This window comes from Chiloscyllium punctatum, chromosome 15 (genome assembly GCF_047496795.1).
Source record: "Chiloscyllium punctatum isolate Juve2018m chromosome 15, sChiPun1.3, whole genome shotgun sequence".
In the NCBI taxonomy this organism is placed as follows: domain Eukaryota; kingdom Metazoa; phylum Chordata; class Chondrichthyes; order Orectolobiformes; family Hemiscylliidae; genus Chiloscyllium; species Chiloscyllium punctatum.
In genome coordinates this window covers 50,960,550-51,021,497 of record NC_092753.1, presented here as the reverse complement: position 1 = coordinate 51,021,497, position 60,948 = coordinate 50,960,550, and the positions used below count along the sequence as shown (strand labels likewise).

The window sequence follows — 60,948 nt, the reverse complement described above, 5'->3', positions numbered from 1 at the left end:
AGTTTTTATGTTTGATGGATCATGTGACACTAAGGCTCAGTGATTTGTGGTTCGAGTTCCTCCTCTCTGGAATTTAAATGTTACTGCAGAAGGTAATGGTGCACTTGGAATATCAAGGGGAGTCACTCACCATTTGAGAGGAAGAGGTACTTTTGAGTCTTAGAAAGGAGGTGGATATTGCTTTATTACGGGATACACACTTGGATGATAGGGAGCATTTGAAACGACAGCAGAATGGCTTTGACCGGGTTTACTTTTCACCTTTTAATACCAGAAGCAGGGGTGTAGCTATATTGGTTAGGAGGAATCTCCCATTTAGGTTACTAGAGTGTGTTGAAGACATACACGGGAGGTTTGTAAGACTGTATTACCTTCTATTGTTATAGAGGACCAGACAGGCTTCATAAAGGGCCGCAGATTCTCCAATAATGTTAGGAGGCTGCTTCATGTAATTTAAGCATGTCAACAACAGTCAATATAGGGATTGGTGATTTTTCTAGATACAGAGAAGGCATTTGACCGAACTGAGTGTCTGTACCTTTTTTATACTCTGCAGCGGTTTGGCTTGGGTGAAGTCTTTATAAGATGGGTAAAGGTTCTCTACAGTGACCCTCTCACTGTGGTCATCCCCAATGGGGTAAGATAAAGCAATTTTAACATTTTAGGGGCAGTAGGCAGGGCTGTCCCCTTTCACCACTGCTTTTTACGTTGGTGATTGAACCATTGGTGGAGGCCATTCGTAGGGATCCCAATATATCAGCTCCAGGAGTGGAGTCAAAATTACATCAGATTTTGTTGTATGCGGACAACGTCCTAATTTGTTTGTCAAATCCAGCAGTTTTAGTGCCTTACCTGATACAATGAATCTGCGCATTTGGCGCGTTTTCGGCGTACAAGATTAATCTTGCAAAGTCAGAGGCTGTGCCTATGGGTGGTCTTATGAAGATGCTAGGTCTGGATCGGCTATTCAAAGTCAATTTAGTTCAATTATTTGACAAAATCAATCAAGACCTTCAAAGATAGGAGGCGCTTCTGGTCTCCTGTTTAGGTTGGATAGTGCTTATTAAGATGAATATTCTCCCCTGTTTGTTTACCCTATACAGATGGTCCCCCTGATTTTCAATAAGCAAACATTCAGGAGAGTGAACGGCTGGTTCAACTCCTTTATTTGGTATAATAAGCGCACCCTCATTGAATTAGCTAAACTGCAATTGCCTCACAGACTTGGGGGGGGGGGGGGGGGGGTGCGGGGGAGTGGGTGGTGGAGTGGACCTCCCAGACATTAAAAATTATTAATTCAGCTCACTTTTATCCTACGTGAGTGATGGACCTCTGGGGACCTACATTCAGGATGGTTAGATGTTGAAACCTCCCAGGCAAGGTGCCCCCTTACGAGCTTGCTGTTTCTGGACAAAATGAGGACAGTTAGGGAATATTACCATAACAATAGTTATCAATATTGTTAAAGCATGGAGGACAACTCGGCACAGGGAAGGCAATATTGGCAAAACATCTTCTCTTACACCTATAGAGGGTAGGCCAGGTTTTCAACCGGTGATGATAGATTCAGGATTCAAGTGTTGGGCAGCTAGGGGTGTGTCTTGCATGAGTGATTTATTTGAGGGAGACACAATGATGTCCTTTGATCAGCTAGCACAGAAATACGAGCTATCTAAAAGGGACCACTTTCGTTTTTCTCAAGTTATCGATTTTATTCAAAAGAAGATTGTACTTTTGATTGATCCTACAAATCCAACACAGAGAGGAGGGTGCTCAGTGCTAAGAGTACACTTTCTTGTCAGCACTTTAGATCATCAATTGGGGGATGCTGCCTCAGATGAGTTCGATCGACTCTGCAGGGTGTGGGAGAGAGAGCTAGGTGTTAATATCTCCTCAGAGGCATGGGAAGATATTTTGAGAAAATGCAGAAAGATATTCGTTTTAAAATAGTGATGGAAAAGGATAGACCAGATCTAAAAGTTGAAGTTCTAAATTGGAGAAAGGCCAATTTTGACGGTATTAGGCAAGAACTTTTGAAAGCTGATTGGAGGCAGATGTTTGCAGGTAAAGTGCGGTTGGAAAATGGGAAGCCTTCAGAACTGAGATAACAAGAATCCAGAGAAAGTATATTCCTGTCAGGGTGAAAGGGAAGGCTGGTAACTATAGGGAATGCTGGATGACTAAAGAAATTGAGGGTTTGGTTAAGAAAAAGAAGGAAGCATATGTCAGGTACAGACAGGATAGAACGAGTGAATCCTTAGAAGAGTATAAAGAAAGTAGGAGTATACTTAAGAGGGAAATCAGGAGGGAAAAACTGGGACATGAGATAGCTTTGGCAAATAGAATTAAGGAGAATCCAAAGGGGTTTTACAAATGTATTAAGGACAAAAGGGTAACTAGGGAGAGAATAGAGCCCCTCAAGATCAGCAAGGCGGCCTTTGTGTGGAGCCACAGAAAATGGGGGAGATACTAAATGAATATTTTGCATCAGTATTTACTGTGGAAAAGGATATGGAAGATATAGACTGTAGGGAAATAGATGGTGACATCTTGCAAAATGTCCGGATTACAGAGGAGGAAGTGCTGAATGTCTTGAAACAGTTAAAGGCGGATAAATCCCCAGGACCTGATCAGGTGTACCCGAGAACTCTGTGGGAAGCTAGAGAAGTGATTGCTGGGCCTCTTGCTGAGATATTTGTATCATCGATAGTCACAGGTGAGGTGCCAGAAGACTGGAGGTTGGCAAATGTGGTGCCACTGTTTAAGAAGGGTGGTAAGGACAAGCCAGGGAACTATAGACCAGTGAGCCTGACCTCAGTGGTGGGCAAGTTGTTGGAGGGAATCCTGAGGGACAGGATGTACATGTATTTAGAAAGGCAAGGACTGATTTGGGATAGTCAGCATGGCTTTGTGCATGGGAAATCATGTCTCACAAACTTGATTGAGTTTTTTGATGAAGTAACAAAGAAGATTGATGAGGGCAGAGTAGTAGATGTGATCTATATGGACTTCAGTAAGGCGTTGGACAAGGTTCCCCATGGGAGACTGATTAGCAAGGTTAGATCTCATGGAATACAGGGAGAACTAGCCATTTGGATACAGAACTGGCTCAAAGTTAGAAGACAGAGGGTGGTGGTGGAGGGTTGTTTTTCAGATTGGAGGCCTGTGACCAGTGGAGTGCCACAAGGATCGGTGCTGGGTCCTCTACTTTTTGTCAATTACATAAATGATTTGGATGCGAGCATAAGAGGTACAGTTAGTAAGTTTGCAGATGATACCAAAATTGGATGTGTATTGGACAGCGAAGAGGGTTACTTCAGATTACAACAGGATCTTGACCAGATGGGCCAATGGGCTGAGAAGTGGCAGATGGAGTTTAATTCAGATAAATGTGAGGTGCTGCATTTTGGGAAAGTAAATCTTAGCAAGACTTAATGGTAAGGTCCTAGGGAGTGTTGCTGAACAAAGAGACCTTGGAGTGCAGGTTCATAGCTCTTTGAAAGTGGAGTCGCAGGTAGATAGGATAGTGAAGAAGGCATTTGGTATGCTTTCCTTTATTGGTCAGAGTATTGAGTACAGAAGTTGGGAGGTCATGTTGCGGCTGTACAGGACATTGGTTAGACCACTGTTGGAATATTGCGTGCAATTCTGGTCTCCTTCCTATCGGAAAGATGTTGTGAAACTTGAAAGAGTTCAGAAAAGATTTACAAGGATGTTGCCAGGGTTGGAGGATCTGAGCTACAGGGAGAGGCTGAACAGGCTGGGTCTGTTTTCCCTGGAGCGTTGGAGGCTGAGGGGTGACCTTATAGAGGTTTACCAAATTATGAGGGGCAGAGATAGGATAAATAGGCAAAGTCTTTTCCCTGGGGTCGGGGAGTCCAGAACTAGAAGGCATAGGTTTAGGGTGAGAGGGGAAAGATATAAAAGAGACCTAAGGGGCACCCTCTTTTTCACACAGAGGGTGGTACGTGTACGGAATGAGCTGCCAGAGGAAGGGGTGGAGGATGGTGCAATTGCAACATTTAAGAGGCATTTCGATGGGTATATGAATAGGAAAGGTCTGGAGGGATATGGGCCGGTGCTGGCAGGTGGGACTAGATTGGATTGGGATATCTGGTCGGCATGGACGGGTTGGACCGAAGGGTCTGTTTCCATGCTGTACATCTCTATGACTCTATCACTCTATATCAATTTGCAATTGAACCCATGCTTTACAGTTGATGATTCTCCACAGGGTCCACTTAGCTCCGGACTGTTTGTCAAAATTTAAACCAGGAGTATCTTCAACATGTCCTAAGTGCAAGGTCTGTACGGGCACTCTTACCCATTGTCACTGGTCTTGTGGTAGGCTTCAAACATACTGGAGCGCTGTGGCGAGTACAATGGAGAGAATTTAGGATGTAAGGGTGGAGAGGGATCCAAACTCTCTTCTTCTTGGCCCGCCCAGTGTGTTCCCTGCAGATGTGCATCGGAAAAAGCTTTTCTAAATTGTCACTTTCTGCGTAAGAAAGAACATCTTGTTAGTTTGGAAAATCCCCCGGGCCTGTCAGGTTGGCAGAAGATTGTTATGGAGCATATTCCCCTTGGATTTTCTCACAAATATGGTACACCACGAAACTGAGAATTTCTAGAAGAGATGGCACCCTTTTTGGAATACCTGGACACAGAGTTATCTGCTACACTAATAAGGGATTTTATATAGCCGTAACGATTCTGTTTTATCAGTCCAATATCCAGGGAAGAGGAACTGTGAACATATGAATGTCTTGTTTGGCTGAGTTGAGTTATTACTATCTATTATTTTGTTGTTGGTTATTATTTATTTAGTTAAATAGTTAGTTGGTTGTTTGTTCATAATATATTTTTCTATATATATTTATACATTTGTACATGAGGGCAGGTTGGGTTTTTAAAACTTTTTTGTGTTCATTCTTTGTATTGTTTTGCATTTATTGTAATAAAAAACTCTACTTTTTCAATAAAAATATATTTTAAAAAAAGATAGAGGGGTGACAATATCGCTAGCTTGGTCAGCATTTATTGCCCAGAGGGCAGTTCAGAGTCAACCACATTGCTGTAGACTCGGTAAGAATGGTAGTTTCCTTCCCTAAAGGACAATGGTGAGCCAGATAGGTTTTCCTGATAATCGACAATGGATTCATGGCCATCATTTGACTGTTAATTGTAGATATTTACTGAATTCAAATGCCACAATCTACCATGGCGGGATTGAAACCCAGGTCCCCTAAATCTCTGGATTAACAGACAAGTGATAAGACCGCTAAGGTTTTACTTCCCAAATATGAAGAGTCTCCTTGATTTGGAAAGCTTACTTGTCTATTGAGTCTGATGATGCCCAAAACAGGGTCAAAATTCAACAAAGAAATGTGTTCAGCTTCATGGAGCCAGGTTATTAAACACAAAAGCTTCAGATTTGAACCTGCAATAGATGATGACTAATGTGGCAAAAAGTGAATGGACCTTCCTGCACCAGCACCATCTTTACCTTACATCCAGGTAAGAAGAGAAACATTTTAATCTTTCTGCAGTTTCCATTACTGTTCTGCCACTGATCTAAATCCCCTTGCTATACCAAGGGGATTGCTGGATGTCAGTTTCAACCACATTGCACTGAAAGTCAGCTTTCCTAGTGCTGCAACAGGCAGTTTTAAGAAGTCTGTATTGGGTCCAATATGTTTAATTTAGCAGGCATCTGCAAGTGATGTACAAGCTACAGGATCACAACGGAAGCAGTGCAGGTCACTTCCTCTAGTCAGTTTCAACCATGTGAATTTCAGCTAGTTGTATGACTCTTAAAAGGAACTTAGGAAAGGCAAGTTATTAATCAGCCCAGAGCAAAGGCAGTATATGGCAGGAGGTGTTGACCTAGTTTCACACTGGTTTCATACTATCCTTACAGGGTTTTCCTTGTGGGCTATTCTTGCCAAATTCTGCATTGATCATTATCCATTCTCCATATTATGCAAGACAACATCACAAATCAATCCTGTCTCACTCATAAAGACCTGGAATGGGGTCCCAGCAATGGTTAGCCCCAGACGGCCAGAGAAGATGTGCTGTGGATCTGCATGAGACACCTCTTATCAGGCAGTGGATAAAGACAGGACAAGGCTCAGGACCTTAGCTCAACTTTCAGGAGAGGAGAAAGCCTGACCTGAGGGACACACCTTATCTTCTGCAGAAGACTGAGCTCTGGCTCTCAGAATTTGAGCAGTGGCTGGAGCCTCTGTTGAGGATCCATGAGGCAAAAGACTACATGGAGAACACATAAAAGGAGGTGGTCACACCAAAAATTAGAAGCTTACAGGGAAAAAGGATGACCACCAAGCAATCTAGGACAACTAGGCAGGTAATGCAGAATCCCTTGAGTTTATCCTATTTGCTAGCTGGTATTCCATTTTGAATATTGGCTCCTCAAGGGATTGTATCCTATCTGAAGCAAGGGTATTATATTTTAATCAGATAATTTATGAAGATATGAGGCACAGGTTAGCTGAAGTAGTTTTGGAAATACATTAAAAGAATTCATACATGGCTTTTTGCAACAATACATTCATTCAAGGGGCAAAAACTCAAAGGGAGCGAGGAATTGTACAAGATTAAAAAGACATATAAATTTGTTGGAAATAATAAATCTGAAGATTGGGAGTTTTCTAGAATACAGCAAAAGAAGACCAAGAAACTGATAAGGAACAGGTTATTAGAATATGAATGGAATCAAGAAAAGATACAATTAAGTGGACTGTAAAAGGTTCTACAGGTGTGTACAAAGGAAAAGCTTGGCTAGGACAAATATGGATTCATTAGAGGCAGAATCATCAGAATATATGATGATAAACAGAGAAATGGCAGAGAAGCTAACTGATTACTTTTGCTTTCACTGAGGAAGATACAAGAAATCTCAGAGAAATAGAGATCCAAATGATTCGGGAGAATGAAAGTTTAAAGGAAATTAGTATTACTCAGAAGGTTGTACTGGAGACAGTAATGAAGGCTGATACTTTATATCCCAGAATGGTGAAGGTGGTGGTTATAGGGATAACTGAGGTATTCGTTGATAGTTGATGCATTTCAAAATTCTACAGATTCTGGAATGATCCCTGCTGATCTGAAGCTTAGTAGATGTTATCTAATTTGATAAGAAGGGGGAAAACAAAACAGGGTACTACAAACTTGTTAGCCTTACATCAGTAGAAGGAAAAATGCTAGAATCAATCCTAAAAATTAAGACAAATGGACACTTGGACAATAATCTAATTGGATATGGTTAGTATGGATTGGCTAATAGGGAATCATGTTTTAAAAACATGTTGGAGTTTATGGAGATGTTATTAACAAAATTGATAAAGGTGGGTTGACGGATGTGATATTCTTGCATTTTCAGAAAGCTTTTGAGAAAATTCCATGCAAGAGATCGGTTAACAAAATTAAAGTAAATGGGATTTTGGAATGAATAACAGGCAGAAAACAGAAATAAACAGGCCATTCTTGCAGTAAAAGGCTATGACAAATGAGGTACCACAACAATCAGTGCTTGTACCCTAACTGTTCATGTGTCAATTCCTTGGAGGTAGGAACCAAATGTAATATTTCCAAATTTTCAGATAATATACATCTCCGCTGGGATGCATGTTGTGAGGAAAATGTAAAACAATTTTAGGATTTGAACAGATTAGTGAATGGTCAAAAATATGGCAAATGGAACATAATGTGGAAAAATGTGATGTTATCCACTTTGGTAGGAGGAACAGATGTCCAGACAATTTCTTAAATAGTAAGATTTTGGAAAGTATAGATATACAAAAGGGACCCAAGTGGCCTTGTCATTAAGTCACTGAAGGCTAACATGCAGATGCAGCAAAACTATGAGGAAAAGTAATGGAATGCTATCCTTTATTGTAAGAGGAAGTGATTACAGAAGTTGTGAAGTTAGCGAGTTTTGAGAAGATTTGAAGCTTAGGTTGAGGTTCTGGATGCAAGTTTGCTTGCTGAGCTGGAAAGTTCGTTTACAGATGTTTTGTCACCATACTAGGTAACATCATCAGTGAGCCGCCGGTGAAGAACTGGTGGTATGTCCTGCTTTCTATTTATGTGTGTTGGTTACTTAGGTTAGGTGATATCATTCGTGGTTCTTCTTCTCTGGTTTATGGGTCCATAAACCAGAGAATGGTAGATAGGGTCCAAATCAATGTGTTTATTGATGGAGTCCAGTTAGAATGCCATGCTTCTGTGAATTCCCGTATGTGACTCTGTTCAGCCTGTCCTAGAATGAATATGTTGTCCCAGTCGAAGTGATGCCCTTCTTCATTCGTATGTAAGGATACTAGTGATAGCAGGCCATGTCTTGTTGTGACTAGTTGATGTTCATGTATCCTGGTGGCTAGTTTTCTGCCTGTTTGTCCAATGTAGTGTTTGTTACAGTCCTTGCATGGCACTTTGTAAATGACATTTGTTTGCTGGTTGTTTGTATAGGGTCTTTCAAATTCATTAGGCGCCGTTTAAATGTGTTGGTAGGTTTGTGGGCTAACATGATGCCAAGAGGTCAGTGTTATCTGGAAGTCATTACCTGACAAAGACATGGCTGAAATGTAGCTAAGGTTTCTGGGTACATTATGTCTGCTTGTTTGGGTTTATTGTTGAGAAAGCAGCGGACTGGTTATTGGGTATCCACTCTTCTGGAATAGGCTGTATAGGTATTTTTCCTCTGCTCTTCATAGTTCCTGGATGCTGCAGTGCATTGTGGTTCATTGAAATAATGTCCTGACGAAACAGGCAGAAAGCTACCCACCAGGATACTTGAACATCAACTAGTCACAAAAAGACATGACCCACTATCACTAGTCTCCTTGCATACAGCTGAAGAAGGACACCACTAGAACTAGGACATTCATTGTAGGTCAGGCTAAACAGCAACATGAACAGGAATTCTAAGAAGCATGTCATTCTAACTGGAATTCCATCAATAAATAAATTGATTTGGACCCCATCTACCAGCCTCTGAAAAAAAGAACTGGAAATGATAATCACCCAGGCTAAGAAACCAACATACATAAATAGAAACGGGACAAAACACCAGGACTTCATCGGCGGCTCACTGATGATGTTACCTAGTATGGTGACGAAATGTCTGAAAGTGAACCTACCAGCTCAGCGAGCAAACTTCCATCCAGGAGTTATGATGCGTTGCTTCAAATTGTATAGATACTTGGTTAGATTGAAGCTGGACTATTGTATGTAGTTTTGGACTCTATGTCTGGAAAAATAATGACACGGCAGGAGTGCTTATTAGACTTTATCTAGAAGAGCAGGACTGCATTCTGCAGAGTTGCAAAGAATAAGAAGCATCACTGCCCCACTGTGACACTGGTGATGAACTGGATTTATCTGCCATTTCAGAACCCATAAACCAGAACAGAAGTCGGTCATCATCAATCTGGAAGGACGGTCTTGGAGTGGACTTGCCTTGGAGATGGTGTTGGTTTTGGGAATTGCTCTACCATTAGGTGAGCAAATTAGGTTTATACACTGGAGTTTAGAAGACTGAGAGGATAATTTTATGGAATCATGAAATTCCATGGTGACCTGACATGGCAGATAGGTTCTCCCCACCAGCTGGAGAATCTGGAATACAAGGACATGAGCTCAGGTTTAAAGTTTTATACTTTACAAGAGGGATGAGGAGAAATTTCTTCAGCGAGCTTTAAGTCTATGGAATTGTCTATCTCAGAAGGTTCATTGTTGACTACATTCAAGTTTGAGAAAGATAGATTTTCAATCTCTCAGAATCAAGGGACATTTGATGTGTGTAGTAAAGTGGTTAGAAATAATCATGAATGATGGAACAAACTTGATATGGTGTACTGCTGCCCTTATTTCTATTTCAGTGGTTTCTTGGTAAGAATTCAGAGGTAAAAATAGAAATGAAGGCTTTCTCACAGTAAAATGATCTCAATTTGTCATCCTTCCAAGTAAGGAAGAAAGGGGTCTATACAGAAGGTGCAAAAACACAATCAAAACAACTATGTATTTGACACAATCAAGTGGGAAACTTTTGATAATAAAGCAGCAAGCTGCTACTAGTTAACCCACAGATGACTTAAATAGATGCATGGCAAAACAAAACCTGCAGACAAAATGGTAATACAATGAGGAAATATGAATAAGAGGAGCCAGGAATCTAAATCATCTTGATTCGGCCAAAAGATTCAAAATGATAAAACTGATAACCACTGATGGTGGACATGCCCCATGGATTTGTTCCCCCCACCTCCAACTTTACCTCAGGAAGGTTTTCCTGAAGGCAGGGCAGTGCAGCCTCTTCAGTGATAAGAAGACATAGCCCCATGTTTCCCACTGTGTCAAGCTGCATTAAGTTTGTAACAGTTACAGTGAGTTAGCAGCTACAGGAAATACATAAGTAAGGCTTCTGAGCATGAAGTGCATGCTGCAGCATTACAAAAAACTGGGTCCATGAAAAGAAAATGAAATGACTTAGTTCGATATTTTCACTTCCTAGCCAAGTACAGCTTAGGATTCAGCAAGCTGATTGTTACATAGGATGTAATCAATATAAAAGGTTCTAGGTACATACTGCACCATTAGAAAAATGTGATAAAGAAACTAAACGCCACTAATTGATTTACTTTACTTTAATTTCCATTCATAAGATAGACTCAAATAATAATAATAGATTTGATTTCATCCTTTTATAACACTTTGCTAAACGGGATCAGTAATAACCCAAGCAAATAGAATGACTCCATCAAAACCTTGTTAATTTTGTAACTTGGGTAAAACGAAAGATGCAAAAAATGCATTTTGTTTGTGTGACAAAATGAAATAAACAAGGAAAAGAAATTACTGCACTGTTTACAAGTTTCTCCCCCATCATCATTTGCGTAATGAACAGCCCGGATTTTGTGATCAGTGATGAAATGGCACTCACAACGGATCTCAAAGAAAGTTGCCCATGAAGATAATATGGTCTCTTTGGAATGGATTTCACATTTCCTGACCTTAATATGTATCTGGTGTCAAGTAAAATGGATTCTGAAGTGGCCAGCAAATGTGATATCATCAGGCAGGGTAAGCAGCCAATCACATTAAGGAGTTCTCACAAACCACAAGATAGATAGCAAAATGCATTACATGACCTTCACATTTCATACATTTTGCAGAAAGCGAAATAAAGACTGGAACTTACATTAGTTGAAATACTAGAATTAAACTGGATTTCATCATGATGGAAACATTTGACACTGCTTAAAAAAAAGACAAGTTATATCTCATTAAAAGGTCGAACTTTTCCAGGATTTTTACATCAATATCACAGTATAAAAAGTCAAGTTTTCATCTGTTCAGTGATTTCTCACAGATTTCCATAAGTGGGGAGTTCTACAGTACATTCCTGTGGACAGCAGAGAAACATACAGCAACCTTTGGATTTCAAAGTTTAACTGCAAATGTGTGACTGGCAAAAGTTGCTGTCAATTTTGGAGAAGTAACAACAGAGAACACTGCAATTTTGTCATCTGTACACAACCACAAAATCCAGGCCATGCAATTGATGACAAAGTGCATGTTTTGAAATTATATATCTTTCTAAACATGTCTGAAAAGGATGTGCCAAGTCTAGGTGGAAAACTTGTATTTCAAGTAGCCTGATTTGGTGTTTCTTTATTAAAAGAGAATGTTACCCATGTAAAGAGCTATAAATTAGTTTTTCTCTCCTGCCAGCTTACTGTAATGAAGCTGTATGCTGCTCTCTGCTAAGCAAAACATCTTCCAAGTTTAGATCAATCAATAGTGGCCTATAGTGAAGCTGTCAAGGACCTAACAAGTGCTGAGTGGCTATGGACCAGGTCTTAATTTATTTTTCACATTATTTAGGAAAATGTTGCTTGGGAATGTGCGATACTGTTCTATCTTATTTATGTGTTTAGAGCAAGCTGGCAGTGAGCCCTCAATTCAAGACTGTTTGTGCAAGTAATACATTTGATGAGTCTTTAAACACCAATTCTCATTGGGTACTTCTTCTAGATCTTTACAACAAATAATTCCTTAATACAATTCAAAGTAAAATTTACTGTATCTTAGCATTACAAAAATACTACATTACTTTGACTATGTACATTATTTTGCTTTCTGAAACATACAATTTAAATGAAGATAAATTAAAAGTTTGGTCCCCAACATGATGAGATATATTTGGTGCAATGTTCATCTCTTGAGTAGTGTCAAATCACCTTCATTTGCCTCTCTTTTCAGTGGCCTTCACACCTTCATTGCTTTGATTTGATCTGGTGAGTCAAAAACACAAAATCAATAATCATGACAGAAGCAGGAGAGTAGATGCTGTTTTCTGAAATAATAAAATTTGCACAGTCCACTATAATCAAGTGTATTGTCCAAAAATTGCAATTGTCCTATCTAAATATAGTCAATAACGTAAAATTATTAGTTGCTGTACAAATAATTGTCAAGGGAAAAAACTCACAAACCAAGTATTAAGCTTGAGACTAGAACAATAATAGAGAAGGGACATTAATGGATCCAAGCAGAAAATAGCCATCTGGGTTATTGCACAATGAGATTTGGAAATAGAGGCTGTGCTCACTCGGTTCCTTAAGCTAAAATATTCTATTATCTGGTTTGGCATCTAGCCAGTATCACAGAGATATAGAGTCATATAGCATGAAAACAGACCCTTTGGTTCAATCCGTCCATGCAGACCATAATCCCACACTAAACTAATCCCACCTACCTGCCCATGGATAATATCTCTCCAAACAATTTTTTCATGTACTTATCCAAATGTCTTTTAAACATTATAACTGTACCTACATCACCACTTCCTCTGCAAGTTCATTCCACACACAAACCACACTGTAAAAAAAAAACAAATTGCCCTCATGTCTTTTTAAAAATCTCTTTCTTCTCACCTTAAAAATATGCCTCCTGGTCTTGAAATCCCCTACCCTAGGGATAAGATACCTACCATTCATCTTATCTATATCCCTCAATTTTATAAATCTTTAAAAGGTGACCACCTAACCAATGCTCCAGTGGAAAAAGGTCCCAGCCTGTCCAGACTAAGCTTATAACTCAAACCCTCCAGTCTATAATAGCAAAATGTCACAACAACCAAACAAAATACCCATCTTACTTTTTATTATTATCCTGTGATATCTGTTCACTCCTATTCACAGTACAATGGCTGAAGGAATAACCAGCAGACTGTAGACTCTGTCATAATTACACACAGTCAGCTTACCTCCCCTGAATAAACAATTTATATCAGAGTCAGACATTTAACTAAAACATTAAGTACCATACCATTTGTCTGAAAAGTATGTTGTAATGAAAAAACTCAAAATCGTACAACAAAAATGCAGTTAAGAAAGTTTGTAACAGTTCCTTGACAAAGTTTTGAGTTGTTTTAACAATTATAGAGGGTGATATAGATAGACAGCATCTTACCAGCATCCCATATCTTATTTTATTCAGTTGAGTTAGGGGGTTGTGGTAGAACGGGAGATTGAGGATCTAACTTCCTAGTCTTGCGATAAAATAGATTAACTAAAAAAAAATTCTATCACAGGCAGGTCAACATTTACTATCCAAATGGCAGTTTCTCTCCCTAAAGGCCATTAGTAAACCAGATGGATTGGTCCAGCAATCGACAACAGATTCAGGGTCATTGTTAGATCCAGGTCCCCAGAAAATTAACAGTCCAGAAAATAACATCACTAACCCATCAACACACCTCATCCCACCCCCTGTCATTAAACATCCCCCTGCTTCTTCATAATGTGTTGATTTCCAGTAAGGAATCAATCTCAGGAATACTTCTGCCCTTTGATTTGAGATTTGAATTATGGTCCATCACAGCTAAACTTGATTCCACCTATATCGGATAAATTTTTGGCATGGATCACTGGAATATAGATCTATTTTACCTTCCAGAATACCAGGGACTGAGGCCAATTGCTGTGTTTCGACTGCCAACCTGATCAAGATTGGTTAACACTGTGGGAAAGGAACCCAAGAAGCCTTCGTTGCATGACCAGGCATATGTTGAACAAATTTGCTGAATATTAGGAAACTCAAATGTAATGATTAGAATTGGCATGCACATACCCGATCTTTGAAATAGCATCTCAGATAGTCCCACTGCTCCTTTTCCCTGCAGCCCTGCAAATTTTCTGTCCTTAGATAATTATCTAAGGATGGCACGGTGGTTCAGTGGTTAGCACTGCTGCCTCACAGCGCCAGGGATGCAGGTTCAATTCCAGTCTTGGGCGATTGTTTGTGTGGAGTTTGCACATTCTCCCTGTGTCTGCGTGGGTTTCCTCCGGGTGCTCCAATTTCCTCCCACAGACCAAAAATGCGCAGGTCAGGTGAATTGGCTGTGCGAAATTGCCCATAGTGTTAGGCGCATTAGACAGAGGGAAATGGGTCGGGGTGGGTTACCCTTCAGAGGGTCAGTGTGGACTTGTTGGGCTGAAGGGCCTGTTTTCACACTGTAGGGAATCTAACCTAATTATCCTCACCACCTGTTGGTTTATTGACAATCATCTTACATTAATGACCATGTCACCAATAGGAACAGTTTCTCTATCTGATCTGTTTATACCCTCATGATTTTGAACATCTTCACTATATCTATTCTTTACTGTATCTTCTCCAAGGAGAACAGTCTGAGCTTTTCCAATCTACATAACTGAAGACGTATTCTAATTTGATCACTTCACCTGCCTGAATTTGTAACTGGCTCTCAGATGCATTGACATTTCTTTTTCTGGAGAGTACAAATTGTTTAGCTTCATAATGAATGACAAGTGCTGCATCTAAAACAAGGTAAAGCAGCAAAAAGGGCAGTTAACAATGAGTATGTTGGAAGCATTTGATCTTATCAATTAAATTCACTTTCTGTACTTCATAGAATCACAGAATGGTACAGATCAGAAGTCATTCAGCCTATTGGCTTGTTTGAATGAGCTATGCAATTACGCCCTCTTCCTTGCCTTTTCCTTATTCCTCAAATCTCCCATCTCCAGATATTCATCCCATGTCATTTTAAAAGTTAGCACCAAATTTGATTCCATCCCCATTAAAGAAGCAGCATTATTTACAGACTTAATAAATTAGCTTGGCATATGCTTTTTTAAAAACTCATATGGAATTAAGACAGAGATCTTTATTTTGAAAATTTCTTATGCATATAAAGGCACTAGTCCGCTTTCAAACTTCTTTAAGAAGAGCTAGACAGACAGTTTCAATGTAATGACTCTACTGTTTTCGTAGAAAGTCAATGGCAAACTGGCTAACTGAATCCATTTGATATAACAACCAGAATTAAATAGAACATAAGCTGTTACTCCAATCGCTACAATTGGAAGAATGAATAAGTTCCAAGTGATGATATTCTGGCAATTGAGTGGGTATAAAATATTGACAACACAATGTTAAGATTTTTTCAGGCAAACATTGTATTAATGCAGTATAATATTGATAAAATGCCCCCTTAGATGAGCGTAGCCTGCAGGTAGTAACAAATGCAATTATTGCACAATGTTGGGTCAGACTAGTGGGTTCATTATACTATGACAGATGTTTTCTGAGCTAATTAGTGTTTGATTATCATTGTAAAAATTCAACTGTGGCCCAATATCATTGAAGAAAACATTTCTACTACAAAATTTCACACCAGCTCACTGTAATCTTTCCAATATGCAAGAGTTAAGGAAACAGATTTGTGCTGTTGACTTATGGCCATTAGGGATTTGATTGAGATTACCCTAATTCATTTTTCTTGGGGATCATACAGTTCACATATATATAAAAAAAGACCGTAGTCTTTTAAACTGGCATTGTATTCAAATTCGCTTTCCTAGAAGACTAAAACTTTTCTTTTCACAACTTTGAAACCCTGATATCTTGCAAACGTGTTTCACTTCTAATCATAAAACACTGGTCCCACCTGAACAATAATTTGGAGTTGTAATTATAACAAATTAATTTCATAGGAGTTAGAAGACGTGGCTTTAATCACCTGTATCCATAAACTCCTCCCAATTATATTCACAATTAAAATATAATGTTTGAATATATCTAATCTAAGAATAAATAGTGAGAAGGTGAAAGAAATGAAACAAAAGAATCTACATGTGCCAGAGCAAAAAGACAGGAAATGTTTGGTTTAACCATATAAAACTATTGTACCTGCAGTCAAAATATGCCTGACACCTAGTGGCTGATATTTTATTTGCTATGGCTTGCTGTAATTATTCATCAGATGACTACAGTGGCATTTCTGTACATAATGAAGATAAAATGAGGTTTAATATCAAATTCTGAAAATAATACAATTAATAGAATCGCTATGCATTTGATCATTCTAATTATATTTTCTAACATTCAACATCCGCTTTATAGATTATTGATCACTGCAGAAAGAATTTTGAGGAAGTGTAAAAGTGTACATGATGTCAGACTTGGATGTTTCTCAACAGACATGCAAAGAATAAACTTTCCACATTGTTGTTTCAAACATATTTATTACATTTAAAAAAAAGACTTTTAGATAATTCCCTCACTGCTTTCCTGCCTTGTCCTTATTTGATTAAGAAGTTGGGTTCAGCTAAGGCACTGTATCTTCCATGGTTGCGTTCAATTCCACTGTAGATTACACAATAGATGCATTTCACTAAAAAAGACAGTTTGTCTCTCTGGGTGCCTGTCTATAATTTGTAGGCTATAAATATATACCAGGAGGTGTTGATAATCTTATCAGCTATATGAACAGTCCATCTCCATTTAGTTATTTAATTGCTCTCAAACTGCTCTCATTGTTTCTCCCTTACAGCAAAAAAAATCCAAATACTGATAATTCTCAAGTGTAATTAATATTTAAACATTAGGATTAATTACAGTATTGCAATCAAATTTTAGAATACATGAATAATTAATTCAGGCTTTGATCTTGTTTTATGACATAATTGTTATTTTGCATGTTTGATTTTAAAATAGTTTTTTTTAAAATAGTGTTAATATCCAACTAAAACTGGCCGAAGTAGTAAACTTTAAAATGCAGACATAATGGAAACAGAAACCGATGTGATAATACAGCACGAATTGTATCATTTTAGAAAGAGCTATTCTAATTATTCACTTTTCTGTACTGCACAAAATGCAAAGTATTTGTAACTTTCATTTCCTAGATTTGAGGAGCAATATAATTAATCAGATTGGGAATACTTTTGTTGCTCAATAAGGCCATACACTGAAATTTAAACCCTGGGGTGCCTCTGAAAATATATTAATATTTATGAATTTATTTTGCATTCCATTGGAATTGCATACAGATAGTGAACATCTGGCTCCAAGACAGAGTAAACTATGGATCTTATAGAGTTTTGTCAGTTTGGTAGCATGCTTATCTCCAAATCAAAGGGTTTGGGATTTCAATCCCACTTTAGGACTTTGGCATATAATCTTAAATTGATAATGTTGAAAGAGTTGCAGTGTGGGGGACGTAATTTTTGGACTGAAATGTAAGATTTAAAACCACAGTTAAACATACCACAACTAACAATTCCAGTGGTTTAGGTGAATGTCTATAACTTTAGGACACAATATGAAGAATAGCATAGTATTCAGAGCTAATTTCTTCCCTAAACTGTATCCATCAAAAACAAATTAATTGATCATTCATCTTGCTTCTGCTTGAGTAATTTTGCTGCATTTGACTACAATAAAGTGGTGGACTTAGATAATAAATTTAATAGTGAATTACCCAAGCAATAGCATGGGACGTTATAAAAGCAAGCATTTTCTTCTCTCCTGCCAAAGTTTATAACTTTATAATTTATTCACTTATGTTCAGAACAAATTTCCTACTTATGATATAAGCCAAGCTTTTTTTTAAAAAAAGTCACTTACATTTTCTATCATGCCTTTCATTTATTTTGTACTATTGTTTTGTCTATGGATATGTATTTATCAGAAGATAGTCCTAAAACTGAAATAATGGCACATGCTATGCAGGATAGTCACACTGCTAACACAATGCTCATTCGTCTGCATACAGAGAACAGGGCAAATCCAAAAAGGTATTGCAGCATAAGGAAGCAACATAAACACAGGCATGATGCTCACGATACAAAGGTGCTTTCTAAGGTACTGAAATGGGGAGTTAATGGAACATTGTTGAGCTACAAAATTATACCTTGAAGCCAGTCAACACCTTCTTGTAGTCCTTCCCCTTTTATTGCATCACTGGCACTAAAGAAAAATCAATAAATTGTCAAACAGTCTACCAAAAATATAATGTAATCACATCACCAACATATGCTTATTCAAAATAGTTTCCAGAAATAAACATTTCAGAACTCATTTAGTTAACCATGGTCCTGGCAAGGGAGTCTTATTTTTGGAAATCATTAAAGTAACACAAGATAAGGGGAAACATCCTGCAATATCCTGATATGTACTTTTCAAGGGTGCCTACTAGAAATATATATCTTATGAACCAGAGGTTGTGAATACCATGCAGCATTAAGTTTTTTTTTTAAATAAGTACAGGATGAAATGACTACAAACAGTTTATATTTTCACATTATATTTCCAATGGTACTTTTGGTTCTTCAATAGTCTGATAGGAAACGTTGTCAAAATAGAAAAACAGGAAAGTCTATTGCCCAATATAGATAAAATTTCCTTCACAAATTTTAAAAGGAGGTCAAAACTGTACCAAAAAATGAAGTCGTTCAGTGGTTAGCACTGCTGCTTCACAGCATCAGGGACCTGGGTCCAATTTCACTCTCAGGCAACTGTTCTCCGTGTCTGCATATGTTTCCTCCGTGTGTCCAGTTTCCTCCCACAATCTAAAGATGGTGGTTTGGCCATGGGGAATGCAGAGTTACAGGGACAGGGTGGGGTGCTCTTTGGATGGTCAGTGTGGACTCATTGGACCAAATGGCCCGCTTCCATACTTTAGGGATTCTATGATATCAATTTATTTGTATTCATAATATCTGAAAGCAAAACCTGTGCTTCTCTTTCACTTAATTAAGGTATAATTTGTTTTTCCCTACTAAATACCAATGAAAAAATGGCCATTACAGATAATCAGCTTCACAAATAGGAGTCTATCCAGGTTACAATCATACACTCAAAGAACATTTCAACAATCAGAGCAGATATTCTGCTGTCAGACATAAAATTGGAGCATATTTTAATCCCCATGTGTAATTTTGAAGAATCAATATGGAATGCAAATATACACAGGTCTGGTCACCCAATTTTTATTGTAATGTTATAATCGTGACAACATGTACTGACATCTTGTGGTGAAACATCAACATTGACAAGTTGGCCTATTTAAAACATATCCGACTCTTAGCCATGGTATTTATTTTATAGAGTCAACTGTTCTTAGAGTATTTGGGTGCATGAATAAATCTACAGATATCTTTTCAATTATTGATAAGGATAAAGTGAAAGATGTCCACTTGAAACGTAATTTCATGAGCATTCACTCTTTTACAATTGTCATGCAGCAATACGTGGTTACAGAGAAATAAACATGCTGACATAAATAGGCTGTAATTCCACTTACCAAATATGCCATGCCTTATCTTTGATATTTTCTAAACACAACATCTGGGAAACCTTAACAGATGACAAAGCATCTCGGAGGTCCATCTTGTTCGCAAAAAATAATATTGGAATTCGTCTGTGTTTAATATCTGAAAGCAAAATCAGCTTTTTTAAAATTAATAAAATATAAGAAATAACTTCACCTCAACTACATACTCCAAAAAAGATGAACAGTGCAGCTGATAATCTTGACAAAAGAAAGGTGAAGGCACTCAAGAGTTCAATTACCAACAAAAGGAGCATTTCTTCCATCAGAATACAGACTGTTTTTTATTCATTCATGCCAGTATTTATTGCCATCCCGAACTGCCTGCAGGGCAGTTCAGACTAAACCACATTGCAGTCTGTCTGGAGTCACACCTAAGCCAGACCAGTTGAAAATGGCAGATTCCTTTCCTAAAGGACATTAACCTAAATGCTACTAAATTTTAAGATTTTGCCTTTTTTTTTCAATAGTTTATATCAAATTTCTTTCAGTGAAAGAATTACCTTAAGGCAGTTGCCTGTGGAACTAATCTTGCTGGCTTAAATAAAAGATGCTGTCAAATCTGGATTTGAGTAATTACTTGGAATCTTCCAACCCCTGAATGATGTGTCCAATAGAGAGGAAGTTGCGAAAATGATGGCGAAATCAGAAAATGAGATTCTTGACATTGAGAAAAAACAAACTCTGATTTTCCATCCAAGATTTTAATGCCAGAATGAGAAACTTGTTAGTGAGTAGCAAGAAGCCTATTTGCATACTGACATCTCATCAGGCTACATACTCTTGCCTCAGTTAGATGCAGTTTGCTATTTTCTCAGGCAATGGAATGGCAATAATTCCTAACAAGAAAGTTAGAACGGGAATCTGGCGGCTCCAGATCTCAAAGCATGCTCCATGGGTCAGCAACCACCAGCATTCTTTATCTAAGGAGGCTGACAATGGACATGCACCAAGCTTACCATGAGTCATGGCCATCTCAAAATCACTTATATAAAACCACTTCAATACTGCAGTCCCACTAAGCTCACTGATACCTTTCATTGTAATGCTGATATGCACCCAATTTGGGTGCATCTCAAAGCTCTCACCCCTCACCAACTTTGGACTTCTTTGGAAACTCAACATTTGTGCCCCGTCACCTCAATCAGAACTTAACAGTCTCAGCACTTCTGTCATGCCTTTTAGTATAGACACAAAGCCAGGCAAGCTTGTCATGGTTGCCAGAAGCGGTCAGTCATGGAGGTGGACATGTTGCAGGATAGCACCGAACTACATTTGTTCTATGTTGCTCCCATTGAATCCAGTTAATTTAAAATGTCCAAAATAGCAGTGGAGTAGTAGCACTGCATCCAAGCTCCTGGTCTAGGACTCATCCACTTCTGTCTGCTTTGTTTCTCTTTTTACTTTTGCTCTTTTATCTTCTCTTTAAAAGCCATCTCGGCGTCTTCGGCAGGTCAAGACCAGGTCCGGCCTCCCAAGCATGTGAGGCAGCAGTGGTAACAAATACTGGATTAGTGGTGCTGGAAGAGCACAGCAGTTCAGGCAGCATCCAACGAGCAGCGAAATCGACGTTTCGGGCAAAAGCCCTTCATCAGGAATCGTTGGATGCTGCCTGAACTGCTGTGCGCTTCCAGCACCACTAATCCAGTATTTGGTTTTCAGCATCTGCAGTCATTGTTACCACTGCGTAAAAACAAAGTCCACTCCTGGCATTGGCGGTGGTGGGACTTGTGGGAGAGGACAGTGAGCCCAGTGTGGAAGTGAACGTGAGCCCAGTCTGGAGGAGAGCGACTGCTGAGGTGATGTCAGCAAAATAGGTCCAGCAGCAAAAGGTGGAACTTGAGCATTAGCAACTTCTTCATTGGCATTGAAGCAATGCCAGGAGGGCACCATGGCAACATAGATAGTCTCTGACATTGGTGTGCCCGGCGCAGACAGTGAGAAAGTTGATTTGGCCCAGTGGTAAAAGATAGCACCTCCTATGTTAATTGGGTCTGGTGACTCTAAGATGGCTAAGAACTCGTACACAGATGGACTTCCCTTTAAACTATACCATTTTATTTTCTCTTATTCTTAAACTATCAAAATGGCACCAGGCATGACAGGCTGAGCTTCTTATATGCAGAATTGAAGGTATTGAGATTGCCTTGCAAGTCTATGCAAAATGGGCAACAATTTTAGAAGCTGTGCATCATTCCTGTCAAGGTGGTCAGTTAAGTTTTGCACAGAAGTAACTGAGTTTAAAGAGCTTGTCATCTTAATTGAGTTTAAAAAGCATCATCTGGTTGGCATTTGATACTAACTCTAAGAGAGCAGTTGATCTTTGATAAAATAATTGACTATTGTTAAGTAGACAGCAAATACTCTGGGAGCTACCACAGACTGCAGTCTAGAAATTAAGGGGTCCACTCAGTCTCCCATTCCCATATAATTACAAAACAATTGTAGGTTTGTGAAGAAAGCACAGTTAATGTTTCAGGAGCAGTTCTGAAGGGCCACTGGACCCAAAATGTTAACTGCTTTCGCTCTAAAGATGCTGCCAGATTTGCTGAGTTTCTCCAGCAATTCCAGTTTTTATATTAAATAATGATTTCACTTAGGTGTTACAAAAGCTCAACATAACATTATCTCTCCTTGGTAAAGAGCACTGATACAAGTGCATTTTAAATTTTAAAAATGACATATAAAGTAAACTAAACAAAATTTAAAAATTGAAAGAATTAAACCTGTGGTCCGGATGAATTGCATCCATATACTTTGAAAGAATCTAGTGCAGCAACAGCAGTGGCATTACAACGTATTTCACAATTTTCTAAGAAACAGTGAAGTGTCAAAAATAAACCGATGAGTAGACAATGTAATTAATATATTTAAGAAATGGGACAGAACATGTCCAGGAAATTAGAGACCAGTCAGTTTAACATCAACAGTAGGAAAAAATAATGGCCTTTTTACTAAAGGAGAGAATAGAAGAAAATCTAGAAAACATAAATATAAAAATGAATGGTCAGCATGGATATCAAAAAGAAATATTTAACTTGACTACGCTAACTGAAATTTTGAAGAAATAACAAAAATGCTCAACGGTGGTAATGCAGACTTGGTTTATCTTAATTTTCAAAAGGACTTCAATAAAGTGCCTCATAATGGACTAATGAATAAAGCCAGAGAATATGGAATGAGGTGATCAGCAGAACAATCGATTGCCAGCTGGCTTCAAGACAGAAAGCAGAGAAAAGGAATAAAAGGCAGTTATTTACTGAATGTGAAGTGATGCTCCACAAAGATCAAAGATCAACACTGACTGAGACCACTACTGTTCACAATTTTTATTAATGATTTGAACTCTGCAGTCAAAAATGCACTTTCTAGATTTGCAGATGGAAACACTACTGAGGACTGCACCAAATTACAGTACAATATTAATAATATGAGTACAGACAAATAATTAGCAAGTTCAAAATACATAAATGCAGTATATTTTGATGGGATGAAAAGGGAGGTCAAATTATTTGGAAAGGACAAGCCTAAATGGGGTAGATGAAGGGATTTTAAGAGTACAAATATAACCAATTACTGAAAATTGCACTGCAGGTTAGTCAGGCCATAAAAACAAACCCAACTACTCTGCTTTATTTCTAGAGACAGAATTGAAAAGTTTGGGAAATACACTAACCTGTATCAAATCTTGGTTTGAAGCACACAAGTACTATGCATCGTTCTGGTTGTCATATTAAAAAAAGAACAGAGGGGCGCTGGAGAGGGTGCAGAGAAGATGACCAAGGATAACATGTATAATGATTCACAGCAGGAAAGGACTGACAGGCTAGATCTGTTTTCACTTCAGAAAAAGCTGAGGTGTGGTCTAATTAAATCCTTAGGATTATGGAAGGTTTTGCTACAGTAGATAGAGACAATGATTTTTCTTCTGAGTGAAAACACCCCTACAGTCCATCAATATAAAATGGTGATCATGAAATCCAACTGGGAATTTAGAAGAAACTTCTCTACCAGAAGAGTGGTAAGAAGCACAACTCACAACCACAGGAAATAAGTGAACCAAATAATGCATATGCATTTATGGGGAAACTAGCCAAGCATTTGAGGGAGAAGGGGCTAGATGATTACAACAGTACATTTAGTTGTGGAAATGTGGTAGGAGGCTGAAGTGGACATTAAATACCACCATGAAGTCAGTCCGTGTATTGTCTGTCCTGTATAGTCCTTATTTCAGAAAAATAGGCACCGAAACACAATTGCAATGAACAACAGACAAAATTGTTTCATGTTGGCTGTACCAATTAAAGCTTTTATATCAATGCTTTCAAACCAAAATTAAACATTTTCAAAACATAACTGCTGCTTTGAAATGTCATCTCTTTAGTAAACATTCCTCAGGTGCTTACATCAAGTGAACAGATTGGAATAATTTCTATACCCGACAGGAACAGGAAGCAGGAGAAATTATCACAATTTTGATCAAAAACATTATTTGTTCTGGAACTTGTATATTTCAAAAAGAATTTATGGAGTTTTAAACCAAGTGAAATTAGCAACAGCCACATTTAAAAGCTGTTTGACCACCTTTACCATTTAGCTTGACAGTGAGAAAAAGCCTTCCAGGTGCCAGCATAATCTTAAGGCTTACCTAAGCAGCTTACTTAGCAGCTTGTGTTACAGCTGGAACTCTCATGCAAGCTTAAGTAATATGTTAACCGCTTTGCTTGAACACGAACAGTTATCTTTTGTATAAAAAGGGAATCATCAGCCTTTACTAGGTAAAGCACACTTTTGTCTATTTTTATAGCTGTCAGAGGAAGATGAATGAATATTTCTTAAAGGTAAAATGAAACAGGAGCAAAGATAAATGATCCTACCTGGATGATTAAGAAGTGTGTCAAGTTCTTCTTTGGCAACCACCATCCTTAATTTGTCACTGCTATCAATAACAAAAATGATGGCCTGGCCTTCCCTGAAGTGACCATGAGGAAATATTATACAGTTAATACTCTCTATCACTTTGGCCAACCCATATGAATATTTTGCATTACAGCCAATACATTGTATATATCATTCTAAAATGGTTGACCAAAATTTTGCTACCTCCCTTTTAACAACTTTATGTGATGATCATGACATCTTAAGAGTCAGAGGTGTACAGCATGACAATAGACCCTTCAGTCCAACCCGTCCATGCTGACCAGATATCCCAACCCAATCTGGTCCCCCCTGTCAAGCTAAATAAATGAAGTGGCAACTGTTTGTTCTACATTATCTGCCAATTGGCACATTTTCACTAATCAGAGTTAGATGCAAATTGCTTACTCAGCTAGTTATTTATCGTCAACCAAAAGCACCAAACGCAGACAAGATTATCATTTTTTTTGTCATTGCTGTTTGTGGGAGCAATGTACATATTTATTTACAATTTGCTTTATGAAACAGCAGCAACTTAAACCCATTAGCTTTAAAGTACTGAGGGTGTAAAATACATTTTACAATTGCAAATTATTCCCTTGTATTTTGTGACCAAGTTAGCTGTGAAAGTTTATGAAATGAAACAGAAAATATTTAAGTTATTTTAAGCAGCTGAGAACATTTCTTTCTGTTGGCAGAAATGGTATGTGGGCAGAATTACATGAAGATATTAATTCTGGGGTTTTGGCAATTATTAATTGACAAGTTAACCAAATTTAACAATGTAGCAATGTAAAGTCAGACACAGGTGAAATACTGTGAACAGTTTGGTCCCTTTATTTAAGGTAAGATATATTGGCCTTGGAGGCAGTCCAGAAAAAAATCATTAGGTCGATCTTGGTTATAGAGGAACTGTCTTAAAGGAGAGGTTGAGCCTGTAGAGGCAACCTTACGGATATTCTTAGAGAACTTGACAGGGTAGATGTGAAAAGGTTAGATAGATTACCTATAGTGTGGAAACAGGCCCTTCGGCCCAACAAGTCCATACCGACCCTCCGAAGAGAAACCCACCCCCCCAATATTTACCCCTGACTAATCCACCTAACACTATGGGCAATTCAGCATGGCCAATTCATCTAACCTGAACATCTTTGGACTATGGGAGGAAACCAGAGCACTTGGAGGAAACCCACGCAGACATGGGGACAATGTACAAACTCCATACAGACAGTTGCCCGATACAGGAATTGAAGCCAGGTCCCTGGCGCTGTGAGGCAGCAGTGCTAACCACTGCACCACCGTGCTGTTGTTTTTCCTTGTGGGAGAGTCTAACACTAGAGGGCATAATCTCACAGTAAAGGGTCTCCCACATAAGACACAGCTGCGGAGAAATATCTTTTCTGAGGGGATAGTGAATTTGTAGAATTCTTTACGTCAGAGGACAGTCAAGCCTGGTCACAAAGGGTATTCAATGCTAAGGCAAATCAGGAAAGAAATCAAGGGTTCTGAGAAAAAGGCAGAAATATGGAATTGAGGATCATCAAAACATCCATGATCTCTAAATGGCAGAGACTTGATGGGCTGAATGACCTACTTCTACACCTACATCTTATGATCTAAAGGAACATTATTTACTTCGTTAAGATGAATTTTAAACTCCCTTTATTCCAGACAAGAAACAGAACATTTGAGCATACTGCACACCATACAACAATCAATCCATTGATTTAAAAGATAATTCACTAATATAATCACACTTCAGTAAACTTATAACTGAAAACTCATAGGAAAACATACTGTGGTTGCACAGATGCCTTTTTAGGCAGAATGTGGTATTATGATAAGGAGAGACGGATTTAGGATTTCAGTAAGGATATCCTTCCTCAGATAGAGACCAAACCTGTACACAATACTCATATGTAATCTCACTAGGGCTTGATACAACTGCAGTAATGCACCTTTACATATGCAATCAACTTGCCTTGAAATGAATGCTAACATAAAATTAGGAAGGCAAATACTTTCTGTTCCTGCATGTTAACTTTTAGTCACTCATGGACAAGGACACCTGATCCCTTTAGAAATATTCTGCCTGTATTTTAAAGTGAATAACTTTGCAGTTATTCATATTATCTTCTATCTGCCACATTCTACCACTTAGCCTGTCCAAATCCCCTTACAGCCTCTTCATAACTTGGATTCCCACCCAGTTTGGTATCAACAGCAATTGAGGAAATATTGTCTTGCAAAAATATTCAAGGTTCCATTTTCAATCCTTGAACAAACTAGCACATTATTAATGGATAGAGAGTAATATCATTTACACTCTTTAATTAATTATTCTGATAATCAATTGAACAGCTCTTGTTAAGTATGAACAATCCCTTCCAAATATGCTACAATATTGAAAACTTTGCTAAGTTGATCTATTTAGCTAGAAGATAAGTGATAATTTCTTGCACATTTTCATATTTAAAATACTGCAAAGATAAAAAAGTTTAGATAAAATTGAAATAAAAAAGCCATCCATTCAGTTTAACATCGGATCAATTGTTTTCTTTTACATGAATGCAGCACCTAGATTGTGGTCTCAGCTTATTCCAACAATTCTGTTAAAAACAACCTTGACTGATATTCCAAAATGTTTTCTCCTAATTTAGTATTTTTGTTTCCCATAAAAGTTAAAAAGCAAAGCTATATGATATTTTGAACAATAGGTTTGACAAGATTTAACTAGCATTGACATTGCTTTTAACCTCCGGTTGGTGGTTATGCAAACTCTGTACATTTTTTTCTATGTACTTTATTGCATTTTGTTCTTTACCCAGCACTTACTTATAATAGTGTTCCCACAGGTTTCGATATCTACCCTGGCCAGACATATCAAACACCGTAAAGGAGAGGCTGGGGAAGAAAAAGGAGCATCATCAACTTGATGTTTGACACACTTGCAAACAAAATAACATGCTTGATTCCCAAATCAAGCTACAGACATCAAACTACAAGGTTGTTTTCCATACTGTCAACAGAACACAGGTTCTGTAAAACTGCACTGATTATCTGCTATTGTGATCTTACATTGCACATGTAAGATCACAATAGCCATCAGAATGCAGGGAGAATGTTACATGGATCTCCATGTATGTATACTCAGTAGAAGATTAGATTAGATTAGATTAGGTTACTTAGATTAGATTAGATTAGATTACTTACAGTGTGGAAACAGGCCCTTCGGCCCAACAAGTCCACACCGCCCCGCCGAAGCGTAACCCACCCATACCCCTACATCTACATCTACCCCTTACCTAACACTACGGCCAATTTAGCATGGCCAATTCACCTGACCTGCACATCTTTGGACTGTGGGAGGAAACCGGAGCACCCGGAGGAAACCCACGCAGACACGGGGAGAACGTGCAAACTCCACACAGTCAGTCGCCTGAGGCGGGAATTGAACCCGGGTCTCTGGCGCTGTGAGGCAGCAGTGCTAACCACTGTGCCACCCACTAAGAACTTCCTTTACATCTCATTATTTCAAATTCTGTTATTACAACATCATGTCAACTATCAAACTCCATTATATCAATGGGAAGAACTTGTTTGTTGAGAAAGTAAAGGTTTTATTTCAGAACAAACGTGTCGATACTCTTTTTTTATGTAGTAGCAAGATTTAAGTTTAAATCTGGCAAGTAAAATGTTTCCAAATATTACAATTAGATATAGTTAATGGTATTGGACCAATTTTGTTCAGGTTGCTGAGGCATCAACATGTTCAAGCTCTTTTCTACTTCCAAAGCATGCTCCATATGTGTCACATACAGAAAAACATGAATGATTCATTAACATGGATAAAATACATTACTAAACTGCAAACCTATTTAATCCTATCAGTCTACAAGCAATTACACAGATAACAAAAAGTGGTAATTTGTAACAGTAATTATTCTAATTTCCCAAAAACGTTCTTGATCAGGAAGGTGTGAACATCCAAAGCAGTGCAAACTTTCTGATGTACAGCTTTGGCATTATTGTGCTAAATATGATTGAATGCTAAGAGTAAGACCCTCCTCTCAAATGGAGTTGACAGCAATGGAACAGAGTTTGGAAGCAGAGAGGTATTTAATTCAGTTGGGGGGGGGGGGCGGTTGGTGGTGGTGCCAGGTAGGGAATGTACACCTTCCCACCTCTGCCCTGATTAAGTCTGGGGCAAAAAGACTCATGGATGGCCTTCTTTTTCTGAAGCCAACTGCAAACCGAAAGTGGGCAAATAATGTCCATTTAAGGACCTTATGTTCTCCCATTCCAAATCAGCCAGAAATAGGTAGGGGACTCACCATATGGTGGGGCCAAAGGATGTTGTTTTTGTGATGGCTGCAGATGTAAAAGGGGAAAAAAGGCTACATCGTAAGAGAGTAAAAATGTTAGTTAACATTAGGACCAGAAGGGGAAGTTGGCTGTTAGCAGTAGAATGGGAACCCAGTTGAGGGAGTTGGGGGTGAGTATTATGGACAAGGTGAACTCAGAGAGGTCTTAAAAGGGAAATAGGAGAGAAAGTAGGAAAAAAGATGGAAGTTCAGGGCTAGGCCAGGGGATGCTTTTGAGAAAATCTAGGCTGGTGGATTATTGGAAGAGGAGAACACAATACAGACAGCTGATCTGATGGCTGCGATTTTGGTAATAAAGAGGTTGAAAAGCTCCTTCAGTTTAATTAGGGAGCTGTGGTTACAGGTATGGGAAGAGGTTTAAGATGACAACTGATGTAGGGAACAGAAGCTAGGGGTTATCTTTGTGTCCAAGAATAACTCTAAAAGAGAGACAGACAGACAGCATGTGAGACTGAGTCATAAAGAGAGTGACAGTGAGAGTCTATGTTTGTTGGGAGAATGGGTAAGAGGAGGCTAGGGCACAAGAGTGGAGATAACTGAACAAATCAATACCTATGAAACATGGCAATCATGGGACAAAGACAATACAATTACCTGAATACCATCAAGATTCTAACATTAAAACGTTTGCTAATTATTTACTTATCAAAGTTAAAAATCTATTTCTTCCTATCTGGCAAGCCAAACCAAAGATAATGAAAAACAACAGTACCCAGAGGTCTTGAAATTCTCGATGCTGAATCCAATGGTTGGAACAATATCCTGTACTTGAGCCTATAAAACAATGACACAGATCAGCACAAATCATTGTTCCAACAGATGTTTTTCTTGTTATAGTATAGGTTAAAACTGCAGTTCATGCTTCATGTTTTATACTTTTTGTGTACTGCCTTCCAAATAATTTAAATTTGTATCCTTGAAAAAATATTACAAACAGAACTATATAACATCTTATGATAGTCTTTCTTGTATTGTACTCTAATCAATTTAAAGCAATATACTTTCAATGTTATTTAATGCCTGCGATGCACCCTAGGGCATTTCATATCGGTGAAGATGTTATAGAAAAAATGTTGCTGCTATTAGAATAGTAGCTGTATTTCAAAACTACTTTGGAATGGCCTGATACTCCATTTTGATGGAGAAAGTGAGGACTGCAGATGCTGGAGATCAGAGCTGAAAATGCATTGCTGGAAAAGCGCAGCAGGTCAGGCAGCATCCAAGGAACAGGAAAATCGACGTTTTGGGCATAAGCCCTTCTTCAGGCTTATGCCCGAAACGTCGATTCTCCTGTTCCTTGGATGCTGCCTGACCTGCTGCGCTTTTCCAGTACTCCATTTTGATACAAGGCCGAATTTCTTTGTACAACAGGAAAGCTACATAATTAGGTATCTACTTCAAAATGTAGCTCCTGTAAATTATTAAGTCACATCAGCATTTAACAAATAGTTGAAATTGAGAAATGTGAACACAATGTTTATGGTATTTTAACTTCAACAAATGAACAATAGAACATTAGGTCAATAATTCTACCAGAGCCCTGAAATTATGTTATGGCACATGCAGAAGCATTAACATGCTTGAAATAAATGATTTAACATGACTTCTAAAATAGCATAGTGGGGAATATTAGGTTACTGAATTTGTTTGTTATCATGTCATGACGCAATTTCAGGGTCCAAGCTTTTTTTAAAAGTTTAACTAACAACCATTTAAAAATAGCAATAGGTTTTTTTTAAAAAAAGCATTGGTATATTTATCAGCGCTCCTGAGCACAGCACCTGTAAACATATATAACTATGTATCTTTCAACAGTGGCAGCATTCTAATCAAAATTTATGAAATATGTTAAAATATAGACTTTTAACCTTTGGAGACAGAAAACAATGATTTAATAAAGTATATGTAGCGTTTGCAATGCTCCACAGGTGGTTTAGTGCTGGCTTTCTCTTGCAAAACTTAATACTCGCCTTAGTGTCCTCCTCAATTGTTTTTACTGATACATTCAACTCCTCAGCATCCTTCCCATGAAACTGTTATGATTAACTAAATGCTTGCCAATTTTCTCATTGAAAAATAGAAGTATGAATGTGAGAAAAAGTACTTTTTAATACAAAGAAAATTGGGTGTTTTCCCCTTATTTACTAATCATTTAGAGGCATGAAATGGTTCCTCATGGCAGTTTCAGAACTGTTTCAAACAGTGCAGCTTAAGTATCCTTCCAAAAGATTTTGCCACTCCCATTTATGGTCCAGTAATTCACCATAATAATTGTGATAGTAGTTTTGTAAATTCATTAAGTAAATGCGGGCTTTGCTGGCTGGACCAGCCTTATGTGTCCATCCCTAAATGCCCTTCAAAACGTGGTGGCGAGCTGTTTTCTTCAATTGCTGCATTTCACTTGTTTGTGGTACAACCACATGGCTGTTTTTCTTGGGAGAGGGAGTGGCGGCGGTGGTGGATCCAGTATTTTGATGCAGTGACAGTAATAGAACATTGACATTTTTCCTAGTCACGGTGCTTAGTGGCTTGGAGAGGGCCTTAGACGTTGATGTTCCAATGTATCTGCTGTGCTTCTAGATAGCATGTTGATGGATTTAGAAGATTTTACCAAAGGAGCTTTGGTGAATTGCTGTAGTGCATCTTGTAAAGGATACATATTGTTGCTATGAAGCATTAGTGCTGGAGGCAGGAAACGCCTGTAGTGCCAATCACCCTGGCTGTATTATTCTGGGTGGCAACAAAGTTTGAGTGCTGTTGAAGCTGTACTTCATCCAGACAAGTGTGGCATATTACATTACATGCCTAACTTGTGCCTTGTAGACTATGGAGAGGCTCTGGGGAGTCAGGAGGAAAGTTAATTGCTGCAGGGTAACTAGCATCTCACCCGCTCTTGATGTCAAAGTATTTATATCTATAATAAAACAAAAAACTGAGGATGCTGAATATCTGAAACAAAACAAATTGCTGGAGAAATTCAGCAGGTCTGGCAGCATCTGTGCAGAGAAAGCAAAGTTAACATTGAGTCCAGTAATCTTAATCTACAGTTCACTATGAATTAAAAAATATTATATTTTAGATCATAAGTCTTAGCAGGTGAAATGCTAAAATCGCCATGACACTCTGGCCTGGGGAAGAAATGCCTAAAGGGATTCATCACTTCATCATACTTGTATCCACTTTGTCACTAAAGTTAAAAAGACACATTTTCACCATGAGGTAATGACAAAATTAGATTGGTCAATAATGCTTCAGATGATGGTACAGTTCACTGAAAATTACTGCTTAAGGCCATGAACACAGATTTCACTTGGGCGAGGCAGCAATGTGATTGTGTTACCCGAGAGCTGTTGGCACTTCAACAACAATCAGCAGTCTCAATAGGAAATGGAGCATTTTCAAGTAAACTATTTGGTATATAGAACAGATATAAGTCTCAAATGCATCAGTCTCTTCCTAGAGAGAGGAAGCTTTGTGAACTGATATCTCATTTTAACAGCAAACAATTTTCACTACAGAAATGTCAAAACTCTGCCAGTTAGGAATGGGCTTGTTGATGAATATAAAAGTAAGGAAACAACTGATATCTCTTGTTCTTCATTTTAAATCTGGGAAGTAATTAATAACTTTAAAAATATAGAATAAGTAGCAGAACCATAGACAATGTAAACAACAATGCTGCAACTTTTAGTAATGCATTATTTTCGTGAAATATAAGAATATATAGTGAACAACGATATAGAAGGCTAGGACGAGGGAAGGGAAAAGAAGATCGGTGATAATAGACAAATGGAAAAGGAAAGAAAGATCTTGTGTTTATTTAGTGTATTTTATTACTTAAGGGCAATCTCCAAATGCTTGAGAATGATTAAATACTTTTGAAGCTCAGTCAATGTAGGAAATGTGCCAGTCAATTTGCATGCAGCTAGGTCCCACAAATAACAATGTCCTAATCACAAATTGATTGGTTTTATTGAAGTTGATTATGGAATAACTATTGGCTAATACAGGGGAGGAATTCCCTGATCATCTTCAACTACCATGGGATCTTTTACATATAATTGTGGGGTAAATCAGGTTTTGGTTTAACGTCTCATCTGAAGGACAACAATGCAGCATTTTCTCAGAAGCATCAGCCAGGAACTCGGCTTGTATCATAACCTTCTGACTCCGAGACAACAGTGCTATGACAAAAGTCAGCTAATGGTGGTCTGAGGTAAAGAAATAAAAAAAAAGTTTAATAAAATAAATTTAAAAAAAAGAAATCACAGAAAAATATGAAAATCAAGAGAGTTGTTAAAGAAAGTTCAAGTCTAAAGAGGCTCAGAGGAATAAAGCACATTTCCTCTAAGAACTGGTTCATAAGATTACTACAATGTGAAAATGAAAGTTGAAGACACGTGCCTATGATTTGCAAGGTGACATTAATTACAGACTGGTGCTGATATGCTTTCATTTAAATGCATATGCCAATCAAAAGATATAAAATAAAACTTACATTTGAAGGTTTTAGGCAATTAATTATAGTTGTTTTCCCACTATTGTCCAGTCCCAAACATAACACGTGAACCTCCTTCTTCTTTAGACCAAGCCAGCCAGCTAATTTGTCAAATAGCCCCATGGTTTCGAGTTCAGTTGATCTAATTACAATTAAATGACAAAGAAGAATGAATTTTATAAGAGCTTGAGAGTAAACAATAACTTTGTTAAGCAGAAACTTTTAAACAAAGTCACTTCATTAAGCACAGTGGCCACTCATAAAAATGAAGTAAGTAGTGTGGTTTAAATGAGGAGGAGTTAATGTATTATTGTAACAATTATGGTTTAATGGATTACTGAGGAATAGCTGACATTGCAGCAGAAGCTGGTTTAATTGGGTAATATCATGAGCAGACTAGGGTCATGGATCACCCTGCAAAAGCTTGACATAATGCTGTCCTTGAAGCACATCTTTTCCTTTAGAATGTGTTTAGATCAAGTTTTTATTTTTATATTTTAATTAAACAAAACTGAATAAGAGGCATGTCATCAAAAATCAGAATGTATTAACTTGCTATATTAATAAAATTGAAAGTTACTATTCCATCTATATGGAAATATGCACCATTTCTATCAAAGAAAACAAACAATAATGCATGATTGTCTCAGCCCTAGGATACTGTAAAGATGTATGTCCGACAAACAATTTAAGGATGCAGTTATACTACAACTTCTCATCTGAAATCTGGAATTTAGAATGTGATTGAATATCAAAGCAACCTTGTCACATTAAGATCACAGAGTTCAGAGTCAAAGGAGTATGCAGGCACAGATCTTTCTCCCTGTGAATATTATGGTTGGGAGAGTGGGCCAGTGGGAAAATTATTTTTCTATACTGTTAAAAGGATCGGGAGAACTAAATGGTGTACTAGTTAGACACAAGGGCACGGCTATTTTACCTTTAGGAATTCAACTCCAAACCCAGATGTATAGCATCCACACTATCAGAAAATGTCCGTTCTATGTTAAATGAGATAATCGCATGAATGAACTGGATTAGACTCAGTTGTTAGCTGGCTGTATTACACAGTAGATCTTCAACTGTTTTGCAAAGCTTTCTTTAAAAAAAATCCATACCAATATAGCAAAATATAATGTCCGATTAGGGTCTTTCTTTCTCAAAAACACAGAATATAAACAATTAGTAGTAATTTCACAGCAGTCTCAGAAAGTGAGACTGGAGGGTGATTGAATTCAACTTCTTTTTAAACATCTGTATTAACTAAGCAACAGAAACTCACAGGAGTGAAACATCTGGATTCTGCTTCCAAGTGCCAATTACTCGATCTGGTAATGGTTGATACAGATGCAGCATATTGGAACTGGAACGTGTTCCATTCCCAAGAACTTTAATCAGGATAATGGCAGCTTGGGCTACAGAGGGTGGAAATGGCTGTCTAGTATCTTTAAAGCTAAAGATCACACAACACCAGTTATAGTCCAGTAGGTTTATTTGGAAGTAATAGCTTTCAGAGCACTGCTCCTGTGTTGCGCGATTTTTAACTTTGTCCACTCTTGTCCAACACCATCACTTCCACATCATCTTTAAAGCTAAGTAATGCACTAAGCTGGAAATACAAAGCACCAGTAGGAACTTAATTTAAAACTCATTGCTTATCTTGCATGTGTCACTTTAGTGCACTTAGGAGCAAATAATCACTGAATTATTGTAGTGCTACTAGTCTTGCTTTTTATAAAGCAGATTATTTATTTTTTAAAAATTCGGTGGTTCCTAACTGTTTGTTAAGCAGTGTAAATACAATTACATTAAAACAAAATTTGGCTTAAGGTCTCAATGACTTCTTGAATCAAGCTCTGCAACCAATTCACAACATAAAACCAAACTTCTTAAACTGTTAATGACTACAGAAAAAGGTCTGGAGAGAGAGGAAGTGGTTTTGTCGAGGTTCGTCCTGAGCAGCTCTGTGACACAGGACTCTGTGTTCTATGGGCTGTTTCCCATGAAGCACACTGAAACAAACAACGACTGTGCCTGGAGGACCATCAAGTCAGTGAAAGACACTCTTTGGTCTGACTGAAACTTGCTCCTCGTATAAAGAATTAACCTCGACCGAGTATTGCAGATTGGCACATTCCAAGATACAGAATGATGTGCTGTGGGGGACACAGTCACACTGAAGGAGTGGGGAATTACTGCCATTCAGGGTTTTGTTGCCAAAGTATAATGAGGAAAGTTCAGTTGTCAGACCCCTTCAATGCCTTAAAATGAACATAAATAGATTTCCGCACAAGAAAATGCCTTTTTTTTTGCAACTGTAGAGAAATTGAGAAATGTCAAACTTACAATGTTTGGCTTGCTTTTCTTCCTCTAAGGACTGTACAGATATGATTTAGAGCCTTTGTATGTACTTATAGATAACTTTAATGTGCATGAACTAAAAGTCTATTTATCTTTTCATTTGACAAATCATTTGCCTTTCATTTCATATGTAACTTGCATTGTGTGCGAATCCAAAACTAAATGCAACGAAAAGTGGAAACTCCTTAGTAATTTCTTCATTTGGAGATTTTGGTTTACAGTTCCCCCTTGGGGATCATAACACAGTTTCTTTACATCAGCCATAATCCTCAGGACAACAGGAGTTAGATTAGCAGGCAAAGCAGATTCAAAACTACAATCTTATACATGACACAAAATCATGAAATCAGTACAGCAATAGATAATCGAAATCAACATTCATCTTTGCACAGAATTCCAACTCACGGGAATCACTTTTACCAGTTGTGAAGATTTGCAAAGGTGCCAAACTATTTTTCTCCCTTTGTTCCTCTCACTCATTTAAAAGCATTGAATGGCAGAATGAGGAGGCTAGCTTCACTCAGATCTCAGTCACTGATGCTTTGAGCTACTCATCAGAAAGTGCTACCCCAGACTTATAAAACTGGTGTTAATGTGTTTAGTTCTGAACTAAAGTTTTTATTTGCCTATATCGGTCTTGATTTGTATAAATACCTTTAGTAGACGGCTGGTTTTGTGCAAAAATCTTTATCGCTGAAAATTTTCATGCGCAAAAACATCAGCTTATAAATGGTTAAAAGAAAATGTTGAAAACATTCAAAAGATATTGCAGCATCTGTGGAGAAAGAAACAAGCATAACATTTCAGGTAATGAACTTTCATTAGAAAACGTTAGAAATGTTTTAAGCGAGAACCAAGGCAGAGCAAGGACAAAAGGGAAGACCTGTGGTAGACAGAAAACTGGAAGAATCAACTGACAAAAAGGATGATGACGCAAAGCAAAAGCAAAGTGGTAATGAGCCAAGAAAGATGAATCGACAGAAGATGTGAACAGAAAGTTACAGTATCATCACCATCACTTGTAATCTGAAAAAAAAAAGGACTGATTAAACTCAATGTTGAGTCTAGAAGTTGTGAAGTGTTCCATCAAAAAATAAAGTGTTATTCCTGAAATTTTAGTTGCACTCTATTGATTCAATGGCGGTGGGTTGTGATAAAGAAATTAGAATGGGACAAGGACAAATACATCTTCCAACTTACACAGTAACTTATATGTACTCCTTTATAATTAATAAACATTTTCAATCTGTATGATGGTCTCAAGTCTACATTATGGGGGTCAAATGCAGCTACGAAGACTACTTTGTGGAAAACCTCCATTTATCCTGCAAGCATGTATCCAAGCTTTAGGCTGTCATTTTCATTCTCCACCGCTCTCTGGCCTCAACCTCCTCGACACTTCCAACGAAGGTCAATATATGCTCAAGGAACTGCCTCTCAATGTTTGATTTCAGCATTGTAAAGCATCTAGGCATGGAGTTCAACAATCCAAATAGAGACCTCTCATTTTACAGGTAAAGATTCTGCCCTTCTTGTTTAAGACTGCTCCTATTGTTCCTTCATTTATTTAACCTCTCCTGTCTTTCATTCTATCAGAGATCTTTCCTTTTCAGTGGTTGCCCTCAACTTTTTTCTCCTTGGTAATTGCTTACGATCTCCTACGTCTTTAACATTTTCCTTGTCTTGTAATAAATGTCATCAAACTGAAATGTTAATTCTATTTCTTTTTCCACAATACTGCTTGATCGAGTAAGCATTTCAAGTGTTTGCAGCTTTTATATCAAATTTTCAACATCAACAGCATTTTGCTTTTGGACTTAAATTCAGTTTTTTTTAAAAATGTAATCTTCCTACCATTTCTTTGGTTTTTGTAATGGAACTTTATTTGACTTTTTTTTAAAATGGAGAACAGGTTTTGTTGCTGAATTGAATGGAACTCTCTCCCGCTTTAAATTTTATGATAAAATCAATAAAATTAGGAACTGGCATTGACAAATCTAAAAACTCAGTCAAACGTTTTAAAAGGAGATATAGAAATGTAGAGTCCATATTTACATTTAATATGTTGGTACTTGTGTCCTAATGGTTTTAAAAGAAATCAACACCTGGTCTAAAGAATTTCTAGTTGTGGGGCATTCCATCAGCAGAAAATGTTTTGAACTTTTGAAGGTTGAATCTAGGGCCAGTTAGGTCTTAAGCCCTGAACTGTACAAGAAGAAAATTTCAGCTCTGTACCAAAGGAAAAACCAATGATCTTTCATGGTTCCCACAAACTCCAACAGGGTGCATGACAGGGATTATTAATGGGAGTAATTGGCAAACACTGGCATATATTCCCATTGACCTACTATTTCTAACAGTTAATTTCATTAAAAAGTGCACTTATTTGTTAGTCTGACTGAATCAACAACTGGCCAAGCTAGGTTAATGCAGACAATGTCAAGGTCTATTGCAACTTGCAACATGAATGCATTACAGGATTTTTAGTTACTTTATAAAATGTTTTGCAGGCGAGAGGAAATGTCATTTTCTGGTTATTGGTTAATTTATTACTGTGTTAAAAGCATAACATGATAATCCATGGAATAAGTTTTCAGCCACAAAACAGGAAACCTGGTCAGACAGAAACAGAAGGTATTATGCACCCTAAACAATATAATAACGTATCTCAGAAAGCAAATCAGACTAGTTAATGCATTCAAGAGTTTCTCATTCACGAGGTGTCAACCTAATACGTGAAAATATTTGTCATACAAATCACTGCCAATGATGTTACATCCTAATCATATAATTCTTGACATTGCTTTCAATATCATTAAAAGAAATTACCAATACCATAGCCAGTATCATTATAGTACTTTATTGGCATGGCCACATAAAAAGTGGAACTTTCAAGAATTAGCATAGCAACATATCTAAGACAATAAAACATATTTCAAGATGCTTGATAAAAACATTATAAATCAAAACCTGACTTTAGCCATACAAAAATATGAGGCTACAAGAAGAAAACGTTTGGAGAAAGGGCCAAACTTTAGGAAGTGTCTTTATGGTGGTGAGAGAGACAGAGAGATGCTGAGAGAATTTCAGTGCATCAAGCCCAAAGCAAAATGTCACTATGGTCACCAAAGGTGGAACAATTAAAAGTTAGGGGTGCTCAATATGCCAGAATTCGAGGAATGCAAATATCACAGCAGCTGGAGGAGATGACTTCTGATGCTGGAGGAGATGTCAGAGATAAAATACTGGCTGTAAACCAAATTAATTTCTAGGGTTATTCTTTTATTAATAAAAGTAGACTTACAATGTGCCACAAATTAGAAAATTTAATCAACGATACGGTCATTCATTACCATCAACCTCAGGTTCACAAACATTGTTATCATAGTCACCAGCTGAAGCAAAAGACATATTATCAATGTCTGTCAAACCCACTGCTATCAAACCAGAGACATTCAAGCATGGTTCACTCTCTATACAAAGGTCCTGGTGGAGACCAATAAGTTAAAGTAACCAAATTACAGAAACAGAAGCCAATTATCAAAATTTCAGGTATAACTTTTACTTGAACAATTAAAGCACGGGCAGCATAGTGATTAGCCCTGCTGCCTCACAGTGCCACGGACCCGGGTCAGATTCTAGCCTCAGGTGACTGTCTGCGTGGTGTTTGCATGTTCTCCCCGTATCTGTGGGGCTTTGCCTGGGTGCGTCGGTTTCCTCCTATAGTCCAGGGATGCATAGACTAGGTGGATTAGCCTTGATAAACAGGGGATAGGACAGGAGTCTGGATGGGATGTTGTTCAGAGGGTTAGAACAGATTTGCTCTGTTTGCTTTTACTTTTTTTCCTCTTCTTTCAGAGTTTTTTTTTTCTTTACTTACCTTCTGTGGAGTCAGTTTGCACAGTGTGGAGTAGAGTGAGCCCAGTGCGTGGGACAGCAAGCCCAACATGGTGTCGAGAGAGGTCGCCTGGCATCTGCTGCAGTGCCAATTGTGGCAGAGAGCGAACTTACCTTCTGGAGAGAGCTCAGTTGTAGAGGCAGCAGTGGTGACAGTATTGCGGCTTCATTGATTTCGGAATGTGGCAGTGGTGTGGGGCCCAGGGTGTAGACTTTGGCGGTCGGTGGCATCACAGCTCATTGTGGTCTGGAGCATGGAAATGGCTGGGGGCCTGGATCGGGACTTTGACGGCCTGAGATTGGGTCCATTGCAGGAGGAGCGAGCCCAACATGGTGATGGGAGAGGTTTCCTGGCATCTGTGGTGGTAGCGAAAGCAGGCAGCCCGAGGTCTCTTGGACAGCAGGTCAAAGCGGAGTAGATCGAACCCTTGTAGAGAATGGATCCCGGCATGGCTAAGCACTTAATACTGAGCTTTATTTCTTTATTTTTCTAATTAATCCTAAAAGGACTATGATGTTTAATGCTTAGCTTTGTTTCTTTATTTTTCTACTTTGTACCTAAGATTTTTTACCTAGGTACCTTCGTATCAACGATGGCATTAGAAAGGTGACCATACACTTTTCACTATTCTCATGTATTTTGGTACTTTTGTACATGTGACAACAAAACAAATTCTAGTTCTGCACTCTATAGAATTCTATGTTTCTATGAAATTGAACGTGAATGAATGGGCACAATGTTTTCAATAGAATCATAAATTACATTTCAAATTGCTGATACAAAGATTTACTAGTATTTCCCCATAACACACGCAGTACTACATTCACCCAAAGGTTCCTTCAAAACTGTGCATTCCTCAAGTAGAGTTCAATTCTTTAAAATGGCTGAAGAAGTGGTGGTAATTTTAAGATCCCTGCTGTTACTTAGTTTTTTTTCTTTTTCTGCTATCTCACAGAGAACTGTCCAGAACCTGTCTATATTGCTCTGCTGCTGAAGAGAGCTGTGTTTTCCTTTTAGATTCGACCAGCCTCCATTTCATTTGGAAACCAAGGACACATGAAATCATATGTCACAAACCAGGGATATCAATTCACAATTGGCTATCCCAGAAACCTTAAGTTTGTCTTGCCTTCTCAAAAATACAGGATTTTAAGCCAAAGTCAATGCAGTCAACAACTCATACATATCCCCTCGGTCTCTTAAACTGAGAATTTATCAGAAAAATCACATATTTCAATGTTGAAACAATCTCACTCCATCTTTTAGACTTTTCACAGCTTGCTGACATTCCTGCCAAGCAACAGCAATATGCCAGCCAGAATTAACGCTTGTGAAACATCACCTTAACACCACAACTCATGTCATTAATATTCACATTACCTTCCTACCAAACTTGCCAAACAAGTTAGATATTGAGAAAATTCAATAAGGAAACTGCTGCCTGTACCTGGTGAAACCAATTTGTCTCTTGTTCTGTATGGTGGCTATTTAGCTGGTATGGCACCTTCAGCAAGTCACTCTACAAACTGAGGCAGAATGTGGATGCACAATGCAGACATGTCCTCCGTTATCCACATCCAGCTATTTATGAAAGTGTGCTTAGCTCATATCTACAGGTTCGTCAATGAGTGCTCAAACATTTAATCAACTCTTTTGCTTCTTCTATGCCCGAGTTAGATCCCTTCCACCAGGAATGATGGGTCTTGCTGTAGGTGACATGATGGTCACTATACCTACCTAAGAAATGGAGGCACAGGACCACATCGAAACAAGCGAGATGTTGGAAGCAACAGCAGGCCCCCACAGAGGTCGAGGAATATCAGCTGAGGGAGAGGTCGCAGCTGCAAGGTCCCTTAGAATAAAGACAACGTGCAAGAGGCCCAGAATTTACAGTCCCAAACTCTATTTCCTGGTGATTAACAATGCATAGCGCTGATGCAAGCTTTGTACGTTGTGGGACACTGTGATGGAATTGTGCTGGATGTTTGAGCAAGACGGGAGGGTTGCAGGTGTGGGAGGTCAACCTCTCTTGGTCACTACGAAGGTCACTGAGGCACTGAACTTATAGGTGACTGGCTTCTTCCAGAGAGTGATGGCGGACCTGCTTGGGATTTCTCAGTCATACACCTACAAATACATTGGTACAGTGACTATTTCCAGCGACACAAGGTCACACTGGATCATCTTGTTCATCTAAGATTAGGTTTGTGCTACAGCACAGGCTGCTGAATTTGGGAATATAGCTGCAGAATGCTATCGACTTTACACCCACGGCACTGAGAGGATTATATCACAATGTTGTTCAATTCATCTACAGGAAGGGGCTCCAGATGATCAACTACTATTTCCTGGAGGTCTGGGTCCAATACCCTGAATGCTGCTTTGATTGATACATTCTGGGAAATTCTCAAGTATCTGGTATTTCAGGACACAGATATGTTGCTGCCCATACCTTAACAAGCGCAGTGGTTGAGAGAGCAGAGGGATGCAGCTCTTGGACTAGCCTTGGGGAGGGGTTGCGGCTTCCCCCTTGTATTTCCTGGAGCGTGTGCGCCAGGGTATGTTATGACCTGGGAGAAAGTGAGGACTGCAGATGCTGGAGAGTCAGAGTCAAAAGGTGTGGCGCTGGAAAAGCACTCGCTGGATCAGGCGAGTTAACGTTTCGAGCATAAGCCCTTCATTAGTAATGTGGACGGGGAAGAGGGCTGAGAGATAAATTGGGGTTGGGGCGTGGTGACAGTGGGGCTGGGGGAAGGAGCAGGGAAGGTATCTGGGAAGACAATAGCTGGATATAGATGGGGGGTAATCGTGATAGGTTGGTGGGGAGGGTGGAGCAGATAGGTGGGAAGGAAATGAACAGGTCAAGAGGGCAGTGCCAAATTGAAGGGTTGGATCTGGGATGAGGTGGGGGGAGGGGCAATTTAGAAACTGGCTGTCGATGTTGATGCCATGTAGTTCAAGGGTCCCAAGGTGGAAGATGAGGTGTTCTTCCTCCAGTTGTCATGTGGTCTGGATTTGGTGGTGGACAAGGCCCAGACCTTCACGTCCTTGGGGGTGTGGGAAGGGGAGTTGAAGTGGTTAGCCACAGCATAGCGGGGTTGTTTGGTGCAGGTGTCCCAGAGATGTTCCCTGAAGCGCTCCGCGAGTTGGCATCCTGGTCCCCAATGTAAAGGAAACCAGATTGAAAGCAATGGACACAGTAGATGAGGTGAGTGCAGGAAAATCTCTGCCGGATGTGTAAAGATCCTTTGGGACCTTGGATGGAGGTGAGCAGGAAGGTATGGGTGCAGGTTTTACACCCCCTGCGGCAGCAAGGGAAGGTGCAAGGTATGGATGGTGCGTTGGTGGTGGGCGTGGATATAAAGAGGGAGTCACAGAGAAAACGGTTTTGGCAGAATGCAGAGGTGGGGATGGAAACATATTTTTGGTGGTGGGATCTGATTGTAGGTGGCGGGAATGGAGGAGGATAATGCACTGTATCTGGAGATTGGTGGGGTGGAGGGTGAGGACTAAGGAAGTTTTAACCTTGTTGAGGTTGGAGGGTGGGATTCAAGGGCGAGGTGCGGAAAGTGGAGATGTGCTACAGGTTGTGGTTGATCATGTGGGAGGGGAAATTGCGGTCCTTTAAATAGGCGGCAATCTGGGATGTGTGGGAGTGGAACTGCCTGTCCTGGAAGCAGATACAGCAGAGGAATGGGAGAAAGGGATCACATTTTATTGTGGGTGGTGGTGGTGGTTGGGGGGGGGGGGGGAGAAGCGGGAGAATTATCCTTTAAACAATTGAAGCAGGCAACAAGTTACAGGAACTGGCAACAGGGCTCCATGGAGGACAAGGATAATGAGGTGGATGAAGCTGACCTTCTCCATGACTGAGTTCAACTGCAACAACAACAACAAGCAGACATTGACAACCGGTTCCAATAGAACAGAGCTGAGTGCTACATACAATTGCTAACTGAGCAATCCTTCAGTCACAATTTCTAAATCTGGTTGTCAACGTGGCACCCTTTCAGCCTCTGAGAGCTTTGTTTTTGTTCACTTTTGCATAAAAGCTCACATTTGCATTTTTTAGTTGTCTGATCATTTGTCTGTATGTGAAGCTCCCCTACTAGATAGTGACACAATGCAGCCCTACAGGGGACAGGGCTAGTGCTGACTTAAAGGGTGTTTAGAAAGAATGTACTTAGGGGAAGGTAAAGTGTGGTATGGTGATTAAACAGTGACCAGCATGACAGAATGGGGATATATATGTGGCAAATGTCAGCTCCACGTGCCATGGACAGTGTGGCTTTCTAACGGATGTGACATGACATTGTCAGTGAGGGGCAATAAAGGATTATCAATGCGTCTCCAGGTATAGACCAGCCTTTCAAAATTGGCACAGGCACAAATGATGCCAGTCTTTGAACTGATATCCAGTGAGTGATGAAATTGCTCGGAGAACAGTGGAAGGCCAAATGAGGCAGAAATCGGACATGATAGAGGTCATGGGGGTGGGGAACACAATTAAGATATGGCAAGAAAATACACTAAACCCCAAGGTGACAAACTCCAAAAAAGAAAACTTGATGCAATGCAGACTCAGCCAAAAAAAAAGCTAGCTTCAGCCACATATTTTTAGAGATTTGACAACACCCAGCAATTACCTCACCATTTGACTTTTCATGACTATCTTTATCTCTCATTTGTCACCTGGTTCATCTGATATCCAGTAATTCTTGTGCACCAATTTCTTCAAACTGAACATTGAGAAGATCAAATCCACTGTCTTTAAGCCTCATCATGAATTCGGGTTCTTGGTCACTGAAGTCATCCATCTTGCTAACCACATTGAGTTTGAAATGATCAGTCCACAACCTTGGCATCCTTTTAGTTACTGAACTAAGCTTTCACTCCTATATCCTTTTCTTCTCAAGACTGATCTCTGTAATATCACCTGCTTCTACCCCTCCATCAACTGATTTACTGGTGATACTCTCAGTTGTGCCTTTGATAACTTGAGACTGCTCTTATGATATTCTGCCCAGTCTCTGGCCTTGCACCTTCTGTAAACTTGAGTTTTTCCAAAATTCTGTTGCCTGTATCCTAACATGCACCAAGTCCTGTTCACCCAATTACTCCTGTGTTCGTCTTCTTGACTGGCAATGCTTCAATTTCAAAATTCTCACCTTAGTTTTTTAAATCCCTCAATGTCTCTAAACTCAAGCCCAATAAGTGTTATTGGTATGTTTGTGCTCCTCCAAATCTGGCATCTATTGCATTTTCCTGATTTTTGATGTTCCACCATAGATGGCAACATCTTCAGCTGTCTAGGCTCTAAGCTTTGGAGTACCAAGTTTAAAACCACTCCTCCTGCCAAGACTGTTTTCAGCAGTCAAGAATACATTTTGGAATTTTGAAAACTTCCAAATATGAGCAGTGCCAATCAACGATCCCACAATTTTAGTCCCACGACCACCGATGGGACTTATCTGGAATTTGGAAATCCACAGGTTTGGGCTCTGGGGGAATATGGTCACAAACTGAAAGTTAAAGTAAGGCAGTTCTCAAAACCTACCTCTTTTGGTCACCTGCCCTATTATTTCCTGTTGTGGGTTGATAGTAACATTTATTTGATAACATTGCTGTGAAATACCTTGGGAAGTTTTACTACTTGAAAAGGTGCTACACAAAAAAAAACTTGTTGTTATAATGACATTGAAGATGACAGTGATGTAACTGATTGTGATAGCAATGGTTAATGTTTTAACGGTAATAGTTTCAGCAGCAGTGATAGTACCTAAAGTGCCAAAAGCTGCTGCCGCGATGATTGTATTGCTTATGAATCGGTTCATTCGACTAACCAGTCAGACTCGCAGCATCCCTCCCGAACTCCCATCCACTCTTAAACTTACTACTTTATGACTCTGGGATTGCAGTACACTGGTCGTTCTCTGCTTTCCGCGGCAGCACCTCCGGTGAGAGATTTGAATCAAAGATCAGTAATTCTACTGCAGTCCTGGTACGGGCAACATCTCCTCCTCCGTCAAAATGAAAACGGCTGCAAGCAACTCGGAGGAGAGTCACAGAGAGCAGCGGGGAAGCAGCCACATCCTCACCCACGATCTGCGGCTCAGGGTCTCTCCTGGAAGCCGAGGCCCGGTTGCTAGGGCGAGAGCTTCCCCTAGCTGCAGCACGGGTAATCAAGCTTCCGGTGACGCCACCGGATATGGCTCTCGACGTCACAATGGGTGACGTCCAATCAGCGCTCGGCGCCGCACTATCTCCGCCCCCTCCATCCTGTTCGGGTGGGGCGGCCCCTGTTGGTATCTTGCGGTACAGCCTCTGTCCCGGAGGATTTGAATTTTGATTTATTTATTGTCACCTGTATTGTTACAAAATACAGTGAGAAGTGTTGTACAGTGTCGCCGCTCTAAGGCGTCATCTTAAGTCAGGGGAAAATAAAGCAAAATATAGAATACAAAAGCAGAACAATAGTGAAATCAAGAAAAAGTGTTCAACTTTATAGTCCTTGATAAGTGCTCAGCCATGGGCCTGATGGCCAGGCATGAATCCTCTCTGCCACGCTGCTGCCATTGGAATGAAGTTGCCACTCTTCGGCACCATCTCACCTTCACAGATGCCCTCGCCACTATGCATCCTGGCTGGACTTCATCAGTGCAGATGCCACCAACCCCACTGGGTACCACACTGGCCTAAACACAACCCTTCCATGAATCTGCACTTGACGCAGATGTCGGCGGGAACCCAAACTTGCTTCAGCTGCGGCAGCAATGAGTCGGCACTGGGACGGTCTGCATTCAATCCCTGTGCAGCACATCACCCACATCCTCCTATGAGATACCCACAAAGTGGGACTGCCACCCCATACCCTTGCTGTTTTCTTCTTTCTCTCTGAACCAGTCACTGTAAATCTGTGCAGCTGCAAAGCTGCTATCTTGCACAAGAGAATATGTAGAACTAATGTTCTGTTCTGTTCTGTAATACCAGTTCCTTATCTACACACTGCTCATTAGCAACATCAACTGAAGGCACAATCAATTTATGCTGGTACAAAGACAGAGTACTGGACAAACTCAGCAGGTCTGGGAGTACCAGCAGAGAGAGAAACAGAGTTAATGTTTCAAATGTGACATGACTCTTTAGAATACTTTATGTTGGTTGCTAACAATTACCAGCTCTACTACCACCTGTCACGCCAATTCTTCACTGTTGTTATTGTGAGAAACAAAGCTCACACACTTCAATAATTTCAGTCCGAGACAAGATCTGAAGCAATCAGTATAGTTTATTATACGCTTGCAAGCGTGGTGCCGAAAATAGACACGCAGAGTTTAGCAAGTACATATCTTATATAGGATTCATTTCTCCTTCTCCCACTACTCTAAACCCGGTGCCCGTTACTATTGTTTATCTCTTACCTTAGCTGGCCTTGTGCATAACAAAGTACAAGTTTTACTTGGCCATTTCACCACATCCTGTTGTGGTCCATTGTTAGGTATATCCTCCTTCACTGCCATCTGTTCCCCTTACTTGTGACATTTCATCCTATTCCTCAATCATATTGAGCCTTATGACCTTTTAATTGACGTTTGTTTTTGTTTTTGCAGAAGTGGGAAACAGATGCTTATAACTACTGTTTGTACAAGCATATCTGGCTTAACCTACATCCTCACAGCACCTTATCTATTTGTCTGTAAAATCTACCATTGTTTGCAGGCACATTTCATTCTTATATGCACATTTTAGCTAATACAAAAACAATTATATATTTCCTTCATATAGTTTTCATTCTTGTTGACTTAGCCCTTGGTTGAAACAATTATACACTGGTGTAAGTTAATTTACCTTGCATAAGTAATTATGATTGCAGAAGTAACACTACTTTACCTGTATCCCACAATTTCCCCCTTTTTCTTTAATTATCATTTGTTACTTTCTGCATTTTTCTTATATGTCACTTCCAAATTGACAAGCATCTTACCCAAAATTTCATTTATTTGGAAAGCTTTCCGAGTTCACTTATTCCTTCATTGTTTAAGAGGTAGAGCCCTTCTCTCCGATTGCTCTTTAGGGGCATTTATTTCATTAAGGCTGTCTCAATCAGTTTTTGGGTGAGCCCTCGTATACAGGGTATGATACAACAGCCAATGGCTACCAATACCCTGGCTACTACTATCAGGGAAGTAAGGATGGAGACCACCACCCCCTTCCATTTTCCAAACTATGATTCAAGCCATCCCGTGAGAGATGTGTCTACTCCTGAATTTGCAGCCAGTTCCTCTGCTAAGGTAGTCAATCCCCTTAAGGCCCGAGTAACTGAACCTTCAGGTGCAGTGTTATTAGAAATAAAGGTACAACAGCTTAATCCTAACATCACACACAACCCCTTTTTCCACTAGAATCATATCAAGGGCTATTCTATTTTCCCATGCCATCCTTCTTGCCGCATCAAGCTGTTCTGATATTCCTTTAACCGCATCTCTTGTATAAATTATACATTGCTGCTGATTATAGAAAATGTAATTTATCCAATCTACATTTTTATAAATTGTTACCCACCAAAAGAGAGCTGACTCAAAGCCTGCTGCAATCTAGTTATGAGCCTTGAACTCATCAGGTACCCCCTTAGGGACTCCTACAGAATCAAGATAAATCCTGTCATCGAAAGAAGTGTCGAACAGTGATTTCTTACTCCTTCCCTTTTTCCCTACTATCGTTTCCTTCTCAAATGCCAGGGTAAATGAAATTGCCAATTGTACAATTGCACATATCCCTCTCCAATCCGGTGGTAGGGTGGGTCTCTATATTTTGCCTCCACAGTACCACCATAGATCTGCTCGGGGAACCTTTAGTGCTGAGTAGTTCCCTCCCTTGTCCATTTCGGTGACATTCTTAACCGCTGTACATAATTTCAGCTCCCCCGAGTCTCTGGACCAATTTGTACCTCATCTACGCACACACGACATGTGATTTCCGACTGCTGCTGAAAACGTGGGGTTGGGGGGGGGGGGGGGTGGGGGAGGTGGCTGCTTTTAAGTCTATCTTCTCCAACGGAGGGAATATCAGAGATAGGGAGGTACAATTCCTATCATTCCATGCAGTCTTATCCTGATACAGGGCTATCATGCATTTCATGTCCTCCCTGTCTCGCTTCCACCTGAGCGGAAAGAGAAGCACCTTGGCCACTGGTCTACCGGAGGCACATGCATAGCAATTGCTCTTGTTCAGATTTTTTACCCATTCAACCCAGACATTTGCATCCCTGTACCCAGTTTCTATTTCAGTGGTCTGTTTCAAGTCCTTAACCTCTATAATATTTACTACTTTAAGGTCATTGGGAGGGGTGAAAGGTTGTGCCTTATTATCCAGTAGTTCTGCCCATTTTCCCTGTCCTACGCTAATTCGAAAACAACAGCCCGAGGTATCCTTCCCGTTTGCTTTCATTTCTATCCCAAATGTTTCATTTAATTGTATCTCATAGGTGCCCCCCCCCCACCCCGCCCCCAGAGTTGCTTCGTGCCATGTGGTTTTCTTTATCGTTAGGTATATTGGGTTACACTTTTTATCAGGACAATTGAGAGCTGGTCAGAAGCGGGCCCGGTCTACTGTGACGAGACCATTATACCAAGTACCATCCCCGAGGCCATCCCCATAGGACTTAAGATGTATCTCTGAGCTGCGGTACTGTCTCTGATTATCTACATCCCCACAATTTACTAAGCTGCATGCATCAGCGTCGATTACTTGTGGATTATCAGACTCAGGAACCATTAATAACACATATGAAAATGATATTTGACAAAATCCCAACACTAAAAGGGCTAGTATCATAACCCTAAGCATCCCCAGCATTCTTAAAATCATGCTGAAGCACCAAAAGACTTAATATTCAATCCAACAGAAATAATCCCGTGCTCGCATCGCCACTGTATAATCAGTTACTCAAAGTCTCTTTAGCCTGAGTTTCAGCGGGTCTTGCATTGATTGGCTGTCCAGACTTCTTTCTCAACTGGAGATTCCACTGGCCCTTTGATCCGAGTGTAGTGAGTCCAGCCTTTCTCCACCATCCTTATTGACGTTTCGGTAGTCAAAAGAGCCTGATATGGCCCTTCCCAGTACGGCTGCAATTTAGTCTCTGTCCATGATTTTACTAAGACCCAATCTCCCAGTCGAATCGGATAAACAGCGGAGCGGAGTCTGTGCCAATAAACCCTGTTTCCTGAGAAAAAGAGGAGGACAAGCCCAGAATATACTTCTTTAAGAACAAATCTTTAGTTTCTGGGATTGGCAGTGGCCAGAGATATGAGATTCCCGAGGATCTGGGACAGTAAGTATTAAGGAATAAACCACCACTTCCTGTGGATTCAGGGCTGCTCCTTAAATTACCTCATCAGCCAGTAATGTAGCTTTCCATTTTTTAATTAACAATGAATTAATTCAGTCATGTTTTAACTTAACCATGAATCAATATGACAGGTCATATCTTCAATCCTAGTGATGGGGGATAAGGAAATAGCAGGAGAACTTAATAAGTACTTTGCGTCAGTCTTCACAGTGGAAGACATGAGTAATATCCCAACAATTAAAGGCTGTCAGGGGGCTGAGTTGAGTATGGTTGCCATTACAAAAGAGAAAGTGCTAGAAAAGCTAAAAGGTCTTAAAATTGATAAATCTCCTAGCCCCAATGGGCTACATCCTAGAGTTCTGAGGGAGGTGGCTGAGGAAATAGTGGAGGCATTGGTTGAGATCTTTCAAAAGTCACTGGAGTCAGGGAAAGTCCCGGATGATTGGAAGATCGCTGTTCTTGTTCAAGAAAGGATCAAGACAAAAGATGGAAAATTATAGGCCAATTAGCCTAACCTCGGTTGTTGGTAAAATTCTAGAATCATTAAAATCATTAAGGATGAGGTTTCTAAATTCTTGGAAGAGCAGGGTCGGATTAGAACAAGTCAACATGGATTTAGTAAGGGGAGGTCATGCCTGACAAACCTGTTGGAATTCTTTGAAGAGATGACAAGTAGGTTAGACCAGGGAAACCCAGTGGATGTGGTCTACCTAGACTTCCAAAAGGCCTTTGATAAGGTGCCACACGAGAGGCTGCTGAGCAAGGTGAGGGCCGATGGTGTTTGAGGTGAGCTACTGGGATGGATTGAGGATTGGCTGTCTGACAGAAGGCAGAGAGTTGGGATAAAAGGTTCTTTTTCGGAATGGCAACCGGTGACAAGCAGTGTCCCGCAGGGTTCAGTGTTGGGGCTGCAGCTGTTCATGTTATATATTAATGATCTGGATGAAGGGACTGGGGCATTCTAGCGAAGTGTGCCAATGATACAAAGTTAGGTGGACAGGCAGGTAGTACTGAGGAAGTGGGGAGGCTGCAGAAGGAGCTAGACAGTTTGGGAAAGTGGTCCAGGAAATGGCTGATGGAATTCAATGTGAGCAAATGCGAGGTCTTGCACTTTGGTAAAAAGAATACAAGCATGGACTACTTTCTAAACAGTGAGAAAATTCGTAAAGCCAAAGTACAAAAGGATCTGGGAGTGCTAGTCGAGGATTCTCTCAAGGTAAACATGCAGGCTGTGTCCGTGATTAAGAAAGCGAATGCAATGTTGTCATTTATCTCAAGAGGGTTGGAATATAAAAGCACCATTGTGCTACTGAGACTTTATAAAGCTCTGGTTAGGCCCCATTTGGAATACTGTGTCCAGTTTTGGGCCCCACACCTCAGGACGGACATACTGGCACTGGAGCGTGTCCAGCGGAGATTCATACGGATGATCCCTGGAATGTTAGGTCTAACATATGAGGAACGGCTGAGGATCCTGGTATTGTATTCATTGGAGTTTAGAAGATTAAGGGGAGATCTAATAGAAACTTACAAGATAATACATGGCTTGGAAAGGGTGGACGCTAGGAAATTGTTTCCGTTAGGTGAGGAGACTAGGACCTGTGGACACAGCCTTAGAATTAGAGGGGGTAAATTCAGAACAGAAATGCAGAGACATTTCTTCAGCCAGAGAGTGGTGGGCCTGTGGAATTCATTGCTGCGGAGTGCAGTGGAAGCCGGGACGCTAAATGTCTTCAAGGCAGGGATTGACAAATTCTTGATGTCACAAGGAATTGAGGGCTACGGGGAGAATGCGGGTAAGTGGAGTTGAAATGCCCATCAGCCATGATTGAATGGCGGAGTGGACTCGATGGGCCGAATGGCTTTACTTCCCCTCCTATGTCTTATGGTCACTGAGAATGTGTGAAGGGATCCTGCCAATTAATATTGATTCAGGCTAGCACAATCGATTTGTTATAAATATTAATTATTAATTATATATTATATAAATATAAAAATCATTATCTGTAATTCAGGGTGGAATTGCAACAAATGACCAAAATATTTTTTAAACTGTAATTGCGCAGTCCTGTATGTTTACCAGTCACTTGTGACTTCTCATTCTGTTTCTGTAATTGTTTTGCTCGAGCACATTTATTTTTAAGACCCTCAACAGATTTCATAGCACCATTTGCAGTTAATTCAATCCCCAATTTGGTGGCAGTATATTGTCATGAGCACAAAATTGATTCTTCGTGCCTCTTGTCACAAAACTGTCACCATAATCTAATTAACTCTTTCGTTCCCGCTGCCTTGGGCTTAAAATCTAAGGATGACCTTACTGCCCCCGTATCAACTAGGAAAACTACGTCCTCTTTATAAAGTGCCACCTTTAAATTTATCAAGGGTTCCTGGTGGGTCCCTGGGGACAGGAACCCCAACACCCCTATTTTTCATCAAGGTTCATAAATGGTACTGCCTTTACTTCCTTTTTCAGATCTGGACACTCTCTCTTAAAGTGACCTGTCCTTTCACAATAATAACATCCCACCTGTGGGGATTTCCACTTCGATCCTTGTTCCTGTCCACCAGACCCCTTAACATCTCTTCCCCGACCATTCCGGCTTCTTTCTCCTTTTAGTTTTGTCCTTTTCTTTATTATCTCATCAACCGTGGCTATCATTATTTTTGCCTTTTGTTTCTACTTCTCATGTTACATTGCCAGATCAATTGCTGACCCGATTTAACCAATTGAACAGCTTTAGGGCCGCCTGATGGCCGTTCTTCATCACCCAATGTTTTGCTTAGACCTTGAAAATTTGTTTTTTTTAAAGAAATATTGCAATATTTCTTGCTCCCTATAACTTCACATACCAATTCATCAATTTATGCTTGTCTTACTTTAAAGCCTGTTCCTAACTTGTAAATGTGTATTTATATATTATAAGTTTATTTATTCAGTATTCAATATTTAAAATGTAAAATGCATACAGTTCCCATCTTTGAAATCCACTATAATTACCCAATTTTAGTCCCGTAATTTAAATCCAAAATTAGTTTTCTTAAGTAGTCCTGACCAATCATTGCTCAATTACAATGCTAAAGGTTGTGAAATAATCGGAGCTGTCTTAGAAGGATTTGTCTATTCAAGTTAAAAAAAAACTTCTAATGCATGAACAATGACCGAATCCAAGGTCACAGATGTTAACCATAGAATTTTTTTACTACAATCTAATGTTGAACTGAAACTTCAACTGTCCTCCATAAATCACTTTTATGTATGGATAAAAGAGATTAGTTAGAAACTGATAGTAAGGCAGACATGACCTGTAAAAAGAACAGGAGTTATCATTTTATTTCATAATCACTATAGAATCCTTAACCTTAAAAGAAATCATGTTAAATTTCCATAATAAAAATCAGATTCAAAACAGTCCTGGAACTCAAGCTCCATGAATAAAGCACAAACATTCAATCACCAACAAACAAATATGCATTCAAACCAAATCACAAAGGGTTAAACTTTCCATTAGCTGTACAGCTCTTTTTGCCCTCTCTCTCTCTCTCTCTCTCTCTCTCTCTCTCACTCACTCACACACACACCATATCTCACAGGCACTTTCTGAGCTTCCCACAACAACACCTCTTGGTGCTCCTCGCTTCACCCCTCTATCTTTTGAATATTTTTCTGGATTTCTGGCCATGATTTAGTTACAAAGTGTACTCTCAGTAGCCCTGCAGCTCCTAGCCCTTCCGACTTGAAGCATAATCTGATTCCTCCTGACTGTAGGACTGTTTTCATTGACATATAAATTCAAATATTTAGAAACCCAGTCTTCGTCCGACCCGTACTTTGGCCAGGAGATGGCAGGACGAAGAATGGATTCCTTAGTCCATACAAAGCAGCAATATTTAATCATCTTTTTCCAAACTCTTTTTCCCTTGTACAAGTATTATTTTTCCAATTCCACAACATCTAGCCCAACGGACTTTCTGGAGATATGTTGTAAGGGACCCCGCCTCCATTTCCATTGCCTTTTTCTTTTGTTTTCCCAGAGGCTTTTTCCTTACCCACGGCACAACCCATATGGAGTTCCTTCGTTAGTCCCTTATTAACTACTAAAACTCAATCCCGGCCACCAAGTCTGTAATTAAAGTTTGGGAGAAGATTTGTAGCTCGGGTGCTCGTTGTTGTGGTTCTGTTCGCCGAGCTGGGAATTTGTCTTGCAAACGTTTCGTTCCCTGTCTAGGTGACATCCTCAGTGCTTGGGAGCCTCCTGTGAAGCGCTTCTGTGCTGTTTCCTCCGGCATTTATAGTGGCCTGTCTCTGCCGCTTCCGGTTGTCAGTTCGAGCTGTCCGCTGTAGTGGCCGGTATATTGGGTCCAGGTCGATGTGTTTGTTGATAGAGTCTGTGGATGAGTACCATGCCTCTAGGAATTCCCTGGCTGTTCTCTGTTTGGCTTGCCCTATAATGGTAGTGTTGTCCCAGTCGAATTCATGTTGCTTGTCATCTGTGTGTGTGGCTACTAAGGTCATGTCGTTTCGTGGCTAGTTGGTGTTCATGGATGCGGATCATTAACTGTCTTCCTGTTTGTCCTATGTAGTGTTTTCTGCAGTCCTTGCATGGGATTTTGTACACTACATTAGTTTTGCTCATGTTGGGTATCGGGTCCTTCGTTCTGGTGAGTTGTTGTCTGAGCGTGGCTGTTGGTTTGTGTGCTGTTATGAGTCCTAGTGGTCACAGTAGTCTGGCTGTTAGTTCAGAAATGCTCCTGATGTATGGTAGTGTGGCTAGTCCTTTGGGTTGCGGCATGTCCTCGTTCCGTTGTCTCTCCCTTAGGCATCTGTTGATGAAATTGTGAGGGTATCCGTTTTTGGCGAATACTTTGAAGAGGTGTTCCTCTTCCTCTTTTTGTAGTTCTGGTGTGCTGCAGTGTGTTGTGGCCCTTTTGAATAGTGTCCTGATGCAACTTCGTTTGTGTGTGTTGGGGTGGTTGCTTTCATAGTTTAGGACTTGGTCTGTGTGTGTGGCTTTCCTGTATACCTTTGTGGTGAATTCTCCATTCGGTGTTCTCTGTACCATCACGTCTAGGAATGGGAGTTGGTTGTCCTTTTCTTCCTCTCTAGTAAATCGGATTCCTGTGAGTGTGGCATTGATGACCTGGTGTGTGTTCTCTATTTCTGTGTTTTTAATTATTACAAAGGTGTCATCCACGTATCTGACCCAGAGTTTGGGTTGAATTTGTGGTAAGACTGTTTGTTCTCCCCTTTGCATTACTGCTTCTGTTATGAGTTCAGAGATCGGTGAGCCCATGGGTGTTCCGTTGATTTGTTCATATATTTGGTTGTTGAATGTGAAGTGTGTTGTGAGGCACAAGTCCAGTAGTTTAAGTATACCGTCTTTGTTGATAGGTTCAACGTCCTGTTGTCTGTTATGTCTGTCCAGCAGGTTGGCTATTGTTTCTTTGGCTAGGGTTTTGTCGATGGAGGTGAACAGTGCCATTACATCGAATGAGACCATAGTTTCTTCCTTGTCTATGTGTACATTTCTGATGATGCCCAAGAATTCCTGTGTCGATTGTATAGATTGTCTGGATCCGCTGATCAGGTGTTTCAATTTCTGCTGTAGTTCTTTGGCCAGTTTGTGTGATGGTGTCCCTGGTAGTGATACTATGGGTCTGAGTGGGATGTCTGGTTTGTGCACTTTGGGTAGTCCATAGAATCTGGGGGTGTTGTTGCTTTCAGGTTTCATTCTTAGTAGGTCAAACCTGGTTATCTGTCCGTTTTTTTGTAGATTCCTCAGTGTGTTGTTTATCCTATTGGTGAGCTGTGGGGTGGGGTCAAACTCCCTCTTTTGGTAGGTGTTGGTATCTGCAAGTAGTTGTTGTGCTTTTTGCATGTACTCGCTTTGTTCAGGATGACCGTCATTCTGCCTTTGTCTGCTGGTAGTATAATTATGTTCTTATCGTTTCTTAGTGATTTTAGTGCTTCCCTCTCCTTGGTATTGAGGTTTATGTGTTTGTTTTTTTCTTGTTATCAGCAGTTCGATACTTTGTCTCACTGTTTGTTGTGTCTCTTCTGTCAGTCCATTGTTCCTGATTGTGCATTCTAGTGCTGCTAGGAAGTCTGCTGTCTTGGCGTCCCTGTGATTGTAGTTGAGTCCCTTGGCCAGTATTGTTCCTTCCATGTCTGTGAGCTGTCTGTGGGAGAGGTTTTTAACCCAGGTGTGTGTTGTGGTGTCCTCTTCTTTGTGTGTTAGTTTGGCCATTTTTTCTTTTAGTGTCTTTTTTTTGCGGTGTGTGGTCTTGTTCTGTCCTATGGTGATGGCCTGTTCTATGGTCTGGGTCCATTCCTGATTGGTGGTTTTTGAAATTAATGATTTTTGGCACGCAATTTCTTGTTTGTATTTGTGTAGTCTGTTGTGAGCGTCTGTAATCATTACCTGGATCATCCTGAATCCGTTCTGCCTGGCTGTGTCCCTGGCTTGTGGATTGTTGACTGGTGGTCTGTATCTGACACATGGTGGAAGGATTCGATTCTTTCGGCATTCATGCAGGAACCGGAGTTGTTCGTATGTGGCGTTTAGAGGGTTGGCTCAGGATTCCCATTTCCTGGCTTGTCTTAGCGTCTCTCACCCGTAGGTGTTCAAAGTCTGTACTTAAAAGTCAATTTTCTTACCTTGGCCTGTACACAGAGTTGCCTGGCCCCTTTTTGCCGTATTTTCTATCGACCTCCTTTCACTGTCTGATTCAGATGTCTCTCTTGTGGGATTCGTACCAGTTGCCCAAGGGAGCAGACCAAATCAGGACACGAGACCGCTCCTCAATCGGCAACGGGACGCGTCTTCCCAGTGTCCAGGGCCAGCCACTCCCCCCGGCGATGGAAGAATATCCCGGACGGCCCCCAATTGTGAGAAACGAAGCTCATGCACTTCAATAATTTCAGTCCGAGACAAGATCTGAAGCAATCAGTTTAGTTTATTATACGCTTGCAAGCGTGGTGCCGAAAATAGACACGCAGAATTTAGCAAGTACATATCTTATACAGGATTCACTTCTCTTTCTCTCCTCCCATTACTCTAAACCCGGTGCCCATTACTATTGTTTATCTCTTACCTTATCCGGTCTTGTGCATAACAAAGTACAAGTTTTACTTGGCCATTTCACTACATCCTGCTGTGGTCCATTGTTAGGTATATCCTCCTTCACTGCCATCTGTTCCCCTTACTTGTGACATTTCCTCCTATTCCTCAATCATATTGAGCCTTATGACCTTTTAACTGAGGTTTGTTTTTGTTTTTGCAGAAGTGGGAAACAGATGCTTATAACTACTGTTTGTACAAGCATATCTGGCTTAACCTACATCCTCACAGCACCTTATACAAAAACAATTATATATTTCCTTCACATAGTTTTCATTCATGTTGACTCAGCTCTTGGTTGAAACAATTATACACTGGTGTGAGTTCATTTACCTTGCATAAGTAATTATGATTGCAGAAGTAACACTACTTTACCGATATCCCACATTATGTTACATACATGGTTACTTCTTTTACTAATTTCTTTAAATATATGCAGTTTTGTTCTCAACGCTTTCATGACCTTGAAGTTTTTCCCAATCCACTCTGTTCAGACCCTTATGAAAAATTCTAACAAATATTCTCTCAGCCTCTTCTTCAAGGAAAGCATTCCTAATTTCCCTAATCTGTCCTCCTAACTAAAGTTGCTTACCCATGGAACATTTCATGTGAACTTTACACATACTTTCTAATGTCTACACCTATTTCCTAAAGTACAGTGCCCAGAACTGGACTTACTACTCTAACTAAAGCTCAGCTAGTAACTTTTACAAGTTTGACACAGCATCCTTGCCAAAATACCCTGTTCTGAACTGACAATCAAAAGCTTTAGGCTGGATTTTGCTGCAGGGTTCGGACCCCCAATGATAGGATCACATAAGAATTCTGAAACTGCATTTGGTAACAATAAGACTGATAGAGAAATCTTTCTGAAGGCACCCCATAATTGGCTGTCTGTGTTCTTGTCTTGGTGGACTTTCAATTTTGCAAAGCCAAATCAGAGGGTTAGAAAATGCATAGTTTTGATAACTACGGCAAGATAGGTGGGCCTGCTATGGCAGGTTGATAATCTAGGGAGCACCTCAATCTGGATTCACCCTTATCTACACAACAATGATGAAGCAAATAGCATATAGCCTGGTGAATTAGATTGGAGGAGTATCCTGTTTGCTAGGTTGCTCTTGGCCCAATTGTGTTATTTTTTTCATTCCTCTTTGCAGAATGGAAATTTGGCTCTAATGGGAACCTGACATGTCAAAGTAATGTTGCTTCCACACAGCTGATGTGCAGGAGAGGGGGCTGCTCCCTGTTCATTAAAATTGTGGAATGGCTGCAAAATTCCTCTAATCAGTCTCACAGTCTGAATTGGTTTTCTGTTCACCTTGCTTCCGTAATTCCAAGCCCATCACTTGATAGTCATGCCTCCATCTTTATAGTTTAGGACTTCTGGTAGTACAGGATATATTAAAATCCTTACAAGATGATTGTCCTTTGCCTGAATATTTAGATTACCCATGATTAGTGGGAGAAGATGGTTTTTGACACAATGATATTTACTCAGACCCCACAATGATAGCAGGTTGTGGAGGAGGAAAATTTCTACATGAGAGGTAAAGGTTTCCTGGTTGCCCTACAAGATTAAATTCTGATGAAAGGTCAACTTGAAATGGTCAATGCTTTCCTTCGCAGAAACTGCCTAACCTGCGAAATATTTCCAGTATTTTCTGCTGTTATTTCAGTTTTACAGCATCTACACTACTGTTCTTTTGTATTTATACATTTTCCAATTAAATAGATAAATACCAAAATCTTGTTTTGGTAACAATGAGTCAGGACTTGCACTGGCCAATGCCCTACAGTCCTAATTTTCCTATATTGCATAAATAAGCTTATTTGTAAATTGAAATGCCTTGTAATGCATGATTAAACATATAATGTACAGAAATTAAAGTATGGTGATCTTTTATCTACCATTATCAAACTCAAATACGTCTTTAAAAGCTTACCTTAAAGAAATGAACATTTTATAATAGATGTCCAACCCAAATACTTCAGAACAGTACAGGGAAACTATCAGATAGTCAACTCCTGTTCTTGAATGAAATCAGATCACAAAGATTATCTTCCTCACCTCAGAGCTTCTTGGACTCAGGATGTTCTGTGCTGTCCAGATAGTCTTTCAGGGGTTTGCCTAATCCAACTTCCCTCAGTAATTCTTCAGATACTGATAAAGGCTTCAGTTTGCTCGATTATTTTCTCTTCCTCCTGCACACTGCAGCATACCATTTGATGATTGCCATTTTTTCTGCCTGATGCTAAGTTCTCTCTCTTCAAGGCTTCTGCTCTGCCTCCTCATTTCACCCTGCAATCAGGGCTGCTGTCTCCATTTTCAGGGAATGTCATTTTCTATTTCAATGGCGGCTGGCAGAGAGCTGTCTGACAGAAGCCCTTGATAGCTGCAAAGAAAGCCTCTACTGAGTGTGCCCTGTAGAAGGCAGAGTTTGGCATCCAGCCATATGTCAAAACGTGGAGTCAGTAATTGTGACTCATGACAATTTCCCTGTGATGTGTGCAATGATACTAATGTTCTTGGCTGATAGGCTGCTCCATTTTCAGAGGATTTGTGAATAGAGTTTAAGACTGACTCTATGAGTGTTGGTAGCTATTAGCTATAACATTATGTGAGACAGTTCCTTGAGCAACTCCTGTGCTGGTGTCTTGGAGTGTGATTACACAATTCTACCAATCAATTTGACTCTCTTTTGTTTTGGGTAGTTGAAGGACTTTCCCTTTATCCCCTTTTACTTGAGCATTGCTCAGGCTGCTTGATGGCATATCCTGTCAACAGTTTCCTGCAGTTTAATGCTGGGAATTTGCCAAAAATGACATTGGATTGCAGGCCTTTAATTCCAAATTTTCCTTACTTAAAAAATAAGTGTAATAATGCCAGCCATTAAACAGTAGACTAAATTTTCTGACATGGGTTTGGTTTACCCTTAACTGGTTAGAAATAAGTGTAAAGCTGACTTGAAGTAAAGTTGCTCACTCTATTCCATTGTCAGCTTAATATTTTGCATTATTAAATGCAGATTTTATACTGTGGTAAAGATAAAACATGGCAGGATGTAAACTCTGTGGGAAGCCAGAGAAGTGACTGCTGGGTTTCTTGCTGAGATATTTGTATCATCAGTAGTCACAGGTGAGGTGCCGGAAGACTGGAAGGTGGCAAACGTAGTGCCACTGTTTATAAAGGGCGGTGAAGACAAGCCAGGGAACTATAGACAGGTGAGCCTGACCTCAGTGGTGGGCAAGTTTTTGGAGGGAATCCTGAGGGACAGGATGTACATGTATTTGGAAAGGCAAGGACTGATTAGGGATAGTCAACATGGCTTTGTGCATGGGAAATCATGTCTCACAAACTTGATTGAAAGTTTTTGAAGAAGTAACAAAGATGTTTGATGAGGGCAGAGCAGTAGATGTGATCTATGTGGACTTCAGTAAGGTGTTCGACAAGGTTCCCCATGGGAGACTGATTAGCAAGGTTAGATCTCATGGAATACAGGGAGAACTAGCCATTTGGATACAGAACTGGCTCAAACGTAGATGACTGAGGGTGGTGGTGGAGGGTTGTTCTTCCGACTGGAGGCCTGTGACCAGTGGAGTGCCACAAGGATCGGTGCTGGGTCCTTTACTTTTTGTCATTGACATAAATGATTTGGATGTGAGCATAAGAGGTACAGTTAGTAAGTTTGTAGATGACACCAAAATTGGAGGTGTAGTAGACAGTGAAGAGGGTTACCTCTGATTACAA

At 39.7% G+C, this 60,948-nt stretch overlaps 1 protein-coding gene across 5 annotated transcripts; it reads right to left on the bottom strand.

Annotated features, from left to right (window-relative positions):
• Nucleotides 1-10,655: 10,655 nt before the first annotated feature.
• Nucleotides 10,656-45,921, bottom strand: arl6 (ARF like GTPase 6). Of its 5 annotated transcripts, none has more exons than XM_072585086.1 (9): nucleotides 45,623-45,921; nucleotides 36,485-36,605; nucleotides 33,470-33,611; nucleotides 29,684-29,745; nucleotides 27,422-27,490; nucleotides 24,547-24,641; nucleotides 19,643-19,772; nucleotides 18,251-18,306; nucleotides 10,656-12,320 (listed from the first exon to the last, which is right to left on the bottom strand). In XM_072585086.1, the coding sequence occupies exons 3-9, from the start codon at nucleotides 33,590-33,592 to the stop codon at nucleotides 12,295-12,297; spliced, it is 561 nt and encodes a 186-aa protein (XP_072441187.1). In that variant the 5' UTR covers nucleotides 33,593-33,611; nucleotides 36,485-36,605; nucleotides 45,623-45,921; the 3' UTR covers nucleotides 10,656-12,294. The 5 variants fall into 5 exon arrangements, with proteins under 5 accessions (XP_072441187.1, XP_072441186.1, XP_072441183.1 ...); XM_072585082.1 differs by lacking the exon at nucleotides 10,656-12,320 and adding an exon at nucleotides 16,238-16,701; XM_072585084.1 differs by lacking the exons at nucleotides 10,656-12,320; nucleotides 45,623-45,921 and adding exons at nucleotides 16,238-16,701; nucleotides 45,508-45,610.
• Between the last annotated feature and the right edge of the window lie 15,027 nt (nucleotides 45,922-60,948).

Coding starts and splice junctions, on each gene's coding strand:
- arl6 (XM_072585082.1), bottom strand. CDS start 33,592: ATGGGGCTATTTGACAAATTAGCTGGCTGGCTTGGTCTAAAGAAGAAG. Junction 29,746..33,469: donor ATTGCCTAAAACCTTCAAAT/GTAAGTTTTATT, acceptor ATTGTTTTATAG/GCTCAAGTACAGGATATTGT. Junction 27,491..29,683: donor GAGAATTTCAAGACCTCTGG/GTACTGTTGTTT, acceptor TTTCTTCCCCAG/CCTCTCCTTTACGGTGTTTG.